This window comes from Lynx rufus, unplaced genomic scaffold, assembly GCF_022079265.1.
Source record: "Lynx rufus isolate CCGP_SWC_20201006 ecotype Redwood Valley unplaced genomic scaffold, mLynRuf1.p SCAF_10, whole genome shotgun sequence".
Lineage (NCBI taxonomy): Eukaryota > Metazoa > Chordata > Mammalia > Carnivora > Felidae > Lynx > Lynx rufus.
The window spans coordinates 59,886,078-59,947,011 of record NW_025814824.1 but is presented as its reverse complement, the minus strand read 5'-3'; the positions used below and the strand labels follow the sequence as shown (position 1 = coordinate 59,947,011).

Below are 60,934 nucleotides of genomic sequence, written 5' to 3'. Positions count from 1 at the left end.
TGATTCCCTGCACTGCAAACACCAGAGGCCTCCCCTCCTCCAACATGCCTGGGGCTCTCCTGCTCCCACTCCTTTGCTCTGTTGTCCTCCAAGGAGAATGCCTGCACACCCCCATCTCTGCCTCCGCAGATAGGCAGCTTTCCTGGGGGATCCCCTCCTCGTCAGATGTGTGTATCTTCTTTGTGCCCAAGACCCAGGTCAGTTCTGATCTGTTCCTCATCCCAGTGGCCATGGCAGGAAGAGCCCAATGTGTGCCTGCTCACACTACCAGATTAGAGGCTGGGGTCTCTCCCACCACCAGGAGGCCTGGAAAGTGGGGGAGCAATGAGGATCCTATTGGATTAAGGCCACATTGTCTCCCAGAGAACAACTGTGTCCAATAGTTAAACTCTCCTGGTATAGATAGCCATTTTACCACATTCTTCATTGACACAAAGTTCTGCCCTGTGGTCAAACTGTTTGTCCATATGGAACTCCCCAAGGCTGCCTCCTAACCATCGATAGTGGAAATCATTAAGAAAAGATTGTTCAACAGAAATTCTCTTTAGTTCTTGAGCTTTTTACCAGGGGAGTGAATTATTAGGGCTGAGACTTCATGGTTCAGCCCAGGTGCCATCCACGAGTGTCTGGTGCTGTATGCAGTGGACAGTGACTGTGCATCCTGTCACAATGCAGGGGACAGCGGCTGGGTAGCCCGGGTCCTCTCTGGAGCAGTCATCCTGGAATGGCCTTATAGCAAGGTCGGAGGTCACTGTCAGCTCTCTGAGCCCATCAAAAGAATCTGGGCAAACTCCCGGGAGCTATGACCTGGTCTTGATTTTCTGAGCATGACTAGTTTGGGATTGTTGACCAGGGTCTGCAGCAGAAGCCACCGCGTCCTGGACCTGGCTGAGACTCGGGGACCTGGGAGAGAATCAGAGCAGACAGACCTGGAGGACAGGGCTTGTCTCTGTCCTTCTCAGAGGCTATTGGAGAAGCTGACTGGTAGGTGTGAGGTGTGGGAGAAGGAGCTGGACCAGGACCCCTGGGGACATGAGGGTGGCAGAAGGGACATGAGTTTGTCCCAGAGCCGGATATCTGTTGGATATAGCTGGATATAGTTGGGAACAGTGATGAACTTAATCCAGACTGGTGCCCACAAAACATGACTAATTGGTGGGCTTCCCAGCAGAAGGCAGAGCAGAGTAGTAGGGGTGGAGGGGTGGAGTAGACGGTTATAGAGCCTTGAGGAGGCAGGTGTTGGGGGCCAGAAGCACTTGTGGTAAGCAAAACTGAGCCCCATCTTGGAGAGCATCTGTTCTGAACCCTGGGATATGGGCGGGGTCTCAAACAAATGGAAGAGTGAACTCAGACAGTGAACTAGAGCTCATTTCTGGGAACAAGGGAGGAGCCCACTTAGAAGGACAAGGACACCAGACCTCAGGGGTCCCATGGCCAGGCTGGCTGAAGACTAAGCCTCCTGTTCTCTCAGGTCAAAGGTCTCCCAGGGCAGGAAGTATGGAGGAAGGGGGGCAGGGAAAGGGGAAGCTGGAACATCTCAGGGATCCCAGAGAAGCCTTAGGGTACTTGTTCCCTATTGTCCAACCCCAACATGGGTTCAGACAGAGCCTTACCTGCTGACTGATTTAGGCACCAGTATTTGATGGCCTGCTGCAGCCTCCGCTCCCTGTGCCCTGTGATCAGGATGTTACAAAAGCTGACGAGCACAGGGTTGGTATGATAATGATCCACATAGAGCATGCCAATCCAGGCGCTGAACCCTGAAACCCAGAAGGCAAGTCAGGCCATGCAGTATGCCCTGTGTCCCAGGATGCCCGAGCTCGTGCTCTTGATGATGTGGCTGCAATGCCACTTTGTTCCTATATGGTGCCCATGTTCTCACTGAGAACCTAGAAAATTGGGTCGGAAGAGCAGGAAGGGTTCTTAAGATAGCATTCTAATCCAACCATGTTACGGAGAATGTGAAGTTCAAAGCAGAAGGAGAGCTGTGGCTGATACGGAGAGGCTGTCAGTCCTACAATGAATGGACGAGTGAATGACTGGACACAGGTCAGAAATAAGACAAAAGCTACTTTCGCTCTACAGCAATGGCTTGATTTTAGACTATTTCAACTGAACAGACCATTTTCTTAACTAAGTTAGGTTTCCAACTAATGACACACCAGTCATTCCGAGATGTGTTCTTTCTCAAAATTTTCAGAGCTGTGCATTCATATTTACATTCTGATTGTTCAGATGGAATTTCTAGTACTTCTTACTGCTCTCCATGATATCTTGAAGGTCTGTCAAATATGCAGCAATTTACTTGCCTAAATTCTCTTCTGACCATTAGGCTGAATGTGTTTTTCTTTTTCTTTTTTTTTTAAGTTTATTTATTTATTTTGAGAGAGAGAGAGAGAGAGAGCAAGCTAGGGAGAGGGGTAGAGAGAGAATCCCAAGCAGGCCCCGCACTGTCAGCATGGAGCCCGATGCAGGGCTCGATCTTATGAACCATGAGATCATGACCTGAGCCGAAATCAAGAGTTGGACGCTTAACCGACTGAGCCACCCTGGAACCCCCTGAATGTTTTTTGCTACTCAGCTTTATAGCCTCCATGAGAAGCTGAGCTCTGAGGCAAAGAGTGTGAAGTCCAGGCCTCTGGTACCCAGCCTGCAGGCACCACAAAGGTACAAGACTAGTCCCCTCCACCTGACTCAATGCGTGGCCTCAGGGACCGGCCACTTACCCATGTCTGCACCCTCATAGCCATTCTGCATGATGGTCCTGTCGATGCGGGCAATCAGCCACGTGCCCAGGATGCAGCTGATGAGCAGCCTGGAGAGGCAGGCGCCCAGGCCCAGGAGCACGTTGTAGAAGAACAGAAAGTAGTTGAAGTTGTGGAAGGCTTTCCTGCAAACGGAAGCAGGCAGACGGGCAGCACCGTTTCAGTATGAGGAAGTGGCTAGCAGGCTGGTTCAGCGCCCCATGCCTGTGATCAAATCCTGCTGCTCCCATCTCCCAGCCCTGTGACCTTGTGCTGTAACCGGGAGCTGACTGTCCCTACCACACAGCACTGCTGTGGGGACTGGCTCAGACACCACATAGAAGGCGCTGAGCCCAGTGCAGGACAAGTGGAGACTGTGATGTTTCATGGGATCCTTGGGTTTTGAGGTTTCCTGTATGGGAAGGAATCTCATGTGGCTACGGCTGGCTTTGTGGTTACAGCAGAGGTTGTGGCTTTCCCACTGTCTGTTGTAACAGTGACCTGCCCCCAGCTGGAACTGTTCCAAGTCCTCCAGAGGAAACTTTTCAAGTGACCACTTGACCATGCAGTTTCCTGTTGCCTATGGGATAAAGCCCATAGAAAGCTGGATTTCTGGGCCATCTCTGAGAAGGGCCTTTCTGGGATCATCACTTTGTGCCTCCTCCCTGCCCCTCACCACCTATGGTGACCACTGCATGGTCACCATATTGGATTCTCACGGTTCTCTCAACACATCTTGCCCTTTTATGGCTTCCTACCTTCATCCGTGCAGTGAGGGCTGCTGGCCATGCCCTCTCCTCAGCTCTCCCTATAGGAATCCCACCACCCTACGACCTCAGCTCAAACTCCCCACCTGCAGCTGAATGAACCACCCCGTCTCTCTTTCTCCATTCCCTGTGCTGCTCTTATGAGCCTTTCACACCGTCTGGAGTGTACTGGGGCCACGTGACTGTGTCTGCTGGCTCCTGTGGACCGTGAGCTTCTGCAAGCAGGTCACGTAGGAATATCTCTTTAATCTCCAGTGCCCCTGTTGTTTCCTCCCCGAGTGAATGGCTTCAACGTTTATTTATTTTTGGGACAGAGAGAGACAGAGCATGAACGGGGGAGGGGCAGAGAGAGAGGGAGACACAGAATCGGAAACAGGCTCCAGGCTCTGAGCCATCAGCCCAGAGCCCGATGCGGGGCTCGAACTCACAGACCGCGAGATCGTGACCTGGCTGAAGTCGGAGGCCCAACCGACTGCGCCACCCAGGCGCCCCCCGAGTGAATGGCTTCAAATGAATGAGTTCCAAAGGATCACCATGGGCCAGGTACTGTTGTTCTAAGTTCATGTTTTAACACATCTCATTCTCAGAATACCTCTGTGAGGAGTGTGCAATTATTTGTAAAATGACGAAACTGAGGTTCGTAGGTGTTCAGTAAGGTCACATAAGGTCACACAGTTCATAAGGGGTGGAGCCAGGATTTGGACCCAGGTGGTTTGGTTCCAGAGCCCACTCCTGAGCCACGGCCCCTCACCCTCTCAGAGAGGGCACTGTCCCCCCAGGAACCTACCATGGGTGAAGAGAAAGGAAGGAGAGACTGCTGAAGCCAAGGCCCCCAAGCCCCATTTCCTTCTTTGCCCTCACCTGTTGTTGAGAGCCAAGGGCTTCTGCTTGTCAGCCGTGCTCATCTTTGGCTGCAGGAAGAAGCTGGTGGCAATCCATACCTGCAGGATCATGAGACCCAGGACGATGGATATGGTGAGGCTGAAACACAGGGCGAGACTGTTGCGGCACCTGCTCTGTGCTTGATGCACACCCGCTGTCCGTTGAGAAAACGGAGGCTCACAAAGGGGAGGTGACTTTCTCAAAGTCACACAGTCAGGTCGTTTGGCTCCATACTAGAACTCCAGGATTTAATTATATCCCTTTGTCCACGAGTGGCAGCTGGGATGAGTGTTTAACAGCATGGGAATCAAAGAAAAGCATGAAGTTTTTAAAGCGCTCATGAAAGTCCTGAAAGTGGACGGGCAGGCTCTGCCCAGCCTCCCACATAGCTTTGGGGGAGTGTGGAACCAAGGAGCTCAGAGCAGGGAGGTCCCCGGAGAGTGCCACATCCTGTGTTTGAATCGCCTGAGCAGCAGTGTGGGTGGCAGTTAAATGGGGCCTCGGCTTCAGATCGCTAGCTCCCAACCCTGCCTCTTCCCCTCCTTGGACAAATCACTTAGCCTTCTGTGCCTCTGTTTCCTTGTCTGACAAATGGGTGTTAATATGAGGCCCAGCCTTTAAAGGGTTCTTAAGAGAAAAGATGCACAGTGAATTATCAGTTACGTCAGCCTTCACTCTTATCTTCCATATGGGATAAACTGAGGCTCAGAGAAGTAATTTACCCAAGGTCACACAGCTGATCTCAAACCTGAACTCAGATTCCCTCTATAGTGTCCGAACTCCCTTGTCACCTCCCTGAACTTTAACCTTCCCAGCTACACAATGGATATGTGTGTGTCCCCCCCAGACACAACTGTGAGCACCCCACTGAACAGTGAGAATGGAAATGTCTTATGAACTGTAAGGCTCCCATTGTGATGAGTTGCTATTGTGGCCCATCCTTGGGTCTGAGCTGAGAGTGTCGGTCCAGGAATGGGTGAGAGCCCAACAGCAGCTTCGAGGCTACACCAGTGCCTAGGCCCTGGGCAATGACAGAGAGCCCACCCTGCACTTACGTCCCGATGCCCAGTCCTTGGAGCATCTCCAGGCCCTGGTTGTGGACGACAGGCAACACCAGGCTGTACATGATCATCAGGCCACACAGGCTCTGTACCACGTGGATGATGAGGTAGCCTGTGGACCAAGGGAACCCACGGTCACTCAAGGCCCTTCGCGACCCAGTCATGACTTCCTGCAGAGCCCCTCTATCTTCCTCCCACCAAAGGTCCTGGCATTTTTGCTTATGCAGCTTCTTCTGCCTGGCACGACCTCCCTTTTCCTCCCGCTCACCTGCGGCTCGCCCTGCAGTTCAAATGTCAACTCCACTAGAAAGCATTTGTGTCCTGCCTGGGAGAGTCACTTGCTCCTCTAAGTCACCACCACCTTTATCATTTCTGCCCCATGGGCTTCAGGCAGGTAGTAATGATAGCTTTGTGAGTGTGGGATTCTCCCTCCTTCCTGAAGGAAGGTGGGTGATTCCCTTTACCCATACCTACCCCCCACCTCCTTCTTCCTCACCTCTCTTCTCTCTCCCCACAGCCAGGACCCCATAGGTGCCCAGGGAATGGGTCACATGATGACACTTACCCCACAGAATATAGGCTATTTGCCAGCCAGAGTACCTTGCAATGGCCACCTGAGATTTAAAAAGGAAAAGGGGTCTCATAGGGGTGAAAACACTGATTACCTCCAATATATGGGTCCAGAATCTCTGCCTCATTTGAGGTTCACCCACCAACATACCAGGGCAGATGCCATGACTGTCATTGTTTTACAGATGAAGAAACCAAGGGCCAGATGGGGATAGTGACTATCCTGGGTCACCCAGCAGCAGAGTATACTAGAATTGAGGACTCTGGATGCCCAGTGCAGGGCTGTCCCTCCCCCCAGATGCTGCCCCTGCCTAAGAGGCAGGAGAGCAGGACTTGGCCACTTAGTCTCAGAGCAGACACAGGCCTCCATAGACTTACCACACTCTTCGAGGAGGAAGGATGATGGAACTTCAAAGGGAGAAAGTGTTTATTTCCTGCCCACAGCCTCTTAATGTGCTTTCTAGAGAAAAAGTGGGGAATCAGTGATGCTCATAACCACAGCTCCTTATGTCCTTAGAGCTCAACAGATGCCAACAGAAAAGCCTGCAGAGGGAGATAGAAGCCAGCTCAGCTTCCTTGTATTGACCGCGGCTCGTGGGACAGTTCTCACTAGCCTTAAAAATATTTTTAAAATACGTTTTGGGCACCTGGGTGGCTCAGTTGGTTGAGAGTCCGACTCTTGAGTTTGGCTCAGGTCATGATCCCACGGTTCTGGGATCGAGCCCTATGTCAGGCTCTGCACTGAACGTGGAGCCCGTTCAAGATTCTTTCCCTCCCTCTGTTCTTCCCGTTTGTGTGCGTGTGTGCGCTTTCTCTCTTAAAGTATACAAAAATAAAATAAAATAAAATAAAATACATTTTAAACTGAGATATAATTGACATATAACACTCCATTAGTTTCAGGTGTACAACATAATGATCCCATATTTGTGCATGTTGAAAAATGGTCACCACAGGAGTCTAGTTAACATCCATCACCTCACATAGTTACAAGTTTTTTTCTTGTGATTAGAACTTTTAAGATCTACTCTTAGCGACTATCAAATATGCAATATGGTGCTGTTAACTATAGTCATCATGCTGTAGAGTACCTCCCCATGACATTTATTTTATAACCGGAAGCTTGTACCTTTTGATTCCCTTCACCCACACCCACCCCCTATCCCCACCTCTGAAAACCTCAAATCTGTTCTTTGTATCTATAGCTTGGGTTTTTGTTTTGTTTTGTTTCAGATTCCACATATAAGTGAGATCATACAGCATTTGTCTTTCTCTGACTTCACTAAGCATAATGCCTTCAAGTTCCAGCCATGTTACTGCAAATGGCAAGATTGCACTCATTTTTCTGGCTGAATAGTATACCAGTGTGTGTGTGTGTGTGTGTGTGTGTGTGTGTGTGTGTGTGTGAGATATGTCTTCTTTGTCCATTCATCCATCAAAGGACACTTAGGTTGTTTCTATATCTTGAATATTGAAAATAATGTTGCAATAAACGTGGGTGCAAATATCTTTTCTAAATACTGTTTTTGTTTTCTTCAGATAAATACCCAGAAATGGAGTTGCTAGATCATATGTAGTTCTATTTATGATAGAACTATGAAGTTCTATCATAATGTTTTCCACAGTGGCTGCACCAACTTCCATTCCTACCAATAGTGCACGAGAGTTCCTTTTTTTCCACATCCTCGCCAACACTTGTTATTTCTTGTCTTTTAGGTACTATCCATTCCAACAGGTGTGAAGTGATACCTCACCATGGTCTTGACATGATTTCCCTGACGATTTAAAAATCTTAATATTATATAGTTCCCAAATCTCAATGGTGACTGAATGTGATAGTGGAGTCTCTGTGTGGCTTTTATTTTCTTCAATTTGCTCTATTACTTTTTCTGTGACGTGTATGTACTACTCATGTAATAATATTTCAAAATAGGTAAAAATGGAAAACTGTTTTTAATGATAGACCCACCTTATAGCAACATCAAGGAAACGGAGAAGCCCAGCCCCCCAGCAAACCTCTGCATGCTTTCCCCACGTGCTGGTCTCGGCCTGGCCCTTGGCACGAAGATTAGGTTGGCAGTGGTTATGTTCACAACCCCCATTTACATCTGTGTCCCACTTTTCCTCTAACATTCTATATCCAGCATTTTCCAGGAGGTTTTGCAACATTATAATCACTAAATTAGCAAGACTTAGTATGAAATAAAGAATGTAAATATCTCATTAATAGTTTGTATATTTATTACACAATGAAATGATGGTTGGGGGTTATGTTGGGTTAAATAAAATATGTTATTAAATTATTTTCATCTCCTTTTTTACTTTTTACTCATGTCTATTAGAAAATTCAAAATTGCATCTGTGGTTTTTATTATGTTTCGGCTCGGCAACACTGGAGTAGAGTATGCCATCAGGAATACAAACACACAGATATATTTGCATGGTGCATAGGCAATTTCTGGGGGGAAACAGAAAATGAATAACGTTTAGCTCTGGGGCAACAAACTTGAGTCTGAATGACTTCAGACTTGCTTTACACTAAATATTTTTTATAACATTTTTTAAAAGAGGCTGTATATAGGTTGTAATAATTCTAAGAAAAATAAAAATACTGGCACAGTGCTAGTGCTGTCCACTTGAAGGACTTTCTTATCCACTATTTCCTTTGCCCCATGGTCCTGTAAAGCAGACAGGGCAGGGATCATCATTCCTCTGTGACAGGTGTGGGAAGGAGGGGCCAGCCTGGACACCAGAGAAGCCTCCCCACCACAGAAGCCATCTCTTCCCTGGGCCCTCTACCATGTCAGTGCAGCCAGCTCTAAAAGGTGTCTGTGACTGGCTGTGGTCCAATGTCTCACTAATCATCTCCTAGGCACTTGCAGGTCAATGAAGGGAGGAGCAGACATATCCTTGCATCAGGCAGGGAAGGGGAGAGCAGCAGTGTCCAGCCCACCCATGGGGTCTGGGGAGAAGAAAGCAGAGAGAGGGAGCAAGCTAGGGCTGTGATGGAGAGCTGGGGCCTCTTTGTGCCAGGATGCGATCTGCCAGAGACCCACCCTTTGTGCAGCCAGATGGGGAGGATGTAAAGGCAGGATGCTTTGGAAGGGTAGGAGTTGGCCCTGGGCCTCCTGTGACTGCATATGAGTTACAGCCCGAGGTGGAGGGAAGAAGGAACTGAGAGACAGAGAGGAGGGATGGCAGATACTGCTGTCTGCAGTGGAGTGCTCACTACATACTGAAGGCCATCCCCTCCTCCTGCTCTGCTCTTCTAGAGACTGATGCACCTGGTGCCCTTGACCCGATCTCCTTTGATGTATCCTTGAGCCAGATGCACCTGCTGGGAACCCAGTGTGTTTAGTCCTGGAGAGCGGGGCAGGCCTGACACCCAATAGGGATGCTGAGTGTAGCAGAAGTGACAAGACCTCTCAGGACATGGCCAGCTGCTAACGGCTTGGGTGAGTTATTTTGTTGAGTCTCAGCCTTCTCAGCTGTAAAAACAGAGCTGAAACTACCTCTCACGGTTGTAGTGAAAATCAAAAGATTCTAAGCACAATATCAAGCTGAGGGTAGAAGCTCAAATCAATAGTGTTTTCGTTTTGGGTTTTGTTTTATTACCGATCAATGAGGCTGTTCCTGGACCATGTACACCTTCCTGGTTCCAATTTGGGTACTGCTGTCACTGCTCCGGAATTTTTAGAAAAGTACTGGCTGAAGACACACAAATGACTCCCAGAGCCCTCTTACCTGTAACAGGCCAGTATGTGGAACAGATAGCTCACACACGTGAGGGAGGCGGGCAAGATGGTCACCAGCCAGACTCCTGAAGTAGAAAAAGAGACAAGAGAGGCCTGAGAAGATGAACCAGAAACAGTATTTTCAAAATGCGGAAGCTCACACAGAAAGGGTTGTGTAAATAAAGTTTGTTTATATTTCTGGTTCATTTCAGACACACACACCCTTGATATCCTTTACTTCCCGCACAAGCCTCTCCTTGGGTATTAATATTTTCCATCTACAGTGAGTACGGGGAAGAGAAAATTAGGGAGTATACACATCGTAGTTCCCTTCCATTCTTGTAAAACCATTGATAGTTGATTTCGATTGGCCACCTCTAGTAAAGAGCAACCATGTACAAGGATAACTGGAATCAAGAGGTCTTGAATGTTCTTTCATCCCATCCATCCTGTGGAGAATCTCCACGGACATTACTCACAGTTTTTAATAGGTTGTATCTAATGTGCTTTCATTGTGATCCTGTGTGCTTATGAGAAAGGGATGGAGAAACAGGAAAGAGAGATGATTTGAAGGTATGAAAGCTTCTGGACAAGCTGTTTCTCAGTCAGTCCAATCAAAGCATTTTAAAAAATCCAACACCCCTTTTATCCTTAACCTGATAAAAAGCATCTGCAAAAAAACCCACAGCTAACATCATACTTAACAGCGAAAGACTGACTGCTTTCCCCCAAAGTTCAGGAATAAGAAAATCAACGTCCACTTTTGCCAATTCTATCTACATTATACTGGAGGGTCTAGCCGAGGCAATTAGGCAAGAAAATGCAGCCAGACTGCAAAGGAAGAAATAAAACTATCTCTATTTACTGGTGACTTTTTCTTATATTTAAGAATCCTAAGCAGTAAACAAACAACCAAAAATATTCAAACCCATTAATAAATGAGTTCAGTAAGGCTTCAGGACACAAGACAAATATATAAAAATCAATTGTATTTCTGTACCCTAACAATGCACAATGTGAAAATGAAGAAAACAACTGCATTTGCACTAGTGTCAGAGGATAAAATACTTAAGAATAAGTTTAGCAGAAGTATATAACTCATACACTGAAAGCTACAAAAGACTGTTGAAAGAAATTAAAGAAGACTTAGATTAATGGAAAGACACACCACTTTCATGTATTGGATCTTCTTTGGTAACATGGCAATGCCCCCTAAATTGATCTGAAGATTCAACCCAACCCCTGTTAAAATTCCAATGAAATTTTTGCAAAAATTGATAAGCTAATCCTATAATTCGTATAAAAATGAAGGGACCCAGAATAGGCAATACCATCTTGAAAAAGAAGAAGGAAATTTCAAGACTCACACTTCTTGATTTCAAACTCACTACAAAGCTACAGTAATGAAGTGTGGTATTGCCATACAGATAGACAAACAGATCAATGTAATAAACTGATAATCCAGAAGTAAACCTTCATTGTCAATGCATTTTCAAGAAGGATGAAGAGGCAATTCAGTGGGGGAAAAGAATATGCTTTTCAACAAATGGCACAGGGGCAACTGATATTCACATGCAAAACAATGAAGCTAGAACCTTACCTCACAGCATAGACAAAAATTAACTCAAAATAGATCACAGGCTTAAACGTAAAAGCTAAAATTATACAAGTCTCAGAAGAAAATATGAGAATAAATCTTTGTAGACTTCAAGTTAGGTAATGTTGTCTTAGATACATACAAGTGATAAAAGATAAATGAATATGTTGGACTCCATCAAAGTTTAAAACATTTGTGTTTCAAAAGACACCATCAAGAAAGTGAAAAAGCAACTCGCAGAATGGGAAAAAATATTTTCAAATTGTATCTCTCTTATGGGATTTATGTATAATATAAAGAACCCTTACAGATCAATAATCAATAAATAATTCAATTTAAAAGTAGGCAATGGGGGTGCCTGGGTGGCTCAGTCGACTGAGTGTTCAACTTCGGCTCAGGTCATGATCTCATGGTTTGTGAGTTCGAGCCCCACGTCAGGTTCTGTGCTGACAGCTCAGAGCCTGCAGCCTACTTCCAATTCTGTGCCTTCTCTCTCTCTGCCCTTCCCATGCTCATGCTTTATCTCTCTCTGTCTTTCTCTGTTTCTGTCTCTCTCAAAAATAAATAAACATTAAAAAAATTAAAAATAGGCAACAAATCTCCATGGACATTACTCACAGAAGATGTACAAATGGCCAATAAATACATGAAAGGATTCTCAATATCATTAGCTATCAGGGAAATGAAAACCTAAACCACAAAAAGATGCCATTTCAGACTTATTAGATGGCTGTAATAAAAAAGACATATAGCTTAGCGCCTGGATGGCTCAATCGGTTAAGCACCCAACTCTTGATTTTGACTCAGGTCATGATTTCACTGTTTGTGAGATTGAGCCCTGCATAGGACTCTGTGCTGACAGTGAGGAGCCTGCTTGGGATTCTCTCTCTCTCTCTCTCTCTCTCTCTCTCTCTCGCTCTCTGCCCCGCCCCTGCTTGTGCTCTCTCTCTCTCTCTCTCTCTCAAAATAAATAAAAACTTAAAAAGAAAGACACATATCAACAAGCGTTGGTGAAGATATGGAGGGAATTGGACCCCTGATGGTGGTGGGAATACACAGTGATGCAGCTGCTTTTGAGAACAGTCTGGCAATTCCTTGATAGGTTAAACATAGTTACCATATAACCCAGAATTCCACTCTTAGGTACACACCCAAGATATATGAAAATATATGAAAAACTTGGAGATGAATGTTCATAGCAATATTACTCATGATAGCCAGAAAGTTGAAACAACCCAAATTTCCATAAACTAATGAGTGAATAAGTACAATGTGGTATATTCATACAACAGAATAAAATTCAGCAATAAAGAATAGGGGCACCTAGGTGGCTCAGTCAGTTGAGCATCCAACTCTTGATTTCGGCTCAGGTTATGATCTTGCCATTCGTGAGTTAGAGCCCTACATCAGGCTCTGGGCTGACAGCACAGAGCCTGCTTAGGATTCTCTTTCCCTCTCTCTCTCTGCCCTTCTCTCTCTCTCTCTCTCTCTCTCTCTCTTTCTCAAAATAAATAAATAAACTTAAATATTATTTTTAAAGTCCAGCAATAAAGAATAATGAAATTGGGACACATGCTATGACATAGATAAACTTTATAAACATTGGCTATGTGAGAGAAATCAATGAAGAAAGACCACACATTATATGATTCCATTTATATAAGAAGTCCAGAATAGCCAAATCCACAGAGCCAGAAAACAGTGGTAATCTAGGGCTGGGAGAGTTAAAGGGAAATGGGGAGTGATTACAAATGGTCATGATTTCTTTTTAGGGTGATGGAAATATTCTAAATTTGATGTAATGATGGTTGTGTAATGGTGATGGTTGAGAATATACTAAACCCACTGAATTGTACTTTCTTTTCTTTTTGTTTTTTTAATGCTTATTTTGTTTTTGAGAGAGAGAGAGAAAGAGCATGAGTGGGGGTGGGGCAGAGAGAGAAGAGACACAGAATGAGAAGCAGGCTCCAGACCCTGAACTGTCAGCACAGAGTCCCGAATTCACAGACTGCAAGGTCATGACCTGAGCCAAAGTCAGATGCTTAACTGACTGAGCCATCCAGGTGCCTTAAAAATTTTTTTTAATGTTTATTTTATTTTTGAGAGAGAGGCAGACAGACAGACAGACAGACAGAGCATGAGCAGGGGAGGGGCAGAGAGAGAGGGAGACACAGAATCTGAAGCAGGCTCCAGGCTCTGAGCTGTCAGCACAGAGCCTGACACAGTGCTTGAACTTGAGAACTGTGAGACCATGACCTGAGCTGAAGTCGGACACTTAACCGACTGAGTCACTTAGGTTTCCCTGAGTTGTATTTTAAATGGATGAATTGTATGGTGTGTTAACTGAATCTTTAAAAAGTTCTCTTAAAAAGAAGGAAAAGAAACTGATTTTCATTCCTTTCAAGTTTCAAATATGTCTCCATCCCAGAAATCACTAGGATTAGGCAACAGCTATATCCCAAACCTCAATCAATACAAAGGAAGCTGGTAAACCACCAAGTGTCACCCCTGGGGGGTGCAGAGATCCTTGAAGGAAAGGATTAGAGGAGTCTGGCCACAAGGAGAGTGAGTGCAGACTCCCTCCAGCCAGCACCAAGAACATGACTGCACACCTTTAATTTAATGCCTTTATCTTCCCAAAGATGAAGCATGTTCAGCTTGAAGTCTCTCCTGGCCAGAGGGCAGCTGTTTTAAAGCTGGAAAAAATCAAGACAGAGTGATTTTTATATTTTGATTCTCAAAGTATCTAAACATGTGAGCAAATCCATGGAAGAGCGGGTAAACCATGAATGAATAAGATGATACAGTTACTACAGTTCACCCAGAGCAAGTAACTGAAGTTGGCATTAGAAACTTGCTCAGGGGTGCCTGGATGGCTCAGTCAGCGGAGCGTGAGACTCCTCATCTCGGGGTCGTGAGTTCAAGCTTCACACTGGGTGTAGAGATGACTTAAAAATAAAATCTTTTAAAAAATAAAAAAAAAATAAAAACTTGCCCAGAAGAGGGGTGGAAATGTAAACTTAAAAAAGTATGACTTAAAATTAGTATTGCTGAATTTAAAGATTAGAGTATGTTTGCTGAGTGCTGTACTCAGGGACTCATAAGGCGGAGCATAAATCAACATTAAAGGTGAATACAGATGTTTAAGGGCAACAATAAAATGTGGTGATAGGGAAGAAGCAGTATCTGCCCCAGTGTTCACATAAAAGGTAACTTTCCAACTACCCTATGACACAGCAATTACACTACTCGGTATATATCCAAAGGATACAAAAGTGCAGATTTGAAGGGGCATATGAACCCCAATGTTTATAGTGGTACTACCAATAATAGCCAAATTATGGAAAGAACCCAAGTGTCCATAGACTGATGAATGGATTAAGAAGATGTGGTGTGTGTGTATATATATATATATATATATATATATATATATATATATACACACATATATACATATATATACACACACACACATACGCATATACATACAATGGAATACTACTCAGCAATAAAAAAGAATGAAATCTTGCCATTTGCAACAATGTGCATGGAACTAAAGGGTATTATGCTAAGCGAAATAAGTCAGAGAAAAACAGATATGATTTCACTCATATGTGGTATTTAAGAAACACAACAGATGAACATAGGGGAAGGGAAGGAAAAATAAGATAAAAACAGAGAGGAAGGCAAACCATAAGAGACTTTTAAATAGAACAAACTGAGGGTTGCTGGAGGGTTGGTAGGTGGGCGGATGGATTAAATAGGTAATGGGCATTAAGAAGGGTACTTTTTGGGAGGAGCACTGAGTGTCATATGTAAGAGATGAAACACCGGGTTCTACTCCTGAAGCCAAGACTAGACTGTATGTTAACCAACTTGAATTAAAAAAAAAGGTAACTTCCCATGTCACATGTATGAAAGGGAATTTTCTTCAAATAATCCACACTAGATCTATTTCTACTAGTTTATGAGTCTTAAGTAAACATATCATTGGCAACACCTATTTCATGGCTTAAGGAGCACTTTGTATTTTATGGCCACTAAAAGTCAGTGCCACAAAGGCTTCTGGAAACCTTAGCACCCCTATCCAAGCCCCATTAAAATTTTTTTTTAACATTTATTCATTTTTTTTTGAAAGTGAGAGAGGCAGAGCATAAGTGGGGGAGGGGCAGAGAGAGTGGGAGACACAGAATCTGAAGCAGGCTCCAGGATCCGAGCTGTCAGCACAGGGCCCGACACGGGGCTTGAACTCACAGACTGTGAGATCATGACCTGAGCCGAAGTTGGACGCTCAACCAACTGAGCCACCCAGGCGCCCCTCCAAGCCCCATTTTAAAGATGAGGAAACCAAGGTGCAAGAGAGAGGACCCAACTTGTCTGATGACACAGAGTTTACCTGACATCTTATCCAGGGCCTTTCTCAGCAGGCAAGAGGGAAGAACTCTCCTCCCTCTGTGGGCAATGGGCGCAGAATTAGAATGTTTTCAAAGAAAGCTGCTTTTTTAAGGTAAAGTGGCTGCTATGGGCAGATTCACATGTTGAAGCCCTAACCCTCAGTATGATGGTGTTTAGAGATGTGGCTTTTGGGATTAGTGCCCTTATAAGAGACAGGAGAGGGCCTGCTTCCTCTCCCTGCTCTCCAGCATCTGAGGATGCAAAGAGACAGCCATCTGGAAATCAGGAAGCAAGGCTTCATGAGACACCAGATCTTCTAGCACCTTGAACTTCCCAGACCCCCGAACGGGGGAACAAGTGTGTGTTGTTTCTGCTACCCAGTCTACAGTAATTTGGTATAGCAGCCTGAACTAAGCAGAAATTAAATCTGAACAACATAAATACATTTTTCATATAATCCTAAAGAAAAGCCAAGGCTTGCTGTTTTCTTTTTTCCAAAGTGAAAAATATATGATGATTTTAGTTGTTCCCACTGGCACCAGAACAAAATAGGCTATTTAAAATGAGAAAATTCTCAGAGATGTTCAACTCAGCCCCAAAGAGTTTTTAACAAAGTGGCCTGGGTCCTGACCCCACTGGCCTTCTAGTCATCCAAGGAGGCATAGATCCGTTGTAACCCACTTTTCCTCCCAAACCAGTCACCTCATGCAGGTAGTAGCAATACTACAGCGATCATTATTCCAGGTGTGCACCTGCCACCAGTTGTAAGTCTTTTTCTCTGTTTCCCACACTTTCCCAACAAAGGGAGCAGGATGGTTTTACCTTTGCTGACGTTCATCAGCTCTTTCACCTGCAGGATGACAGGAGTCAGGGTCCCCGTCTGGTTCATGGAGGCGATGTAGTTCTCCAGCTCCCCTTCAAACACATCCAGCTCGTCTCTCACATACATGAACATGCAGAACTCAATGACAATGAACTGGTGCAAAGAGCAAACATTTCAAAGTCTCACCTGAGTCCAGCCTACTATGTAAATAACATATGGACCTCTCTTTGGTTTTGAGGTCAAACTCTTTGAAGTTCAAAACGCATATGAAATAGATTCTGACCACTGGCTATACCAAGATGAGTTGGATTGTGACTTCTCCGAAGACATCTTTGGAGCCACCCCAAACTCTTTTCTGCACCCCACAGCATATAAGACTAAGTCCTACAACGGCTCAAGTCAGTCCTCAAACATTAATTACCTCAAAGTGAAATGAATGTCTAACTCTGAATAAGAAGTGACCTTGGCGACAATTCCAGCCATATCTCTCCCCACTCTTCTTCTTGCATCTTGGCGGTAACCACGTTGGAGAAAGTACTGTTTGCTGTATACACGCCACACTTTCTCACTCCCATAATCCTGTCATCATGCCTTTATACCATCTACCACCATGCCAAAGCTTCAACAGTTCCTACTGCCATTTTACTTCATTAACCAAATTTTGTTTGTCTTTGTGCAGCTCAAATGCCACCATCTTCAGGCAGCTTCTCAATCTCGAATAATGCCCTAAACTTTCAGAGCACTTTCACCTCATCTTTGTCTCTCTTTACATGGCACATACTTCATACCATGTCATATCCCCTTCTCTTAGACCATGGGTCTCTCCCAGGCCAAGACTCTGCTGAATCAGCTCTCTTCTCTCTTCCAGGTCTTAGCATGGTGCTTGGCATACAGTAGATAACCACTAAAGACTAAAGGAACACAATGATTCCAAGTCAATTACTCACGTTGCAGAGAACTCCACTTGTCAGTTAAAATCCATTCTCCCCTTCTTTGGGCACAAAACTGGACTACATTTCCCAGCCTCCCTTGAGGGATGTGGCCATGTGACGAGGTTCTTGCCCATGGAAGATGAGTGGAAGGAATGTGTGCTATTCTACAAGGGCACTTTGAAAACCTCCCACATGCATTTCTCCATGCACCTTCCCCTTCTGTTGGCTGGATACAGAGGGTGAAGGTTCTCGGGATAATGAAGCACATGATGGAAGAATCTCAGTTACAGAATAACACACGGAGGACTGTTGCCCCCCAAACCTGAACACCTACTCAACATTGTTACATAGGCAAACGTATTTATAGTGTTAAATTACTAAAATTTAGGGGTTTATGTGGTACTCCAGCATTACCTAACTCATACATTCATTTAAAACTTAATCACAGGAGGGGTGCCTGGGTGGCTCAGTCAGTTAAGTGTCTGACTTCGGCTCAGGTCATGATCTTAAGGTTTGTGGGTTCAAGCTCCACATCAGGCCCTGTGCTGACAGCTCAGAACCTGGAGCCTGCTTCGGATTCTGTGTCTCCTTCTCTCTCTGCCCCTCCCCTGTTCATGCTCTGTCTCTCTCTCTCTCAAAAATAAACAAACATTAAAAACTTTTTTTAACTTAATCACAGGATTAATTTATATAGGTATCATCCAGAAGACAATATGGTCTTCCACTTCTTTCTCTCCATTTTGACTCTCCTTTTGACTCAGACGTTTTACCTCAGATAACTTTGACCACGTGAAATGTTTTGGCTCTGTGCTTAATAAAATATGAAAGTCAGAATTATGGCAACATTAAAAATTTTTTTGTTGAGAAAGCAAACTTAAATAACACACCTATACAAAAAAACATGATGATCACCCAAAGTCCATAGTTTACGTTAGGGTTCGCTCTTGGTGTTGCACATTCTGTGGGTTTGGACAAATGTCTAATGACATGTATCTACCATATAGTATCATACAAAGTCTTTTCACTGTTCTAAAATCCTCTGTGTTCTGCCTATTCATCCCTCCCTCTCCCCAATCCTTGGCAACCACTGATCTTTTATTGTCTGCATAATTTTGCCTTTCAAAATGTCACACAGTTGGAATCATATAACATGTGATCTTTTTAAATAGGAATCTTTCACTTATTAATATGTATCTAAGTTTCTTCCAGGTCTTTTCATGGCTTGGTAGTTCATTTCATTTTAGTGCTGAATTGTAGCCCATTGTCTGGATGTACTAAAGATTATTTATCCATTCACCTACTGAAGGGCTCTTGGTCACTTCTATATTTTGGCAATTATGTGTAAAGCTGCTATAAACATCCATGTGCACGTTTTTGTGTGCACATAAGTTTTCAGTGCATGTGGGTAAATAACAAGCAGGGTGACTGCTGGATCATATGGTAAGAGTATCATTTGTATTCCCACCAGCAATGAATGAGAGTTCCTGCCAGTTCACACCCTTGTCAGCATTTGGTATTGTCAGCATTCTGAATTTTGGCCATTCTAATATTTTAACGTACAGTAGTTGTTTTGATCGTTGTTTTAATGTGCATTTTCCTGATGACATATACTATAGAGCATGTTTTCATTTGCTTATTTGCCATTTGTATATCTTCTCTGTGAGATGCCTATTAAGGTCTTCGGTTCATTTTTAAATCGGATTATTTGTTTTCTCATTGTTGAATTTTAAGAGTTCTTTGTATACTTTGAGTAACAGTCTGTTTCAGATGTGTCTTTTGCAAATATTTTCTCCTAGTGTGTGGCTTGTCTTTTCACTCTCTTGACAGAGTCTTTTGCAGATTAAAACGTTTTAATTTTAATGAAGTCCAGCTTATCAATCTTTCCTTCATGGTTCGTGTCTTTGGTATCATATCTAAAAAAATTTTCACCACTTGACTATAAAAAACCAACTAGTGGTTATCAGAGGGGAAGTGGGTAGGGGGATGGGTGAAACAGATGAAGGAGATTAAGAGTACACTTTTCATGATGAGCACTGAGTAATGTATAGAATTGTTCAATCACTATACTGTATACTTGAAATAATATAACACTATGTTGCCCACACTGAAATTAAAATATATATACACACCTACATACAAACATACATTCATGCATAAATTCACTACCAGTCTCAAATAATTGGTAATGCCAAATAATAACAATAACTAATTTAATTAAAAAAATAAAAAGTCATCACCAAACCCAAGTTAATCTAAATTTTCTCTGATTTCACCTTCTAGGAATTTCATAGTTTTGCATTTGACATTTAGGTCTGTGATTCATTTTAAGTTAATATTTAGGAAGGTCTGTGTCTAGACTCATTTTTTTTTGCATGTGGATGTCCAGTTGTTCCAGCACCATTTGTTAAAAAGAAAATATTTGCTCCATTGTATTGCCTTTGCCCCTCTGTCAAAGATAAGCTGACTCTATTTATGTTGGTCTATTTCTTAGCTCTCTATCCTGTCCATTGATTCACTTGTCTATATTGGCAACATCACACCATCATGATTAGGGTAGCTTTGTAGTAAGTTGAAATCGAGTAGTGTCAGTCCTCCAACTTTCTTCTTTTCCTTTAATATATTGTTGGCTATTATGAGTCTTTCGCTCTCCCTATAAACTCTAGAACCAGTTTGTCAGTATCCACAAAATAACCCCTTAGTTTTGATTGAGATGCACTGAATTCCAATATAGATCAATCCCAATATATGTAGATCAAGTTGGGAAGTACTGATATCTTGACAATACTGAATCTTTCCATCCACACATATGGAATATCTCTCCACGTATTTAGTTCTTCTTTGATTTCTTTTAACACAGGTTTGTAGTTTTCCTCATATAGATCTTTGTGCATATTTTATTAGATTTACATTTAAGTATTCCTTTTGGGGGGTTGCTATTGTAAATGATAGTTTCTTTAATTTCAAATTCCTCTTGTTCAATGCTGATACATAGAAAAGCAATTGACTTTTGTAGGTTAACCTTGTACCTTGCAACCTTGCTATAACTGCTTATTAGTTCCAGGAGTTGGGTTATTTTCAAGATTTTATTTTTAAGTAATCTCTGCACCCAACATGGGGCTCGAACTTAAAACTTTGAGATTAAGAGTCACACACGCTATCAACTGAACCAGCCAGATGCCCCTTCAGGAGTTTTCTGCTGATTCTTTTGGATTTTCTACATACGCAATCATGTCATCTGTGAACAAAGACATTTTTACTTCTTCTTTCCCTATCAGTATACCTTTTATTTGCTTTTCTTGTCTTATTACCTAGCTAGGATTTCCTAAGTAAATGCTGAGTGATGAGGGTAAACAGTCTTGCCTTTTTCCTGAATTTAGTAGGAAAGTTTCTAATTTCTCACCATAAAGTATGATGCTAGCTGTAGATTTTTTTGTTCATATTTTTTATCAGATTGAGAAAGTTCCCCTGTATGCCTAGGTTATTGAAAAAAATTATCATGAACTGGTGTTGAATTTTGTTAAATGTTTTTCCTGCATCTCTTGATACGATCATGGGATTTTTCTTCTTTCGGCTGTTGATGTGGTTGATTACATTAATTGCTTTTTTAATATTGTACCAGGTTTGCATACCTGAGATAAATCCAACTCAGTTGTGGTGTATAATTCTTTTTATACATTGCTGGATTTGATTTGCTCCATTCCATTGTAATTCTTTAGATCCACCTGTCTCCAATTTCAGGGACAATGGTTTGTGCCATGACTTCTCTTATGGATCTAAGAACTGTTGAGTTTCAGTTTGTTCAGATTTTTACTTGTTAGGATGGACTGGCATCTTGCAAGCTCTTTACATGGAACTGACAACCAGAAGTCTCCATAAATAATTCAATTATATTTATTAGTTATTCACCATGTGGGTAAAAGTGTCCTTGGAGTAAAAATGGTGGTCAAAAAAATGTACTTCTTTTATTTACAGACTCAATTTTGACCCAGCTTTTAAAGAATAAGCCCTGCCCTAACCCCATCCCACTTATAAAATAGGAAAGGGTTTGCTTGGATCTACTTACAAGGTACAGGCATATGAAAGCCAACACAGTGGTTCCAATCATTCTGCTTGGGAACTGAAAGCAGGGGTCCCACTCATACACCCTGGTTTGGAACCAGGACTTTTTAGTCTCCCTGTGAATGAATAAATAACAGAAAAGAGAGGCTGTGGTTGGTAAACAAATGCCCAATTCTTCTGAAAATAACCTCTGCTTCATCTTAGAATTTAGTGAAGAAAAAGAACATCCTGGTAGATTCCAGTTTTCATTCTCCCCTTATTCTTAAGAACAGAGACTCAGTTTTATTCAGTACAGCAATTCACCAAACTAAAGGGCTATGGTTCCTGATCTCTCTTACAGCTAGAGTGACTAAGATTAAGCACAGGCCAATCAGATGTCACCAGATGTGGCAGTTTGGGGGAGGGTGCTGAGGTATAATTCACGCAGCTTGGAGGGACCCCATTGCCCTCTTTCTTTTCTCCTGCCTGCTGTCTGAAACACAGACATGGTGGCTGATCCAAGCTGGAGTCCACCCCAGCATCCGTCTTGGACCGTGGACAGCCTTCATGATGACAGTTACTAAGAGCTGGAGCAGAAAGACAGATGACTAGTAAGTTCCCGTGATGGGCAGTTCAGGGTCAGTATGAACTACCTGCCTCCAGAATTCTTTTATATGAGAAAGAAAGAAATCTCCCTCTTGTGTGTCCCACTGTTATTTTGCATTTTCTGCTACATGTAACTCAATGTACTTCTAACCAAAGTACTAGCTTTGCCACTGTATGACCCTGGATTAGACACATCCCTTTTGTGGGGCTTATCCCCTTGTACACAGTGGCAGTGGCAGGGATAGGGTTGATCACTGCTTTTGCTTGGCCATGAGCTATGTCCCCTGGTATTGGTAACAGCCCCTGCACTGTTTCTCTGGGAACCTGCTCCCTCCCCTCAGTCCTACTGCTTAAGTGAGGCTGAACAACTTCCTAGTTCCAAAGATGAACATATGACAGGCTTAACGATCCATTTACTCTAATCACCTAGCCACAGTAATTGGTTCTGGGAACGCATGTGGTCTGATGCGACTCAATGAAACCCACTCATAGGAGTTTGGTTTGAATTATTAGAAAGGAAATTTTCTCTTTCCTGTGATCTTAAACCAGGAGGGTACAAGCTTAGAGATTCTGAGGGCCACCACGGGGAGGAAGCCCACCTAACTACGGGTCTAACACAGATCAAAGCAGAGCTAAGAGAAAATGAGGAAACCAGCCCTGGTTCTGATATCAGTGAAGCCACTGGATCCGTCTGCATCGGAACCGACCACTTCTAGAGTTTTTAATTATGAAAGGCCACACGTTTGCTTTTTCTCTTTAATCTAGTTTGAGCTGAGTTTCTGTCATCAGCAAACAAGAGTCCTGACTAATGTGCCCATCCAGTCATCTCAGGGTCTCCCGCACTGTCAGGGCTCATCAACACTGGCACAAATACCTGGGTGGGGGGGGGGGGAGGGAGGAAGGAGGGAGGGGGCCGGGGAGGGGGGAATGAAGCACACGGGGGCTTACTGCAGGGGGGCCTTCCTCAGGAGCCGCTTGACATGCTCCGCCTGGTGAACTTCCAGGAAAGGCTTTTCTTCCTGTGAGAAAACAGAGAGGTGTATGCTGGGGCTCACAGATCCTTGTTAGGGTTTCGGTCCCTTTGACGGGTTACCGTCACAGAGGGCAGGAATCTGGGTAAAGCTGCTCTTTTAGATTGAGCACAGTGGTTAAGAGAGAGCCTCGCTCGACAACCAAACTCTCTGGCTCCAGGTCTGGCTCCGCTCCAGGCTGGCGACATGACCTCGGGCGACACAACTCACCTTTCTCGGTCCATGTCTCTTCATGCAGAATGGGAGAAGTAAAAATAGCACCTGCCTCACACGGCTGCTGTGAAGACTAGACCTGCCAGTGCACACACGGTGCTCATACTCAGTACTCACCATCTGCAGCTCCCAGCCCAGGTGGACCCTCAGCGACTTGACAAACATGTGAAGGAAGCGGCCCAGCAGGAAGGCCAGGCACAGCAGTGAGGGCCAGTAGAACATGACGGTCTCGTACTTCCCCAAAAACTGCAACAGAAGCAGAGCATGGAGCCCGGGCTCTAGGCGGGGCAGGGCCAGGCTGCCCGGGAAGCTGTGGACAGGAATCTGCCTGCCGGGCCCGCTCTCACCAAGCCCACCTTCCCAGGGCTTGGCAGTCAGTGATCGATGTTCTGCTCCCCCAGCCCCACACCCCCGCCTGAGCAGTGGGCCTAGAGTCCAGCAGCCCTGGGTGTGAATCCCAGCACCCCCATTCTTTAAAAATTTATTTATTGTTTAATTTACATCCAAGTTAGCATATGGTGCAAGAATGATTTCAGGAGTAGATTCCTTAATGCCCCTTACCCATTTAGACGGTCACCCCGCCCACAACCCCTCTAGCAACCCATTTTGTTTTATAAGAAGGGCTTTCACAGCTTTTTCTGATTAGTTATTAAATGATGCTTTTGGAAAATATATACGACAGAGAGAAGAAGGAGAGAAAGAGGGGTGAGGAGGGGAGACAGAGCAGAGGGTTGCAGATGAGAGAGAGGGAGAGACATGTGGAGAGAAGGAGAAACAGAGAGAAAGGAAGGAAGGAAGGAAGGAAGGGAGGAAGGGAGGAAAGAAGGGAGGAAGGAAGAGAGGGAGGGAGGGAGGGAGGAAGGGAGGAAAGAAGGGAGGAAGGAAGGGAGGGAGGGAGGGAGGGAGGGAGGAAAAAAGGGAGGAAGGAAGGGAGGGAGGGAGGAAAGAAGGGAGGAAGGAAGGGAGGGAGGGAGGAAAGAAGGGAGGAAGGAAGGAAGGAAGGAAGGAAGGAAGGAAGGAAGGAAAGAAGGGAGGAAGGAAGGGAGGGAGGGAGGGAGGAAGGAAAGAAGGGAGGGAGGAAAGAAGGAAGGAAGGAAGGGAGGGAGGGAGGGAGGAAGGGAGGAAGGAAAGGGAGGGAGGAAAGAAGGGAGGAAGGAAGGAAGGGAGGGAGGAAAGAAGGGAGGAAGGAAGGGAGGGAGGGAGGGAGGGAGGAAAGAAGGGAGGAAGGAAGGAAGGGAGGGAGGAAAGAAAGGAGGAAGGGAGGGAGGGAGGAAAGAAGGGAGGAAGGAAGGGAGGGAGGAAGGGAGGGAAGAAGGGAGGAAAGAAGGGGGAAGGGGGTCCCATAACTGCTATCATGTTGGCAGCAACACAAGTTCCTGGGAATACGGGTCTCTCAAAATGGTGCTCATAGTTTTTCTATGATTTTAGTTCCATTTTAATGAAAAAAAAAAGTGGGTTTTTTCACTGTTTTAAGACAAACAATATTGTAACTTATTTTTCACAATTTACTAGTTGGTTTCATGTTTTTTATGTTTCCAGAGCACTTGCCCCCATGGGGAGTAGGGTTTTGATGTTGTGATGTTTGGGTGTGGGACACAGACATGCTGAGATGTGGGGGCTCATATCTCCCCTTCATCTTCCTCTCCAATATATGTTCACCACTTAAACATCAGATATCGCCACTGCCAATATTCCAGTGTCTTTCCTCTGTATCTACCCTTACATCTCTATCTGTTATAAATTGATATTATACCAAATACATAGGTCTGTCTAGATCATAATCATCTATCTCCCCATGTGGTTATGAATTATTCGCAAACATCACTTTTAATGCTGCATAACAGTACACTATTTAGATGAATCAACTTTAGAGTCTCTCCTAATATTAGGACATTTTAGCCTGTTCAACATCTCATTTTTATATCTAATGTTTCCATGAACATTCTTCATTTGAGAACATGAAGTGAAATCTTTATTATTACCTTAGTCTGGGTTCCAGTTCCATGATTTTTAACTAGTAAGTCCCGTTAGCCCCTGAGTCTCACTTTTTTACCAGTGAACTGTGGAGGTACTAATACCCTTCAAAGTGCCTTGAAGCACCTTGAACTATGCAGTAGTTAATTTGGGGGACTGAGCCTAGAACACCCAGAACACTGCGGTTCTTAACATTAGTGATTCTGAGCACAGAAGTGAGGCCCTGCCCTCTCTTTCAATTAACCATGAATGTTCTGAAGTTCAAAAGAACCCCAGGAAGACTGGAAGCTCTCCAAGACACCAAAGAAAATGCCTGTGATCTGGAATTTCAGGCACTGTGAGCAGAGTGAAGGAGGGCATCTTTTTGGGCAGAGGTAGGCCAGAATGTTCTTAATCCCAGCCCAGAGATGCAGACAGAAGTCCCAGCCCCCAAGTTCATTTTCCAGTCCAGCTCCCCCATTCTCCATCACGCCCTGTAATCCTCCAAGGTTACTCAAGTCTGGGAGAGGTTTTGGCAAGGCTCCTGGCCCAGGTGACCTCCTGGTGCTCCCCCTACCTGCCCAGTAACCCTTATAGATGCAGTGTGACTCAGTCTTTCATCTTTTTCCTTTTTCTGGTGTACAAGGTTAAACGGATGAAATAGTTTCCCCCAATTCTGAGGACAATGCATGATAAAGCTGGAATGTTCATCCAGTCTGAGACTTCCATTTTATAGACAGAGAAACTTAAGCTACATGAAGGAGTGGAAAGAAATGAGCTTTGGAGGGTGTCTGGGTGCCTCAGTTGGTTAAGCATCCAACTTCAGTTAGGTCACGATCTCATGGTTTGTGAGTTCAAGCCCCGTGTCGGGCTCTGTGCTGACAGCTGGCAGCCTGGAATTTGCTTCAGATTCTGTGTCTCCCTCTCTCTATGCCCCTCATTAAACATTAAAGAAAACATTAAAGAAAATTAGGGGTGCCTGCATGGCTCAGTCAGCTAGACATGTGACTCTGGATTTCGGCTCAGGTCATGATCTCACAGTTCGTGAGTTCAAGCCCGACATAGCACTCTGCACTGACAGTGTGGAGCCTGCTTGGGATTCTCTCTCTGCCCCTCCCTCCCTCTCTCTCTCTCTCTCTCTCTCTCTCTCTCAAAATAAATGAACAAACTTAAAAAAATTAAAAAAAAAAAGAAATGAACTTTGTAGTCAACCAGACCTGGTGTCAACTCTCAAATCAGTTATTTCTTAAGAGTAACTTAATAAACTTGGGCCTCAGTTTCCTCACCTGTAGAATAGGTCTGCTGAGATGTTCCCTACCTCGAGGGGCTGCTGTGAACATCAACTGAGAGAACATCTGTCTGTGAATGAGCAACCTGATGAACATAAGATGCTATACAAATGGAAGCATCATGAATGGCTCCAGCTCTCCTTTCGGTCATACGAAGGAGCTGAGGCCCAGAGAGTGGCAGAGGCTTGTCCAATGTCACACAGCAAACTGGTCGTGGTGAAGCACTGAATGCTCTAAACATAGTTCAGCAGGGACTCACCTGCCCATGGGGACACTGTATGATGTAAAGGATGGTGACAGCAAACCTGTAGGACAAAAACAAGGCTTGGAGCACTGTGGTCCCTCCCAGCACAGCCCCTGGGAAGAAGCCCAGATCCCATCAGCCTGGAACTACCTCCTCTTTTCTTACTCCTTGGGAGGGCTGGTTGCCAGGCCTCTGTGTACACTCCACCCAGACTGAGCACCCTATTTGTGCCGAAGTGCACGCACCAAATACACTTAACATGTCCTTGTATAGGACACAATGCTGGAATCCATACAGCGGAGCACAAAGACCCTGAGTGATCTCCTCCTCCCTGCCCTCATGGGACCCCAGAGAGGGAAAGGAATTTGTCCAGAGTCACACCCAGAGCCAGGACCAAGGCTTAGGTCTCCTGACTGGTGTTGACGCTCCTTCTGGTGGGACTGGCCTTGTCTGGAAACACTGCCCTGAGGAATGAGCCTCAAGGCTTTAGTCCCGTGAGACACACACTCCTGGCCATAGTCAAGCTTGATTCATCTCCCAAGATGCACAAGCTGCTGACTGATTCCCACCACCCATTCCTCCCCAGGTCAAAGGTTTGTCAGAGGCCGGAAGATGGTATTACCCCAGGTCTAACCCCGGATACCCTCTCTTTTAATTTTATAAAGCAAGCTGTTTACAAACTTAAGAATGGTAGCCATGGTGTGTCAGGTGCTGGTGAGCCCCCTCCAGTGGCCCACACACTGGGCCGGAGGACCCCTGCCTCACACAAAGTGCTGTAGCAGGAGAACCAGCTCAGTAAGGGGGACAGGAGCTAGAAAGCAGAGTGCTCGCGGGAGGGCGCCGTCAGCAAGGATTCCTGGGACCGGCTCCATGCTGGATATGGGGCTAGTGCTGAGAGCACAGAAATCAACAGGAGGGTCAAGAAGTTCTCCATCTGTGGGGTTGGTGATCCATGAAGGATGAGCATGGATCTGTCAATGGACCAAGTCAGGCAAGATAACCCACAGGGGAGAATAACAACATATAGGCAAAGAGGCCAGAATGCATGATCCACAAGAGTCCATCTTGTTCTCCAGTGTTTTCCCTGGCCCATAGCAGGGATATAACAGCATGTTTGCTGAGTGAATAAGCAGGTGGATGAAGGAACGCAGGAGTCTGGTGTGACTGGAGGTGTGTGCTAGAGACTGTTAGGGATGGACAGACAGGGGAGGCCAGACTGCAGTGGCCCCAAATGCCAAGTTAAGGCACATGCACTTTCTCCTGGGCTCCCAGGGGAGACATGACAGCACAGAGAAGAAGCGTCCAAATGGGTCTCCTACATCCCCCAGTGGGACTGTGGGCAGTTGACAGAAAAATAAGTTTTCTGCATCTCCGACTTCTGGAATATTCTAACCGCGAGTGGCCTGTGAAGCAGAAAGAATGCCTGACCTCCTGCAGCCTTACATGCAGTCCCAGGGAGAGGCCACTGTGGGACCTGGGACCAGTCACTCCACCTGCCCATCATGGGCCTCAGTTCTGGGCAAAGTCGCCCTCCAAGGGGAGCTCTCGGGTCACCTCCAGCCCTTTGTCCAGAGTGCAGCCACGGCAAAGGAGTCACAGGAGGGCAGACATGCAGCGTCCGTCTTACCAGATCAGAGAGTAGCTGAAGCCAAGGATGGAGCTGACCAGCCGGAACTCCGACGAGAGGCAGGCAAAGAAGGGGAAGTGAGACAGGCCGACTTCCATGCCTCCAATCAGAAGCACAAAGGCTGGGGGAGACAGGGCCAGAGATCCTGTGAGCTCTCTTCTCACAGGCTCAGGGGTGTTGCAACAAAGATACAGGGCTTTACGCCCACTTCCTGTCACAGGTCTCAGGTCCCAAGGAGGTGAGTGGACAAGCCCCAGCTCGGTAAAGACGAATGGACGAATGTCTTTCATTCTTGCAACAGACCCTTCCTGGGACCTGTTCCACACCAGGCCCTGGCTAACTATTGAGATGAAGAAGATTTGGTCCCTGCCCTTGGCTAGCTCACACTGTGATGTGCAGAGACAGGCCCCATAAGTGGACAAACAGCAATCACTGAGACTAAGGCCACCATAGCAACATGAAGAGTGGTGATGTGCGTGTGTGTGTGTGTGTGTGTGTGTGTGTACAAAACTTGTAACTATCACATACTCTCTAAACAAGGCAGTGATAAGATTCATTCTGCCACTGACTAGCTCTCAGAGGATCTAATAAGACCCAGGAAAACCTACTCATGCAAGAGGATCTTTACAAAGTGCCTGCTTTGAGCTGGGTCTGGGGCCAGGCACTAAGGCTGCAGTTGGAATGAAGAAGTCTCTTGCTTTCTGAGGTGTTTACCGTCCAGTAGAGAAGACAGGGAGGAAGGTGAGTGCTGTGTTAACAGAGGCATATTCAATCTGCTGTGGGGACAAGGAGAGGAAGCCCCTGACTTCACCTGGGGTCTGGGTCGGGGAAGGGAAGTGGTGACATACAACAAGGCCAGGAAGCATAAGCAGGAGTTTGTAAGATGGAGAGAAGAAGGGAAGGGAGGGCGTTCCTCACTCAGAGGATGGGAAATGGCTGGCTGGGGCTGGTGAGTATTTATGTGACCGTGAGGGGTGGGAGGCTGGCAGGGAAGGACGACATGGAAGGAATACTTTCTGTGAGGATGGAAGCCATGACAGTATCATTTTGTAATCTGCCAGAAGCACCTCTGCCCTAGAAGCAGGCAGAGCAACTAGAATGACACAACCCACACCTGCAGACAGCATCTACAACAAAGTCGGGTCTCGAGACCATTTGGTATCAACACCTGAAGTGGGAGGAAGTGGAGGAAGGCCCAAGAACAGAAGAACCCCAAACTGCCAGGAGATACAAGAGACCAAAGCTGCAATACCGGGACCGAGCCCCCCGTGGAGGCAGACAGGAAGACTCCGAGATGACAAGGACAGGAACACTAGGAGCTGGGAAACAGGGGTCCAGACAAAAAGCAGAGGCAAGAGGCAGACTCGGAAAGTATGAGGATGTTAGGAGGATACATCTATATAATCACTTCGTGAAAACGAAAGAGAGGAATCTAGAGCCATGAACCAAGAAATGATATTCTGACCCAGCCAGATGCTCAATAGCATCAGTCTTTAGGGAAATGCAAATCAAGACAGTAATTAGATACTACTTCACCTGTACTAAGATGGCTATAACTGTTTTCAAAATAGAAAATAGTGTGTGAGGATGTGCAGAAATTAGAACCCTCACACACTGCAGATCAGGGTCCAGAACAGAGTCCAGAAACAGACCCATACTTATGGAGCCAATCGACGCTGACAAGGGTCCAAAGGCAATTTTGTGGGCAAAGGACAAGTTTCTGAAATAACCAGTGCTGGAAAAAATGGAAAAACAAAGGCAAAAACAACAACAACAAAAAAACTTCAATCGATACCTCACACTATATGCAAAAAATTAACTCAAAATGTATCACAGACCTAAAAGCAAAATATCGTAAGACTATAGAACTTCTAGAAAAAACATAGGAGAAAATCTAAGTGATCTTGTATTAGGCAAAGATTTCTTCTATGACACCATAAGCATCAGCCATAAAATAAAATGAATAAATTAGATCTCATCAAAATTTTAAGGCAACTTTTCAAAAGAAATTGTTGGTAGAATGAAAAAACAAGCTACAGACTAGGAGCAAATGCAATTCTCACGCCTGATAAAGGACTCGTGTACAGATTAAAGAACTATCAAAACTCAGAAGAAAATAAAAAACCTAATTTTTATAAATAAGGAAAGTGATTTGGACATGTCACCCAAGAGCTATAGGGATAGCAAAAAGCACATCAAAATATGATCAGCATTACCAGTCATGAAAATGCAAATTAAAACCACGATAAGACATCACTACATACCTCTAAAAATGGCTAAGATTAAAAAGACTTTGTCTACTCATTTGGTATTTAGATTCTACATATGGGTGAAATGATATGGTGTTTGTTTTCCTCTGACCTATTTCGCTTAGAATAAATACCCTCTAGATCCATCCATGTTGTTGCAAATGGCAAGATTTCATTCTTTTTATGGCTGAGTAATATTCCATTGTGTGTGTGTGTGTGTGTGTGTGTGTGTGTGTGTGTGTGTGTATATATATATATATATATATATATATATATATAAAACATCTTCTTTATCCATTCCTCTATCAATGGACACTTAGGTTGCTTATATTTTTGGCTATTGTAAATAATATTGCAATAAACATAGAGTGCTTACATTTTTTCAAATTAGTGTTTAGATTTTTTGTTTTATTTTAGAGACAGAAAGTGTGAGCAGGGAAGAGGGGCCGAGGGGGGTGAGAGAGAATCTTAAGCAGGCTCCATGCTCCGTGCAGAGCCTGATGCAGGGCTTGATATCACAACTCTGGGATCACAACCTGAGCCAAAATCAAGAGTCAGATGCTCAACTCACCAACCCAGGCGCCCCAACGTTTTCATTTTCTTTGGGTAAATACCTAGTAATGGGATTACTGGGTCATATGGTAGTTCTATTTTTAATTTTTTAGGAACCTCTATACCGTTTTCCACAGTAGCTATACCAGTTTGCATTCCTATCAACAGTGAATGAGAGTCCTTTTTTCTCTACATCCTCACCAACATGTATTCTTTCTTCAACAAACAGCATCAGACCTATATTTACAGAGAACAAACTGATGGCTGCCAGAGGGGGGTGGGGTGGAGGGATGGACAAAATGGGTAAAAGGGACTTCCAGGCTGTCAGTATGGGAATGAATAAGTCAATGAACAAAAAGGCACAGCATAGGGAATATAGTCATTATATACTATTATAATAGTGTTGTACAGTGACAAATTACACCTCCACATTTGCGGTGAGCAGAGCATAACAGAGAGATGTTGAATCACTGTCTTGAACACCTCAAGCTAATTTAACATTGCATGTTAACTCTACTCAAATTAAAAAAAATGTTAGAGAGACTGACAACAACAAAAATGTAAGTAAAAAATAAAAAGATTGACCACGTGTTGCTAAGGAGAGAGAAAAACGGGAAGTCTCACATAAGTGATGGTGGTAATCTAAAATGGAACGATTACTTTGGAAAACAGTTTGACAATTTCTTTAAAAAGTATGATCTAGGGGGCGCCTGGGTGGCTTAGTCGGTTAAGCGTACAACTTCCGCTCAGGTCGTGATCTCACAGTTCTGAGTTTGAGCCCCGCATCAGGCTCTGTGCTGACAGCTCAGAGCCTGGAGCCTGCTTTGGGTTCTGTGTCTCCCTCTCTCTCTGCCCTTCCCCCGCTCGTGGTCTGTCTCTGTCTCTCTCTCAAAATATAAATAAACATTAAAAAAAATTTTTTTAAGTATGATCTACTACATGATGTGTATGATCCAGCCATTCCACTCATAGGCACTTACCCAGGAAAAATGGAAGCACAGCTACACACAAAGATTTGTACACAAATGTTCATAGCAGCTTTATTTGCAGTAGTCAAAATCTGCAAATAAATCAAATGTCCAGCAAGAGATGAATGCGTACACAAATTCTGATTTCTCCATATAGTGGAGTGCCATGCAGAAGCAAAAAAGAATGAATTTCTGGCACACGTTAAATGTGTATGAATCTCAAAATAACTACGCTGTGTGAAAGAAGGTCACACCCGTACACACACACACACACACACACACACACAAGTACATTCTGTATGATCCCATTTATATAAAATTCTGGAAAAAGATCAGTGATGAGGGTAGTGAGGGTAGTGGGAAGGAGAGATTACAAAAGGGGACAAGGAGACTTAAGGGGCTCCTTATCTTGATTGTGGTAATGATTTCATGGATATAAACATTTGTCAAAATTTATCAAATTGTATACATTAAAGAGGTATGTGGTGGTATATCATTTCAGTTTTAATTTGCATTTCCCTAAAGACTAATGAGGCATTGGTAGGTATTTGATCATATAGGTCTGGAGGCCCTGAGAGAGAGCCGGGCTGGACAGAGAGGTTTGGAGTCATTGTATTAGGATGGCTGAATCTGTAAATTAGAGTTGATCCTTCAGGGAGAACATGAGTCATGGGGAATGACGAGACCTCAGGCCAAGGGACAAAGAAGTAAGCATTGTTCTGCGAGGAGGAATCCTAGGGCTTGTTGATATCAAGAAGGCAGCAATGGCTAAGACTTAGGAGAGATTTTTGGGGTAGGTGATGGTGAACCTACTTTCTGAGCCTTTGTTCTAAGTCTAAAGGAGCTCTGAATCTCACTGGGGGAAAGCCCCATAAATAAGCTTTGAGACCTGGTGGGCTAGGCATTTTCCTGGGGCAAGTAACAGGTGGGGAACACTGACTGCTCACAAAGTTTATTTCCTGATCCCAGGGAACCCCGGCCAGGCAGTCTCTGAGAGCAAGACTTGCCATGACAAAATTCCCAGCAGGTATGAGGCAGCCCTTACCTTGTGCCCACTGAGGGATATGTAAGGGCTGGTACCCTTCTGAGAACAAGAACATGACTTTATTGGCTGTGGCCCCAAAGGCGATTCCATAAGACCATCGGTTACTAAAGGTGCCCACAAAGTCCAGAGGTCTGTGAACAAGAGAAACAGCTTGTGAGGCCAGAGAGTGGCTCATTCCCACCAATAGCCTCCAAAATAGCAACCCCACCCTGAGGCGGGATTATCGGGTAGCAAATTGTTCATTTCAGCTGACATTGTCTGAGGCCTTCGGTGCCAATTCTAGGTGTAGGCATGGATTCAGGGTACTGAGGTGAGGAAGACAAAAAATCTTTGCCCTTGAGGAGCCTTAGGGGAAAGGGTGTGGGGAGGGGGACACAAGCAAGGACACCAATAGCCATGACAACAAAAAAAATGGGATGGGTTTCATTTATGAGAGACACAAGCAGTATGTCTTGAGAGATCAAAATGAGGAGTATGTCCTAGACAGGCTTGGGGAGCCTGCCCCATACCCGGCCCCTGTGAGAGTTCCAATATCCCTGGGAAGGTCTGGGACTCATTGGCTGTGCTGGTTCCACGCAAGCGTCCCTTCCTGGCCACAGCTGATTGGACCAGGGGTGACCACCTGACTTTGGATGAGCCAATCAGACGCCCGGTCTCATATAAGGGTTTCACACCATGAGGACATGAGCCAGTTAGCTGTTAAAATTCTGTTCTGGAAAATCATGGCAAGCTGGAATCAGAGTCAGCGCTAGAGGCAAGTGGAGATTTTCGGGAAGCAGAAATCCTAAGTCATATTATAAAGTCAGACAGCAGAGAGGACAATAGTAAAGTGGTGCTGAGGGGCTCCTGTGACACAAGGAGGCACAAATAAAATCAGTCTCCCAGAGATGCCCATCTCAAAGTTCCAGTTACCATGAGGCCGGCCTTGCCAGTTTCTGTGAAATCTCTGTAACTTTACAAAAATCCTTTCTTTTCCTTTTACATAAACAAACTTTACAGGATAGCTGTTTCTTCTTCTGACCAAAATACTTTGTCTACATCAAAGTAAGCAATCACATTTGGAAAGAAGAGAATACTTTCCCATTGAAATGCCATCTGATGTGGCTTTGATGAAAACTCAGGATGGCACTGGGGAGCTACACGTGGAGGTAGGGATCTGGAGGCAGGATCTGGATCTCACCTCATACCCCCTTAGTCTTGCTCATCTTCACTTTCAAGGCTCAGCTCAAGGAGCACCTCTTCCAGGAAGTCCCCGCCCCTGCCATTACTCTGACCACTTCCAGCAGGCCCACCTAGCTCCTGCCTTGCTGTGTCCCCCAAGCACTAAGTGGGCATGTCCGTGTTTTAGCATGCCCCTCTGCATTGTTGCTTGTCTAGGAAACTACAAGCTTCAAGGGGTGGGGACCTAGCACAGAGCCTTGAAAAGAGTAGGTGCTCACTGCATGTTCGTGGACACCCATTTTGTTGAAGTGACCTGCATTCAATCAGTCCTCCCTGTAGTGCCTCAGAAATAAGGGAGACTGTTTACGTATCTTTAAACAGATGGCAAGCCCCGCTCTGCTCATGTCACAGAGACACCGTGGGCGGCAAATGAAGGGCTGCTTGACAAACGGTGGTATGCCACACACATGTGAGGGGCTTTTCATGAGTGAGGGGGATGGGCTGGAACTACTCAGAAAAGCAGGGGTTTTGATGGGAAGGTGGCCAGGGAGCAAGCGAGTGGTGCCATTGTCAACTGAATTCAAAGCAGTTTGACATGACCCATACAGAGCTCCCACTTCTTAAGAAGCCCTGCACCAGGCCCTGCAAGTCAAATGCCCAGGGCAGAGTCTGCCTCTGTGTCCCAACCAGTGTGGCTCAGACCTGGCAGTTTGGGAGAGGCTGACCCCTCCAACAGGTGATATCCAGGATGAGTCTGCTACTCAGAACTGGTACAGGCGGTCCCTGGACATTGCAGGTGGATTTGTCACCCTGAAGCCCTAGGTCACCGCTAGCCTTGGTCCTGACACCGTGGTTTCCTCTCCCTTCTCCAGAGCCCAAGGCTGAGACTTGAACAGGTTTACACACATGAGCCTGCTTAGGCTATTGTGCAGGGGAAATGAGAGTAAATAGGAACCAGACCACAGTTAAAGCTCTGGTCACCCATTAGCTGTGTGGACTTGGGCACGTCACTCAACCTCTCTGGGCCTGAGTTTGTTCATCCATTACATGAGGATAACAACCTCCAGCATTCTACGCTGGCAAGAGTGTTCATCCAAGTAATGCAGGCAAAGCAAATGGTCTAGTGCCTGGGTCACAGTCACCATGTGATAACTGCTATATGTGTTATGATCATGATTATCATCAATCATTGAAAGTGAGGGGGCAGAGATACGAGCAATTAGAGCTTAAGAAAAAATGTGAGAAGGGGTGCAGAGACTCAGAATGGCAGAGCCAGAAACTGGCCCTGAAGGCACCTGGTCCAGCGGGACCTCCCGGTGCCATGCCAGTATGAACGTTTGCTGCTGCCAGTGGCCGACCGAGAACTCTCTTCCTCCTGCTTCCTGAGGCAGCCATAGTGCTGACTTTGGGAAGGCCTTTTCCATAGTGAGCTGAACCTCCTTGAGACGTTGTAATCATATTTGGGCAGCCGTGGGTGCTGAGGCTGCAATGGCTTGGATGTCACTTCTGAACCCCCAGAGCTTGGTTGGGGTGAGGCAGGGAGGGGAAGGAGCGGTGGAGATGAGGCAAGGCTGGGGAGGTAATGGGGTGTTATCCTGGCCTTATAATAGGTGTCGGCCCCAAATACAGGGTGCCCCAAGCTGTAGAGATCAGCCTTAGCTCAACTCACATGATGATTCCAAAGCGGTTCCCCAGGAGGTGAGAAGTATCATCTCTCTGCTTACGGTGCTCTCGTCTTTGGAGAAAGGACAAGACCAAAATGATGAAAAGCTACAGGAAGAGAAGTGAGAACGTCAATGGGCCCTCCCTGAAGGAGGATGTGTGGGTGAGCAGAGGGCTCAGAGTGTCTGTGGCTCCTCAGAGCCCAGAGTCAGGGAGCTAGCTACACACGTCCTTGAGCTTCCAGAATGCTTTGTACTGAGCTTTCCTCTGTGTTGCCCTGAACAGGTTCAAATTTAGTCTCTCTCACATATTGACTAGAAGAGAGGCCCAGCTTCTCCGAGCCTCAGTTTCCTCACCTGTGAAAAGGAGATAACTGTCACACTGCGAATCCTTCTTTCCTTTTTGCTTTTTGAGAATTCAATCATATTCTCAGGCACTTGATGCCCTTTTTCTCTTCCTTTTACTAGAAACTTCCTGAGAACTGTCTACACTTGCTGCCTCTATTTCCTCACCTCTCATTGCTCTTCAACCCCCTAACCTGGCTTCTCCTTCCCATCCATGGAAAGAGCTATGGCCAAAGTCCAAAACTACCATGAATCCACTGGAAACTTCAAGCCCAAATCTGGCTTGATCTCTCAGCCGCATTCCAGTGTTGACCACTTCCTCCTCTGAGAAACACCCTGTTTCCTAGGCTTCCATCAACAGTGCTTTTCTGGGTTTTCTCCATTACCTCTCAGTCTCCTCTGCTGGATTATTCTTTATTCCACTACTAAAGTCGGGATTTCCTCATCATTCAGTCCAAGGATCACTCCTCTTATTAGCAGATCCTCTCACCCATGTCCATGCTTTCAATGGCCACCAATGCCCACAAGACTCAGCTTGACTCTTCAGCCCAGACCTTGTCCATGAGCTCCCCAGCTATTCATCTAACTACAGAGTTGGCACTTCTTAAATTCAGTTTGTCTTAAATGGAACTCACGATTTGCCTCCCTGCCCTGTATTTATCCACCCCAAACCCAGATCTCTTCTGGTTCTCCTTAACTAGTGAATGACAGACACTGCCATCCTTCTGGCCATGCAAGTTAGAAACCCACGTTGTCCTCAACCCTTCCTCTCCCTAACTACTCTATCCAATGCATTAGCTAGTCCTACTGTCTTACTCCCAAACATCTTGAGCTGACCACCACCCATCCAGGATGAGCTAAAATCTGAACCATCTCCTCTCTGGCCCACCTCCACCTTGATCCCCACAATGCAACGAGAGTGATCATTTCAAAACAGAATACTGATCACATAAGCTCCACGCTGGAAAGCTCCAGTTACTTCCCACTGCACTTAGAATGCAGACACCACTCCTTCACACAGAGTCCCAGAGGGCTCCACCTGGCCCAGGCCCACTCACCTCCCAGAAAACTCTACCTCAGCTCTCCACTCCAGCCATGCCAGCCCTCTCGGCTCCTCACACTCTCTGTTCCCCTCCTCCACAGGGCCTTTGCACATGCTCTCCTCTCTGCTTGAAAGGCTCTTGACTACATCTTCCAACAGACCTCAGCTGTCATTGCTTCCTTAGAAGAGCCTTTTTTGAATCCCTAAAAAACCAGTGTCCTTGACTCTTCAGCCGTTAAAAGCCTTCCTCTGCCTGTTTTTTGGTGCATAATATAAGAAAGCAAGTCAAGGAAATTCAGTTGATGTCTCTCTGCTGACCTATTCAGGCTCTCTGGGGAGTCTGTGTATGGGAGGGACCCAATTCCCCTCCTCTCTGCTCCTTGCTCTCCTCTGCCTTTACTTACTGATGGGATGAGGGAGTAATGGAGGAAGAGCTCCATGTCCACTGAGCTGACACAGGTGCCATTTAGCTGCCTGGTTCTGAAAAACAGCCAAAAAACACATTCACATCAGTCACTGCTGCAGGCATTGACCCATCAGCACTGAGCATCACTGTCAGGAGTTCAGCTTATTTACCACTAAGATCATCTTATCTTGTTTTTTGAAAGAGAGAGAGAGACACAGACAGAGAGAGAGAGGCGGAAGGAGAAGGGGGAGGGCCAGACAGAGAGGGAGAGAGAGAATCCTGACACAGGGCTCGATCTCACAACCCTGGGATCACAACCTGAGCTGAAATCAAGAGTCAGATGCTCAACTGACTGAGCCACCCAGGCACCCCAATCATCTGATCTTTGTATTTGTTATTTTATTTTTAATTTTTATTTATTGTTGAGAGAGAGAGAGAGGAGACAACAAGTGGGGGAGGGGCAGAGAGAGAGGGAGACATAGAATCCGAAGCAGGCTTCAAAGTTGGACACTCAACTGACTGAGCCACCCAGGCGCCAGAAACAAAAAGACTTCTATTTTATTCAGGAGTACTTTGATCAATCACATGATCAGGTACTATGCAACCAGTATCAGTTTGAGAAGAACATTGACTCAGTGCCTAGTAAACTCTGTTCTTGCTGCTCAGAGACTCCAATACACCCTGTCTACGTGCTCACCGGGACCCGCAGACCTGTGCTGACTCTGTCTCCCACCCCTGCAGCATGTCGGCCATCTCCCGGGCCCCATTCCCCTGCCAGCTCCTGCCTTTCCCTCAGAAGTCTCAGGGAAGACCACTCCTCTGGGGAACCCATGAGCAGGGCACACCCCCATGCCGGAGTTCTTTTAAAACCCCAGTATTCCCCAGTTATGTCTAACCATAGGTCTGAAAGACCCTAGAAGCAGTGGAGAAGGTGCAGGAACTCAGGCCATCAGAAATGTGATAGAACTGTAAAGCTCACACTTCTGCTTTTAGGAAGGTACACTGAGAACATGCATCAGTCTCCCCATCCTATATGAAACCCTCAAAATGATAAAGATGTTATTTTTTAATTTTTTAAAGCTTATTTATTTTGAGAGAGAGAGAGAGAAAACACATGAGTGGGGAGAGGCAGAGAGAGAGGGAGAGAGAGAATCCCAAGCAGGCTCCATACTGCCAGCACAGAGCCTGATGCGGGGCTCGAACCCATGAACCATGAGATCATGATCTCAGCTGAAATCAATAGTCAGAAGCCCAAATGACTGGGCCACCCAGGTGCCCCAAGATGTAATTTTTTTTTAAAAAAGAAAGAAAACAGAGATTTTGAAAGCAAGAAGGGTATCTATCGGGGGCACAGAAACTATGAGAAGACCCCGAATGATGGAGAGCAACTGGGACTAAAACAAAGAGAAAAAGAGTGAGTCAATGAGGCCAGACTGTGGGGCCACACAACGAAAGGTTCTACACTCACAGTGTAACAGGACAGGGTTGTCAGCAGCCCACGGAATGATGAACTGGGGTCTCACAGAGACCCAACTTTCTTCCCACCCCTGCTGACCAGTCAGGGGCAATGGTTGTTGTCCCCAAGAGTAGTGTATATGGGTCAGAGGTGGGGGGGCAGTGCTCTGGATCACAGATGGTCCTGCAAGGGACCAGAAGCTTCAGCTTCCAGATAGCCCCTGAGGCACCCCACCTAGTGGTACCACCTCCATCCCACTGCCCTGACAGCAGCCTTAGGACTAGTCACCCTCCACAAAGCGGGTACCCCAGTGGCCAGCTCAGCCACAAAGATGAGCACACAATCAAGAGCCATCAAACATTTGAGGAAAGATAACACCACAAAAGGGAGTCAAAAATTCAAGAAAGAGGAACTTATCCCTGAGGAGATGAAATTAATATGGAACCTCTCTGAGGTCATTGCTATAGGAAATCCTGTAGAAGCATAAATCTAGGAGTGCCTGGGTGGCTCAGTTGGTTAAGATGGGACCCTTGATTTCGGCTCAGGTCATGATTCCAATATCATGGGATCGAGCCCTGTATTGGGCTCTGCGTTGAGTGTGGAGCCTGCTTGAGATTCTCTCTCTCTCTCTCTCTCTCTCTCTCTCTCTCTCCCTTTGCCCCTCTCTCCCACTTGTGCTCTCTCTCTCTCTCTCAAAATTAATTAAAATTAAAAAAAATTTTTAAAAAGAAGCATAAATCTAGGAGGAAATAGAGGGGTGCAAAAAGCAATAGCAGGCAAAAAAAAAAAAAATCCCTGAGCACAGGATTCTAAGTAAATATACATTTAAATAAATATATATCTTTACACATAGATAACATTCTTAGACACACAAGGACTCAAAAGACCTTCTCTGGAAAAAAACAATGGAGGAAATTCTCAAGAAATAAGAAAGAGGACTCTACAACCGAAGCTGGAGGCATCGCAATCCCAGACTTCAAGATGTATTACAAAGCTGTAATCATCAAGACAGTATGGTACTGGCACAAAAAGAGACACTCAGATCAATGGAACAGAATAGAGATCCCAGAATGGACCCACAAACGTATGGCCAACTAATCTTTAACAAAGCAGGAAAGAATATACAATGGAACAAAGACAGTCTCTTCAGCAAATGGTGCTGGAAAAACTGGACAGCGACATGCATAAGAATGAATCTGAACCACTTTCTTACACCATACACAAAAATAAACTCAAAATGGATGAAAGACCTCAATGTAAGACAGGAAGCCATCAAAATCCTCAAAGAGAAAGCAGGCAAAAAACCTCTTTGACCTCAGCCAAAGCAACTTCTTACTCAACACATCTCTGGAGGCAAGGGGAAAAAAAAAAGCAAAAATGAACTACTGGGACCTCATCAAAATAAAAAGCTTCTGCACAGCAAAGAAAACAATCAGCAAAACTAAAAGGCAACTGACAGAATGGGAGAAGATATTTGCAAACGACATATAAGATAAAGGGCTAGTATCCAAAATCTATAAAGAACTTACCAAACTCAACACCCAAAAAAAAAATAATCCAGTGAAGAAATGGGCAAAAGACATGAATAGACACTTTTGCAAAGAAGACATCCAGATGGCCAGCCGACACATGAAAAAATGCTCAACATCGGGGCGCCTGGGTGGCGCAGTCGGTTAAGCGTCCGACTTCAGCCAGGTCACGATCTCGCGGTCCGTGAGTTCGAGCCCCGCGTCAGGCTCTGGGCTGATGGCTCAGAGCCTGGAGCCTGTTTCCGATTCTGTGTCTCCCTCTCTGTCTGCCCCTCCCCCATTCATGCTCTGTCTCTCTCTGTCCCAAAAATAAATAAACGTTGAAAAAAAAAATTTTTAAAATGCTCAACATCACTCATCATCACGGAAATACAGATCAAAACCACAATGAGATACAACCTCACACCTGTCAGAATGGCTAACATTAACAACTCAGGCAACCACAGATGTTGGTGAGGATGAGGAGAAAGAGGATCTCTTTTGCATTGTTGGTGGGAATGCAAACTGGTGCAGCCACTCTGGAAAACACTATGGAGGTTCCTCAAAAAATTAAAAATAGAACTACCCTATGACCCAGCAATTGCACTATGAGGTATTTATCCAAGAGATACAGGTGTGCTGTTTCGAAGGGACACATGCACCCCAATGTTTATAGCAGCACTCCCAACAGTAGCCAAATTATGGAAAGAGCCCAAATGTCCATCGACAGATGAATGAATAAAGAAGATGTGGTATATATATACAATGGGGTATTACTCAGCAATCAAAAAGAATGAAATCTTACCATTTGCAACTATGTGGATGGAACTGGAGGGTATTATGCTAAATAAAATTAGTCAGAAAAAGACAAATATCATACGACCTCACTCATATGAAGAATTTAAGATACAAAACAGATGAACATAAGGGAAGGGAAGAAAATATAATATAAAAACGGGGGGGGGGACAAAACATAAGAGACTCTTAAATATAGAGAACAAACAGAGGGTTGCTAGAGGGGCCGTGGGAGGGGGGATGGACTAAATGGGTAAGGGGCTTAAGGAATCTACTCCTGAAATCATTGTTGCACCATATGCTAACTAACATGGATGTAAGTTTAAAAAATTAATTAATTAATTAATTTTTTAAAAAGAAAGAAAGGAGTCTAGGAAGAAGAAGGATTTAAAGGCAACAGCCAACACAGAAATGAGTAAAATATCTTGTTAAATATCTAGGTAAGTAGTTATTGTGAAACAAAATGTGTGAAATGCCAATTTGGAGGTAAAATCCCATGGGGGAAGGAGCGAGCTGAGGCCAGGTGTGGATGCAGAGAGAACAGCAGGATCACATTCTCCTGTTTAGCAGGATGATGGAGAAACCTGTTTTCTCTTTCTGGGCTTTATAAGAAAAATGCAGTTCTAGGTAAGTATGTTAAAAGTACACAGGGAATTGCTGGAAGAATACAAATACAGTGTAAAACGTACATTAAAGAGTATCTATGAAAAAAAGAAAATTCAATCGCCCCAACAAACTACAGGAAGAGAAAAAAATAAAATTGAGACTAGAAGAGAAACACCACAAGAACAAAAATGTCCAAAGAATAGTAAGCCACTAACAAAGAAGAGATACAAATGCGTGATAAGTTCTTAAAACTGCAACTAGTAATAACAGTAGAAATTAAGATAAAGTGTTGTCTTATCTATTAAATTAAGAATTATTGAAAATACTACCTAGCATTACTGAAGATTAAAACAAGTTAGTATCCATTTCCTGGTAGTAAGAGTATAAACTGGTATAAACATTCTGAGGATTAATTTTGCAACATATACATGAAGAACTTTTCAAAATATGGCAGTTCCACATTAAGGAATCCTACTTCTGAAAAATATAAGTTAGGGAAATACTCAGAGAGGTGCCTAAAGATATGTACTAGAATGCCCAGATTCTTGCTCTCTTTCTCTCTCTCTATCCCTCAGTCTGTCAATCTCTCTCTTGTGTGTGTATAATGTTTGAAATGTAATATACGCTCATTGTAAAACACTCAAAATGTCTACCAATGTACAAAGTAGTAAATAAAAGTCCCTTCTCCTTCCATAACTATGCGTGTTTATAACCTCTATAATTTTAAGCAAAAATGGGATCTGACTAAACTTGATTTCTTCATCCAATCAAGCAAAGAAAATTCGTTTACTAAAGAAAGGAAATCTCTGTGTGGGTATAACAGGTCCGTCAGACTCCTCTGGATGGGTGACTGCTTGTGCAGAGTCACTGCCTGGTCTGCGTCCTGCTGGCAGGGGTGGAGAGTGGGCAGCAGCTGGGAACAGGTGAGCTCCAGGAGGGTGGACAGTGCTGCCCTCTAAGGGGCCCCAGCTGCATAGTCTGGAACCCCTGGGCTGCACTTCCTCTCCGGCAGCCACTGCAGTGAGCATATGAAACATACTGCAATCAACCCAAGTTCAAAAGCCACTGAGGCCCCTTCCCTGGTCTTTACTACTACTCATGCTGCTTCCTGGTGGGTCCAGGGCTGGTGGGGCAGGGATGCTGAAGGGTGGACAACACCTACAGGGCAGCCCCGAGACAAAACCCCCAAACGCAGAAGATCTGCTTTCCACGGATGATGCCTTGGAAAGGTGTTTATGATATACCATAAAGTGAAAGAAAATTCTTTCTTGATCCCAAGTTGTGAAGAGTGGTCATCTCTGGGTAGTGGCATTTGAGGTCATTCGACTGACTTTTTATGATTTTTTCTGAATTGCAGTACACAGAGATACGCGGCTTGACAGCTGTGTCCGTCTATTGGGAGAGCTTAGAACAGTGCCTGGCACAAAGTAGAGGCAATAAGCACGTGCTGAATGAGTGAACAGGTCGCTCTGTAATCAGGGAAAGACTAAAGGTAGTTCCTAAGCCATAAAACACCATTCTGAGGTAAAGAAGGGTGTGAAATCAGCATAAAGTGAAAACATGTATGGTTTGGGGTGGAACAAATTATAAATCTTTCATTAGTTAAAACATTCCTTTTTGAAAAATGTTTATTTTTGAGAGAGCGAGAGAGGGCGCACAAGCTAGTGGGGGAGGGGCAGAGAGAGAAGAAGACAGAGAATCCGAAGCAGGCTCTGTCTGTGCTGATAGCAGAGAGCCTGACATGAGGCTCCAACTCACGAGCTGCGAGATTATGACCTGAGCCAAAGTCAGACGCTTAACCAACTGAGACACCCAGGTGCCCTTCATTAATTAAAAAACTACTTAATTAATAAAATGCTGTGATGGCCAATCTGAGGTGTGCTATACAGCTGGTGCATCTAGATGACGGGTCGTCTGAATTCCCAGCTCCTGTCTCCAACACCCCCCTACTGATCCCCTGCCTGTGGCGGGGGGGGGGGGGTCTCTGCCCCACAATCCTTTTGCTTCCTTTGGCCCCAACATTATCCTTCCATAGTAGTAAGTTAAACATATGATAACAGCTTTCCTTGATGGATGTCACTTTAATATGTGTCACTGTGGCCTAGGAATTCTGCCATTTTAGATTACCTAATCCTTGCACGAATCTCGTGAGGCAGGTTGTGTTATCTCCTTTGTAAAACAAGGAACTGAAGCCAGGAGAGGTTTCACACCCCACAGACTCATCTCTGATTCCTAAGGTCAGCCCAGCGCCTGGCATGGAGAGGCTCAGGAATGTCTGCTGAGAGGCAGGCAAACCCTAAGAGACTCTTAAATACGGGGAACAAACTGAGGGTTGATGGAGGGAGGTGGGTGGGGGATGGGCTAACTGGGTGCCGGGCATTAAGGAAGACATTTATTGGGATGAGCACTGGGTGTTATATGTAAGTGTTGAATCACTAAATTCTACTTCTGAAACCAATACTACACTATAAGTTAACTAACTTGAACTTAAATTAAAAAAAAAAACACATTCAGGGACACCTGGGTGGCTCAGTCAGTTGAGTGCCCTACTTAAGCTCAGGTCATGATCTCACTATTCATGAGTTCGAGCCCCACATTGGGCTCTGTGCTGACAGCTCAGAGCCTGGAGCCTGCTTCAGATTCTGTGTCTCCCTCTCTCTCGGCCCCTCCCCTGCTCATGCTCTATCTCTCTCTGTCTCTCAATAATAAATAAACATTAAAAAAAAAATTAAAAAAAAAAAACATTCCAAGGGAACTTCCCTGAGGAAACTGAGGCCCAGAGAGGGCCAGTGAGCAGAAAAAGTCAGGACGCCCAGGACTATTTCAGGTGAAACTCAGTGAGTTCAGGCACCTTGTGGGCAGGCAGCTGCAGGACCTTGGTGCTCAGCACAGAGAAGGATTAGGGAAGGAGGAAGAGGTGTGTGTGCACGTATGTTGCATGTGTTTATATGTGTGTGGGTGCCTGCCTGTCCTTGTGACACCTCCAGCAATGCAGTAGTCTGTGTGTTGGGCTGTCCGCTCCTGGGCCACCCTGACCCACCTCTGGGAATCCCATCAATCCCCTGGTGCACAGCCTCCTTGCCATCCTGCCTGAGAGTTCCAGGCAGATGTAATAGTGTGTTCAGGCTGGCTTGAATCACCTTATCAGGAATTTTGCAGGCCCATTGTGAAACACCAGCACTGTTAAAAACTAAATTATATAAACTTATAATTAAATAAGTTATGCTAAAAAGAAAGGTAGCAAAGATTCAAAACCCATCACTTTCTAATGATTATACTATTATCTATGCTCCTGAAGTTATTTACATCTCTTGCATGTGAGTGATGGAAACTATGTTATGGCGTGCTACTGAGTTATCTCTTTCCACACCCATATTCAGCGACTTCATGTATGCACCTTGAAACTGGCCACAGCGGGAATATTTACACCATGCAAATAGGCCAGACACTACAAATCAGGGCTTGCTTTATTGTTTTGTAGATTGTCTATAAAGTGACAGAGAAGGGGCACCTGGGTGGCTCAGTCGGTTAAGCGTCTGAGTCTTGGTTTCCACACAGGTCGTGATCTCACAGTTCATGAGTTCGAGCCCCGCATCAGGCTCCGTGCTGACGGTGCAGAGCTTGCTTGGGATTCTCTCTCTCCCTCTCTGTCTCTGCCCCCCCACCCTGCGTGCACTCTCCCTCTCTCTCAAAAATAAATAAACATTTTAAAAAAGTGACAGAGAAAATGTTAATAATGCAGCTTACATTTAAACCTGTTTGTAGCTATTACACTGTGAATAACAGGAAAAAAAAATTGAAGAAGTATTCTCTCAGAATTCAAAAACTCTTATCCTATCTAGGAAATAGTTTCTGTCGATTGATGAATGAGGGAAGTTTTGACCTAACCCTTGCCTTCATTGTTTCACATTTGTCTTACTCATTAGTGTAAATAAAAATACCAAATAACATTCATGTTGAAACTATGCTCATTCATCAACTACAGGTTGGCTATAGATAAAAGAGTTGAGTAAAAATCGATGAAAGCATTCCGCAAGAATTAATTGATTCTATGGAACCTGTAATAAAGAGCATTGTATATTTCATTACCTGTGAGTTGTGTGATACATCCATTATATCAGTATAATTTATATTAAATATATATATGTATTTTTCTCAGACAGCCAGTTGTTACACATTCCTGGCACACCACTGGGCTGATGTGGCCCTGGCTCTGGGCACAGACAAAAATAAGGAGGCTGTTCAAGTTTGTAAACTGGTCTGAATATAAACTAAGCTTTGGGAGAAAGGTAAGTTTAGAGGAAAAAACACAGGACAGAGCCAGTGCTCCAACCAACCCTCTTCTCCCATGCTCTGCAAAATGAGGAGTTTGGCCCCGTTCAGTGTTTTTAAGTTTTCTGACTACGAGTCATAGCTGTGGTCAAGTACACACTATAGCCATGACCCAGTTCATGTGTGTGCGTGTACACACAGCCGTGCACAAACATGCAGAACAAATTTTCGTAACACAATACCCTTCATATCCTCTACTATTTTTAATCTGATTCAATTCTATTCATTTTGTTCTGGTCCATTCCATTTTGTAAAGTGCTGGTCATAACCGTTAAATTAATTTTACAGCCCACTAATGGTTGTCCATCAGCCGTTTGAAACCCTGACCATGAGGTGATTGCCGGGCCTGGGGCGCACCATCCCCGAAGGCCTCTGACTCACTGCACCTTCTGCAAGTATTTGTCCTTGTACGGAGGGGTTCCCAAACACCAGGCCTTGCTCTGACGTGTAATAGCAGGTGAGGTCATCTGGAAACTCTTTAGCCCTTATCACCTGCCCTTCGGGGTGTTGCACCAGCCTCCTGCCCTGGCTCCTCTCCCTGGTGCCAGAGTCCGTCCCTCCAGCCTCTTTGGGAAGGACCCCCCACCCCCACTCCTTAGCCTCATCGCTCTCTGGCACTCATCACTTCCTGCTGCAGGGGCCTTCTTCAGGCCTCGGCGTTCACTTTTAGCCTGGGCTGTTCCAAAGCAAGGAGCATTTCACTCAGCTTTAAACTCCAACCATCTTCCACTCCAGCCCTACCCCCAGCTTCTGACTTGGGACAGGTACATACATAACAAATCCAAGTAGGTGCCGAATGAATGAATGAATGAATGAAAAGATGGAAGGAAGGAAGGAAGGAAGGAAGGAAGGAAGGAAGGAAGGAAGGAAGGAAGGAAGGGGGAGGAGGGGAGGGAGACTGAGAAACCGGCAGTGCTGGGTGCGGTGGACACGCGTATGGCACAGCTGCCTCCTGTCCACCCCTGAGATAGAACATTCATCCACTCAGTCAGGATCACAGACACCCACCTGGTCACCTAGAAGCTCTGGAATCCAGCCCCTTCAGAGGCTTGAATGCCTTTTAGGACGTTCCCCAGCCCCACACCCACACTCGGGCAGCACTTCCAGGGGTAGGAATCCTCTCCAACCCTTCCATCTCACGGGGCCTAGAGGAAAAGCACAGGGAGCCAGGCAGACCTGAGAGCGAGCCCAGCCCCCTCCCCCCACCCCCCAGCAGCCGTGTGATGGTGGGTGAGCCATGCCTTCTCCGGGCCTTACTCTCCTCCTCCTGAAAGTGGATCTAATGCCTCCTTTCCAGGCTGCCTGATGATCAGACACAGTGAGAGTCAAGTGCTCGCCTCATGCTCAATGAGAACTGATCTTCTTTTCCATCCCCTTCCCACTTCTGCACAGCTCTGACCAAAGATAAGGGATTTGCCTTATGTTGGGCTGAAAAGGAACTCTCCCAGGCTCCATTTCTACCTCCTCAGATCCCAGACCCTGTCTGCTCCTCTGTCCCTGGAGAGTCTGCTGCCAGCCCTTCCCAATCCAGTGCATGGCATGGGCAGCCAGCCCGGCCCCCCGCGAGGCACCGGGGTGTCGGGGACTCTTCTGCCCTTGGCCCCTGACCCTGCAGTGAGCTGAATCGAAGTCCTTCACCTGGTTAACCAGTAGCCATGGCAGCTGCCCACGCCTGACCCCATGACCCGTCTCCCATTTCCATGCTGCTGGCAGGGTGACCTAAAGCACAGCACCTTTGCCCAGAATAGCCCCGCCACCCTCCAGACCCACCCGCTTCTGAGACCCTCATGTAAGAGGACTGGCCGGGAACAACTGCCTCCAGGCCACCTGGCTCTGCTGCTGAGCGCCTTGGCTCCTTAGGCTCAGAGGGCCTGCGGGTCTCAGTCTGGCCACTTGTGAATGGAGAAGGCTGAACTGCTTGGGACACAGCCCACTGTCATAGCAGCCAGGCCACTGCTTAGAAGTGTCTTTTCCTGGGTCTGTGTCCCCACTGGATGGGGGGCTCCATGGGGACGGAGACCCTTCTCATGCATCTCCGCATGCCCAGCTCCTGGCCCAGCATGTGGCACCAGTAGGTGCTCACTAACGTTCCCTAAGTGGGTAGAGGGACAGATAACATTTCTCAAGGGCCCACTGTGCCCCAAACTATGCTTTAGGGGCTACACATTTATTAACTAACTTCATCCTCCTGACAGTCCTGTGACAGAGGTACTATTATCAGCCCATTTCACAGATAAGAAAACTGTGGCACTGAATGATCAGGAAGCTCATCCAAGCCTACTCAGCTAATAAGTGGAGGAGCCAGCAGGACTTGAACCCTAGCAATGTGGACCCTCACATAGGTACTTTCTGACTCACATTCTAGGACCTTTCAATGTAATTTTCCACTTCTGTGGCCAGGGTAATGTGGATTCTGTCAGATGAAGACGAGAGGCTCATGGGGGCTTGTGAAGAGCTGACTTTGTGTGTGGGTCATTTGTGCACAGCTTCTAGAATTCCATGGGGGAAAGCAAACTTCCTTTCAAAACTGAAATCCATGATGAGATGCTGGGTTGCCTGGAAGAGGGGGTGCCCCTGAAACAAGACTGGCCATGGAATCTGGCAATGGGAATATGTACATGAGTTTAATATACTAGTCCCTCTTCTTTTGTATAAATATACATACTTCCAATTTTAAAACTTTAAATTGTTTAAATAAGATAAAATTAAGCCCAGGACTATCATAAAACCCACACAGGCAGCCACCTTGCCGATAGATCTCTTGTTTTCTTCCCAGCCCCACAACCCCACTTCAGGCCTGCCTCTGACAGCCTTTCCAGAAAGTCCTATGTGTCTTCTGTGTGATTCCCTCTTACTCCTTGATGCTTTGTCTCTGTTACTTTCTGTGACTCTCTGGGAATCAGGAGAAATACATACACATCCTGTTTTTATTCCATTTTTTTCCCCCAGGGCTATCTCCTCTGTGTGTCCAAATCCATTTCCTTCTCTTTGGCCTTGACTGTGCCCGTTCATTTTGACCTTGTTGTACCACCAGAAATGGTCAGCCTTAGGTCAGAAACCTCCTTTTGAGGGCATGTATGGGGTGTTTTCATGCTCAAGTGAGACCTCAGATCTGTCTAGAGGGAAGAGCCTGGGATTTGGAATCAAAGAACTTGCAACCTGGGGTGAATCATCTGTCCTTCTGAAGCCTCAGTTGCTTGTCTGTGGAATGGGTGGAATTCCATCACTTCCCTGTATTATTTAAAGAATGGGTATGGGGGTGCCTGGGTGGCTCAGTCAGTTAAGCGTCAGACTCTTGATTTCGGCTCAGGTCATGATCTCACGGTTCATGGGATCGAGCCCTGTCATAGGGCTCTCACTGACAGTGCAGAGCCTGCTTGGGATTTTCTCTCCTTCTATCTCTCTCTGCCCCTCTCCCACTCATGTGCACACACAAGCACTCCCTCTCTCTCTCTCTCAAGATAAATAAACTTTAAAGAAATTTTTTTTAAAAGAACGGGTATGAAAGGTGCCTTGTTAACTGAGGCCTGCATCCCCCTTCCCTGCAGCTGCTTCTCCCAGATGCTGTTCCACAAGCTAGAGGTAGATTTCAAGCAGCAGCCTGGCCCCCAGGGGAGCCCGGGGGCACTCTCCTAGGGTAGCACCAGCATTATTGAGAGACACAGAAGCCATTGTACAAAAAAGCTGGACACCCTGGCTGGGTGCCCCGGGTCCACCAGTGTCTCAGAGAGACAGAATCAGCTTGGCCAGGTTGGGAACAGAGCTCTCTACTGGGGCATGAGCCATGGGATGGTCCCCTGTGCCAAGCTACGGGCACCATGGGAAAGACTGGGGCTTTACGGTCCACACAGCGTTCTCATCCCCGAGGTCTTGCTGGATCCTTAGAGAGCGAGGTTCAGAAACAGGATGTCACTTGTCCATAGGGGGACTCAAACACAGATACTAACGTGAAGCTGTGAGGATCAGAGATGAGGTATTAATTGGTCTTTTGTGTCTTTATTCCATTTTCTCCCATGACCCCCCTGTTTGTCCCTCTGTGTCCAGGTCTCTGCTTCCTCTCCTCTGCTTTCAGCTTGCCCATTCATTTTGAGCTTACTGCAAAGCTAGGAATGGTCAGCCTGGCTGGGCACCCTGCTTCAGACGGTGACTATGGGGGGGTGTTGCACCCATGTCTGAGAAGTTCAGAGAGAGTTGACACAAAAAAATGTATGACTGAGGAAGATAAAAGCCCCTTTTTGTACTCCCTACTCTATTAAACGTCCAATAAAGCAACGTTCATTTTCATTTCTTCTCCCTTAATAAAATAACAGTAATATTAGGTACCGTTTATTGAAGGTTCATCCCGTGCTAGGCATGGGGCTACGGTTTTATAGTTATCATCTCACTTAATCCTTTCACAGCCTGTGCAGCAAGGACTATTATTCCCACCTCATGGATGGGAAAACTGAGGCTTCGGAGAGGTGAAGTAAATACCCATAGTCACTCAGCTTGCAAGTGGCAGAGCTGGAATTTGAAACCTTCGTATATTTTCTAAACAGGAAACAGACTCACACATTAAAATTACATGAAGACATTGATAAAGGTTCTGTGTCTGGGGTCCTCAGAGAAGACAGTGACCCCCTACTCTTCACTGGGCAGACAAATCTGGACGATGTGCTCAGGCCTGAGCCCTGCCCTGTAAGAAGAGCCGGACAAGCCAGCCTGGGATCCGGGGAGATGACCATGATACAGAGGCGGTCCTGGGAGGAGTGCATGGAGGCCGTGGAGGGCATGGGGCTGATTTTGAAAGAATGTCCGCGGCCCAGAGGGTACCGGGCCCATGGGGTGGGCCACATTCTCGGGGTCCAGCTCAGACTTTTATTCTGAGTCCAGACCTTATAGCCAATTGCCTGCCTCCTGGTCATCTTGTTTGGGATGTCCCGTGGCACTCCAGTCTAACATGTCCCAACTGAACAGTCCTGCCAATCTGTTCCTCCTTGGGGAACCTCATGTCAGGAATGGCACCACTGTCCACCCATTAGGCCAAGCCAGAGACGCAGAGGCACGCTCTCCAACACACCCCCAGATCAAGCCCTGTCAGGTAGACCCTCCAGTCCCTGCTGAATCCAGACATGTCTCCGTCCCCAAAGCCACCACCACAGTCTAGGCTCCCCTCACCCTCACCCGGACTTCAGGGTCAAATCCCTGCCACGTCCCATACCTCCCGCACTGCCCCCTCATCCCTCCTCCACCCCGTGACCAGAGGGACCTTCCTGAAGTCCACATCCAGCCACACACCCCTGCTCCCTCTTAGCCCTTCCCTCCTAGCCCAAGGAGCCCAGCTGGAATGAGGGGAGAAAGAGACCAGTGCCCTCAGGCTTCCTAATTCGTGTCCCCCAGCACCTAGCTGACTCTCCTTTCCATCCACCTGTCCTTCAGGCCACCCTCTGGTCTATTTCCTGTCCCATGTCCTTCTCCACCCACTGCCCTCACGCTTTGTCCCTCCTTCCCTGTGCCCAGGACTCCAGGTACAGGTATGCCCCACTTTTCAAAAGTTTACATTATGCTACTTTGCTTTTATAAACGACATACACTACTACTTGTTTTCACTAACCGAAAGAAATCCAAAGAGGATTTTCCCCTTTATGACAAAAGGCCAAAAGCAAAAATAGTGTTCGGTGTTTGTTTTACAAAGAGCCATTATAGAAGCAGCAGGCACCCCAGTAGGGAGATGGGTCCCACCAAGCTCCTTCCCCAGGGAGCACACTCAGCATCTCCATCAAGCCGCCAGAGCTTTGAACTGTCTGTGAGCATTGGTACTTCATCTCCATCTATTTTTGTGCACCTGTTGGCAAGATGTGTCCGAAGGCAACAGAAAAGCCTAAGAGAGGTTATTTTTGGGGTCTGGGAATGCTCAAAAATGTTTCCACGTAATGGCTTGATAGCATTCTGGCTCATGAAAGGTTTCATAGGAAGGAAGCTCTACCCGCAGACAGTGGGGAAACCCTCATCTGCTTTCCCAAGGGACTCCCATTAGACAGTCTAGACTCCATCTGTCTTTCCATGATGCCTCTCCTGTCTCTCACCCTCCATGGCATCCCTAGATGATCTGACCAGACACACGACGACACCAGAAAGTGACAGTTCTACTTTCTGTCATATTTTGGGCTAGTCTTTTCAGGTCTTTTAAGATTTAAGTAAGATTAAAAAAATTTTTTTAATTAAATATTTAAGTTTCAGTGTTTGGCTGGAGACAAGTTTCAATGTGAGAATTCTTAATTCCTGGCATTTGTACAGGACTTCACAGACTTCAAATCCTTTCACATTCTTTTTTCACGTGATCTTCACAAAGCTGGGGTTATTACACTTGATTTATAGGTGAAGAAACTGAGGTTTTCAGATTTCCCAGAAACTACAGAGCCAGGATTCCAACTCAGGTCTTTCAACACCGTATCTGGGCTCTTCCCATTCTACTCTGGCTCCAAACTGAAGATAAGCAGAAACCTGTTCATTGACCCAGGAACCCATCCATGGTTTATTCCCACATATATAAACCTAACTAAACCTATAAACCAACTATAACCACATATATATAACCCACATATATAAACCTAACTAAACCTATAAACCAACTAAACCTATGCCTTTCTCCCAGCTTCCATGAATCACCGACATCAAAGAAGACAGTTGCCATGAACATGTGGTTGTCCTGTGTGACTTGTGTGTTCTGTGTGTCCTGTGTGACCTGATAACTCACCTGGAGTTTGCAGAAATCATCTTGGTGGGAAAGCACTGCCTGTGGTCCCAGTGAGCGATCTCCTTCTCTGGATTGTTCTTTGAGTTTCTCTGGCCTCTTGGTTATTGACTGCTTCTGATATTCTGGTGTTCTGCCCAGTTCTCTTCACAGCACCCAAAAACCTCAGAGAAAAGGCAAACATCCAGTCAAATATTTACCAGAGAAATGGAAGCAGGCAGGCGGCCTTCTTCCTTGTTTCAGAACATAACTGGTTATTTTTCTGCCCTTCCTCCTCTTCTCCTGCAAAGCAGGAACATCCCTCCTATTTCCTCTCTCCTGGACACTTGCTATCTCTTTTAGCCCCCTCGTGTGGGCAGTGGGCCCCCTGAGCTATCAGAACTTTGCCCAGCAGCAAAGGCCTCTTTGGCTAGCTATAAAAATTATGACAGGTAATAAAGTAGGACTCTGCCTCAAGGCAATAAAGTGGGAAACTAGGACCACGGGCTTCAAGATTCTCCTTGGAAACAAGGTCATCCATTGCTGAGAGAAGAGGCTGGAGACAAGTTCAAAACTGAACCCCACCCATGCAACAGAACCAGCTAGCTGTCCACCAGGATTCCTGTTCCCTTTTCATAAAGTGAGGCTGCTGCTTGGAAGCATCTGTCCAGCCAGGGCCACACTCCCCAGGCCCCGGCATCTAGGAACAGACACGGGACTAAGGCTCATCAATGGAATGTGAGCAGAGATGATAGGAGTTACTTCTGGGCCAAAGCAAGTGTGTCTTTACTACCTTCTTCTCCATCTGCTGGTTTTGGACTCAAACACCCTAAAGCAATGGGATGGAAGGAGACTGGGTTCCTGAGTCACTATGTAGAGGAATCTGTCCTCTGCACCAACTGTCCTCTCACACACTGGTCCGTGAGCAAGAAATGAAGTTCTACTGCAATAAGCCAGCAAGCGTGGGCTTCTTCATTATAGCAAATGTTGCCCTAGCTGATGCGGCACAGAATATGGAGGGCTTGTAAGCATCATGGGGTCCAAGTCCTTTATTTGAAGGGCAAGCAAACTAAGGCTTAGGAGGGGAAGTGTACTCACGGGATTGGCCAAGCCTCAGAAAGCCTGCCATGCCCGCAGAGCTGTGCCAAGGGCATGAGCAGACGCCCTGGTGCCACAGGACTCTGCCCCAGGGCACTGCCCACCGGACCAGGTGCCGGGCCCAAGAGCAGCCTGTCATAAACTATGTCAACCTATTATCTGTGATGGACACTCTGCCCAGCAGACCATCTGTCTTGGGAGGCTGACCTTGAGACACAGAGCAAGAGTTAAGCACTTGTCAGTGGGACCAAGAACCAAATAACACACACAGAGATGCAGGAATATAAGGCGTGGCTGCATCCTGATAGGGGCAGAGCATGCCTCTTGCTGCTGAGGATGAATTAAGATTTCCCAGTTACCACAATGGCCATGGATTCTCAATGGCCACACTGTTCCCAAATGATCTTCCAGGCCAAACGGGAACTAGACCCCAGATGTCCCCGTCTGTCAGTTCACCACATCCATCAGCTCCTAGGCCAGGTAATGGCCCCGCCACGCTCTCATCCCCCATAAGTTTTCTGTGGCTCCTCCCCTGGTCTCGCTCCATTCATTCTGCCTCCCAGTGGTTCTCACCCATCCCTTCACCTCTGTATGGGAGGGCTGGCTTCCTCCTTTCCCTTCCGTCTGCTCGGAGGAGGTGGTGTTCGGAATGGTGCAGCCACAATGCAGAAGGAGCCTGGGGCCCTGCATCAACACTAGAAGACAAGGACCTTCCTCACCCTTGCCAAGCGCCCTCCCATGGCCTGCACTCCTGCCCCTGGCATTCCAAACCTTCCAAGGAGTTGCTTCAACCTGCTTTTCCAGCCTGATCTCCACTAGTTTCCTGCACACATTACACTTTTTGTGAGTTGCCAATCTGTCACTAAACGCAGCCTTTCACACTTCTCTGGATCTTTCAGAAGGAACAGAGTCCACTCAAGTTGCCTTTAGCCAGCTGGGTTTCCTAATACTCCCCCACAGGTGTTTGGGACCCAACCTGGGAATGAGCTAGAAACTGAAGCCACTCTTGGGAACGGTCCCTCCACGCCCGTGGCTGAGGGGTCTTTCTCGTCTCTCTCTCTCTCTCTTCCTTTTGGCATTTTTGCTTCAATCTCTTTTATGGTTCAGCACATTTGCTTTTTTATGGTTTCTGCTCTTTTGTGGCTTCAACTCACCACTGCTGACTACCCCCCTCCTTTGCAGGGTCCCCCAGTTCTAACCGATAACAGAAAAGCTCTGCCCCCGTTTCTCTTTATCCCCACGTAGGTCACAGGCCAGTCTATGTTCTTCTGTCTTTGGTTCAGTCTTACAGCCCTTTCTTACTTTGCTAAGGGCTGCCATAAAAAATACCACCACAGAGTGGGGCTTACCCAACAGAAATTTATTCTTTCACAATTCTGGAAGCTAGGTGTCCAAGATCAAGGTATCAGCAAGTTTGGTTTCTATTGAGGCCTCTCAGTTTGGCTTGCAGAGTGCTGCCTTCTCACTGTCCTCACGTGGCCTTTCCCCTGTACCTGTGTGTCCCTGGTGTCTTCATTTCCTCTTCTTAGGAGGACACAAATCAGATTGGATTTGGCCCATCCTAGTGGCCTCATTTTAACTACTTCTTTAGAAGTTCCAATCTTCAAACACACCCTAAAATACTGGGGTTAGGGCTTCAACATGTGAATTGGAGGGGCGGACATAATTCAGTCCATAACACCCCTGGTCTGATCACCTATGGTAGAGTGGGAGAGGATCATGCAGGGAGCAAACAGACACCACAACTGACAAGTTCAGGCCATATGTGTTTGATCTCTTCACTCCTACGTGGACCACCTTCTCCCCTCCTGCTTATCACCAGCGTTTTTGTTCAGTAAGTCCTAGTTCAAGCATAATAGCTGTCACCAAGTGTCTCCTGGTCACTATGGTGCAATCTTCCTTTTCTTGATGTGGTCTACATCTCTTTTATGGCACATATGGAGGCCTTCTTTATTTGCTACGTAACACATATTTATGGAGAAGCACTCAGCTGCAGGGATTTTGAGTGCGAACTTTGGGGCCAGCTCCGTTGTGTCCTAGCTGGATAATTCTGACCAAGTTACTGTTAACCTCTCTGATTTTCAGTTTAATCTGAGATAAGGTATTCATGCTGCATGGTCATATGAAGTTGAAATGGGTTAATTCACATAAAGCGTTTAGGAGGGTGCGTGACACATATTAAGCACTCAATGAACCTCAGCCACCTGGGGACACCTACTCTCTGCTGGGTACTGACTGGGACACAGAGTATACAGTCACATCACCGGTCACTGTGCCTGAGTCTCAGCTCCCCTCATAGATCATAGTGGCTTTAAAGCCATGACTAGATCTGGTTCAATGCATCTGGGATACAGGGGAGGCCTTGTAAATGCTTATTCTCAAAATTGAAAAAAATGAAAGGAAAATGAAAAAGTCAGAGACATATGAGGATCGGGTCCAATATAACTCTGTTATTGGATGTCCAGAAACAAAGAAACACTGGAAATGTGTTTCCTCGAAAACAAGGCCCTCTCCTTCCCTGGAAGAAGCAGTTCTTGGTGCATTCATGCCACATGGTTCAGAGAAAAGAATTGCAAAGTGAGCTCCTTCCAGACACAAGGAGACGCTATCTCTTCCGGGAGAGCCCATCTTCCAGGTGCTTCCTGGCTCCAGTGTCTGGGCTTCAAATGAGTATTTTAAATTCTTGGATTATAATAGTGGTTTCCCTCAATTCTACAATCCTCTCTTTACACTATTAAGGAAGGGTCATTACTGAATTGCCACCAACTGCCCTGGGGAAGCTGGGAAGGCAGCCACTTTAAAGTGGGAGAAAGACTAAAACAGTTGTTTTAAAATGCTCAAGTTCAGCAAAATTTCATCCATAGTAATAGGGACCTGTTTCTAAGGAATTACGATGCTCCAGACATGACCCCTTTGAACCTGGACACAACCCTGTATGATAGATTTAATTTACCCTCCCTCACGTTTTTTCATTTTAGTGTTGAATCTAAATAAAGAACTTGACGTCTATTTGTACAACATTTCAACATCTGATTTCCCTCTACCGTTCTAACTTATGCAACCTTTCTGAATATTGCTTCTTCTATCCAATGCACATCAACACACATCTATCCCTTTGGAAGTTTGAGGGCATTTGGATACTTCTGCTGAGTTCATCCAAGTTATCGATAAAAACCCTGAATAGAATAGAGCCCTATAGCACTCCACTAGAGACCTCTTCTCGGGAGCTACGTAATGGTGCTGCGGTTGGCAGAGAGCGAGGAAAGAACCCAGGTTAGACAGACTTACTATCTTGCAACCATGTATTTAGCAGGGTTCAGAGTTCTGGTGACATGACAGAAGGGAATCCAGCAGCACCTCACAAAGGCCATGCTTATTTCCTGAGCATTGGGAGCTTATCACAGAACAGCCTCTATTTATTCCAAAGACATATGGCCAGCTTAATTATTAAATTTAGAAACAGAAGAACCCAGATATCCAGATGATCTAGTGCAATTTCTTCATTAAGTAACAATGATGACTTTTGGGAGCAGGTATGACCCCCGACTAGGGACAATTTTTCTCACTTTGAAAAAGAATGAAATGAAATTTATAGTCTGATCCTGTCTCTTCTCTGTCACAAATAAGCCTGGCTCCCCCTGCTGGTAGAATAAAGACAAACTCCTTAACTGGGCATTCAGTGACCTTTGTGACTTTGGCCTGTATCTTCCTGGACTAGACTCAACTCTCGATAAGTCCACAGGATATCTGGACTGATCACACAGGTACCATCCGCCAACCCTGCCCTCACCCATTCATTCATGTCACAATATTTACGAAGTACCTGTGTGCCAAGAAGTATGCCAGTCTCTGAGGATAGGTGCTCTAGGGACATACCTTGGGCCCTCTTCCCATGTTGGCCAAGATCTTGGCTCAAGAACAGTGTCCTCCCTGAGGAAGGTTTTGGTGCTTTGCAACTGATCACAGATGGAATGCAGACAATGAAATTATTGCACAAGAAGGCAGACTGGGTCAAGGTGCTGGGCTGGAGCTGCGCAGGAACAGCCTGGAGCAGCAGACCGACCCTGCAAAGGCTATTTCCATAGCACCAGGAGAGGGACCCATTTAAACTGAAGGCAAACCACGTACTGGAAAAGGAGTTCTGGGCCAGGACACCCAGAGACCTGGGTCCTCGCCCCAGCTCTGCTCTGGTTCTGCAGGGTTCTGTAACTTTGAGTAAGTTTCTTCCCATCCTGTGCTTCAGTAACACCCCTCTATAAAGTGAGGATGTCAGAGGTGGTCTCTAAAGACCCTTTCTCCCTACTTGACCCAGCTCAGATATCACCTCTGTGAAGCCTTCCCTGATCTCCCTCAAGAACCCCATTGCTTCAGGGAGGGAGACTCATACCTCTGAGCACACAGTGATTATCTGCATCCATTTCTGTTCTCTCCTCCTAACCGAGAGTGCTTTATCTCAGCACGTTGGTTCATTTGAATTATTAGGAAGTATAGAGGGGGAACTAATGAATGAGGAATGTTATTGCTAGGTCTGTAATCCCTGCATTGTCCACCAGGTGGCAATGTGCACAGGTGGCCACAACACAAACCTTGAGTTTGGTAGAAGCTCTGGGAAAAGATGCTGAAGAGAACAGAGAACCAGGAAGGGCTCTCCTCAAAGACTTATCCTCTGATTGTTCAGTGCGCATTTCCTATCCCTTTTCACCCCACACCTTTAAAGTGTCAGTCTGTCAGACAGCCACACAGGCCTGAGCTACTGGCCTGGATTCCATGTTTCCAAGCTTCTCAGCTGGCTGAGCCAGGACAGTGATCTGGCCCTCACTGACCTTCCTGGCCTCTGCACTCTCCACAGCACCACAGCTGGGCTGAGACTTCTCCTCATTCCTGGCTGTGCCATGTTCTCTCTGGTCTTCATGCTTTCAGCCACACAGCTTTCCCTCTCTCTAGACAACGTTTTACTGGCTCCTCAAGGACCAGTTTAGGGAACATGTTTTCCAGAAAGTGGACTCTTTTCCCCAAGCACTTTTCTGAACTAGCATTTATTTATTGCCTCCAATCTGCCTTCCTGAGGCCACCTTCTTGAGCACACAGCACCTGGCTTACTCATCTACCCCGCCCCCTACCCCAGTACCCCGCACAGGCCTGGCAAGCAGTAGCAGGCCCTCTGAGAGATTGTTGAATGAAAATGAATCAGTGAATCTACAAATTAGGGATGTGATGCAGCAGGATGAACAGAGAACCATCTCCCCTGCAACAGGGAGACATCTGAGAAGAGAATAAGAAAAAAAACAACTACAGTTGACCCTTGAACAGCGTGGAGGGGTTAGGGGCACTGACCATCTGCAGAGTTGAAAACCTGCATAGTTTGGGAGTTTGACTCCCTGAAACTTAACTACTAATAGCCTACTGTTGATCAGAAGCCTTACCAATAACATGGTCAACTAACACATATTCTATATGCCATGAATTGACATATAAAAATTATATGTCATTGAATACTATATTCTTACAGTAAAGTAAGCTAGAGAAAAGAAAATGTTATTAAGAAAACCACAAGGAAAACACATTTACAGCACTATACTATAAAAAATCTGCATACAAGTGGATCTGCACGGTTCAAATCCATGCTGCTCAAGGGTCAACTGTACATTTCTATATTGACACTGGCTCCAGAAGAGACCAAATGCTCCTTAGCACAATAATGACATACTATTACTTTGAAAGGAGCAGAGCTAAGGGCATGTTAAAAGGAGACAAATGCTTTCCTCAAGTGAGACTAGACTGTGCTGTCTTCTAAGAAAATGAATCCTCCCCGTGGCAAGGTGACTCCTCCTTCAATTATTTATGAGGAAGCTGATGGCAGCTGCTAACTCTCCAGGTGAAAAGGTAAAGTTCAAGGGGCTTTCACCCGGCCCTGCCTCTTATAATAGCCCTGACTCCACGTGTCACAGAACTCATGTGGAGATTCTGCCAGTTGCCAATGCGTCTCTTCTATGCAGGACCTGGGAAGTAACCACAGGGGGGTTCACTGTGATTTGAATGTGGGCCCTGAGTGAGGCAATGCCCCTTCCTTTCACTATGGGCTACAGGGAGCCACTCTAGTAAATGGACAGATATCCTTCTAGTTAGGCCTTAGGGAGGATTTATAGAATTTGAATAGCATCCTTCTGCAAGGGGACCTGACCTCTTCTACATTAGGTCTGAAAACTGGATAAGACACCCTGGTGATTCAAATCAGCTTTTGGACACCAGTTTTCCTATTGTGTGCAGCAAGTAACATTTTAGGAGGATGTCCACTCTTTCTTTCCTAGGGACACTGTGACAACCAGACACTGCCAAAGATCCCTGTGAGTCAAAACAAGGATGTCACCTCATCCTACTGGCCATCATGGTAGCTGCACCCTGCTATGTCTTTGGCAGTTAAGTGCTGCCACTTGGCTTCTGCTCCTCTGCAATCCCACCATCCCTAGGGGACATCTCAAGGGTGGCATCTCT

The 60,934-nt window shown here is 45.7% G+C and overlaps 1 protein-coding gene across 1 annotated transcript; it reads right to left on the bottom strand.

Moving 5' to 3' along the window:
• Positions 1 to 754: 754 nt before the first annotated feature.
• Positions 755 to 38,688, bottom strand: LOC124524414 (stimulated by retinoic acid gene 6 protein-like). The gene is made up of 18 exons (XM_047096689.1): positions 38,669 to 38,688; positions 37,934 to 38,009; positions 36,151 to 36,251; positions 33,321 to 33,451; positions 28,507 to 28,627; positions 26,895 to 26,940; positions 23,511 to 23,639; positions 23,098 to 23,168; positions 21,569 to 21,680; positions 16,573 to 16,726; positions 9,769 to 9,844; positions 6,403 to 6,484; positions 6,020 to 6,068; positions 5,449 to 5,566; positions 4,373 to 4,492; positions 2,727 to 2,890; positions 1,614 to 1,760; positions 755 to 903 (listed from the first exon to the last, which is right to left on the bottom strand). The coding sequence occupies exons 1-18, from the start codon at positions 38,686 to 38,688 to the stop codon at positions 755 to 757; spliced, it is 1,866 nt and encodes a 621-aa protein (XP_046952645.1).
• Between the last annotated feature and the right edge of the window lie 22,246 nt (positions 38,689 to 60,934).

Bases quoted from the DNA above. Each gene is read 5' to 3' on its own strand.
- LOC124524414 (XM_047096689.1), bottom strand. From the start codon at position 38,688: ATGGCCGACATGCTGCAGGG. The intron at 16,727-21,568 runs GTAAGTAGATCC...TCTTTGCACCAG, and splicing joins CTTTCATATGCCTGTACCTT to TTCATTGTCATTGAGTTCTG. The intron at 2,891-4,372 runs GTGAGGGCAAAG...TTCCGTTTGCAG, and splicing joins CCCTTGGCTCTCAACAACAG to GAAAGCCTTCCACAACTTCA.